The sequence below is a fragment of the Natrix helvetica genome, assembly GCF_964273705.1.
Source record: "Natrix helvetica genome assembly, chromosome: 1".
In the NCBI taxonomy this organism is placed as follows: Eukaryota; Metazoa; Chordata; class Lepidosauria; order Squamata; family Natricidae; genus Natrix; species Natrix helvetica.
The window spans coordinates 203116276-203188364 of NC_138548.1; the positions used below are offsets into that span (position 1 = coordinate 203116276).

At 40.8% G+C, this 72089-nt stretch overlaps 4 protein-coding genes across 11 annotated transcripts in view; 3 read left to right on the forward strand and 1 right to left on the reverse strand.

Moving 5' to 3' along the window:
* Nucleotides 1–5094: 5094 nt before the first annotated feature.
* LOC309395492 (olfactory receptor 5C1-like) lies at nt 5095–6033 on the forward strand (the record flags this gene model as incomplete). The annotated part of the gene is made up of 1 exon (XM_081959794.1): nt 5095–6033. The coding sequence occupies one exon, from the start codon at nt 5095–5097 to the stop codon at nt 6031–6033; it is 939 nt and encodes a 312-aa protein (XP_081815920.1).
* A 28587-nt stretch (nt 6034–34620) lies between these two features.
* Nucleotides 34621–35550, forward strand: LOC309395556 (olfactory receptor 5C1-like; the record flags this gene model as incomplete). The annotated part of the gene is made up of 1 exon (XM_081959923.1): nt 34621–35550. One exon carries the CDS (start codon nt 34621–34623, stop codon nt 35548–35550), a length of 930 nt encoding a protein of 309 aa, XP_081816049.1.
* A 4780-nt stretch (nt 35551–40330) lies between these two features.
* Nucleotides 40331–43972, reverse strand: LOC309384175 (uncharacterized protein). The gene is made up of 2 exons (XM_081937389.1): nt 43723–43972; nt 40331–41619 (listed from the first exon to the last, which is right to left on the reverse strand). Exons 1-2 carry the CDS (start codon nt 43798–43800, stop codon nt 40645–40647), a joined length of 1053 nt encoding a protein of 350 aa, XP_081793515.1. The 5' UTR covers nt 43801–43972; the 3' UTR covers nt 40331–40644.
* Nucleotides 43973–65978: 22006 nt separating this feature from the next.
* The window catches only part of ARAF (A-Raf proto-oncogene, serine/threonine kinase), a 27277-nt gene continuing 21166 nt past the window's right edge, over nt 65979–72089 (forward strand). For 2 of the 8 annotated variants that reach the window (XM_081944848.1, XM_081944849.1), the window contains exon 1: nt 65979–66061. In XM_081944848.1, coding sequence (XP_081800974.1) covers nt 65991–66061 — 71 coding nt within the window. In that variant the 5' untranslated portion in view covers nt 65979–65990. The other 6 variants (XM_081944851.1, XM_081944850.1, XM_081944852.1 and 3 more) reach the window with 6 other exon arrangements.

Consider the following 72089-nt stretch of genomic DNA (forward strand, 5'->3'; position numbering starts at 1 on the left):
TGAAATTGTGGAAGTTAAAAACTTGAATGACTTTGAACATCCTTATCTAAATATCTAATCATATTGGGATCTGCTATCAGGAAAAGCAGTAGAAGCACTGCTTTTTTTGCCAATAGTTGAAAATAGAATCCAACTAATGGGTATTGTTAGATTAGGGTAATGAGAGGACAGACTCCAGACTGAAGGCAACAACAGCTCTTTATTGTCAGACAAGTATGTACAATCCAGCGACTGTGAGGTCTGACAGCTCCCCTTTTATAGGGAGCTGTCAGGCCTCGCAACCAATCAGATTCAACCAGGCTAAATGGAGGACTGGAGTGGAAACCTCTGTAGCTAGTCTGAATATCTAACAGGTATGGGCAGAGTATTATACTGCTCTATAATCAAGCAATGGTCTTGCCAAAATCATTCTAGAAAGATTCTAGAAAGTCTACAAAAAATAGATTCCATTTACATAACTGTACATTTCCCTGATTTGCTTCTTCCATCTTTATTTCTGGTCACAGTAGACACAAACTGTTATCCACACGAAAAGAGGGAGAAAAATGAGAGCATTTCCTCTGGTCTTTTCCATTCCTATTGATACCTGTATGAACAAAAGTTTCCCTTTTAATAAAGCAAGTATAGTATTTGTGGTGGAAATTATGGACTTTCCCAATTTGATGTCTTCTGTATGTGTTGGGCTTCAATGCCTATAAATTATCAGCATCCATCATGTGCAGAAGGGACCAGATTAATCATTAAGTACACACTATATTTAAATTGCCCTTAAAGTATACACTTCTAGTTAAGATGTCTAACTATTAAAGCAAACTTGAAGTTCATTTTGAGAATGGTTTTTAAATTAATTATCCATCTTATATTTAACTATTTTGCTGATTAGTGTTCTACTTTATCAAAGGCTTTGCTGAAATATGATAGATTATTATACTACTTTGCTATAATGTACCAAGAAAGTTATTTTAAAAAGGAAATAAAATTATTCTTTTTTAAAAAGTTTTTTTATTTTTTATTTTTAAATGAACACAAACAGACAAAAACAAAACAAAACAAAACCATCTTCCATTATAAATTGTAGAAAGTGTGACAGTTGGTTACAAAAACTTTCGTGTGTCCCTTCCACAGTCATCACCTATAATTTATATCGAATCACATATTTTTAAATCAAGTATGCAGTATTTATATACATTGCTTTCATCATACCTCAGCCTTCATTTGATTGTAATTGTTTTTACATACTTTTATATGAAATATTCCAATTTAAAGCAAAACCACATAATGGCATTGCATTAACTCCTCCCAACATCCTACAATAGAATTGCACCTTTATAATATGTTCTAAATAAAAAATTGATTATGTTTAATTTCTAAACTTCCTTTCATAGTCTCCATTTGCAATTTATACAGAATTTCCTCTTAACAAACCGATATATGCATTATTATAATTATCAATCATTTATTTAACTATAACCATTATCACTTCATTTTATACATAATACTCTAAATTTAACTAAATTTTTCTTAATTTTTATTATCAGCTTTCATTACATCAACCATTGTCTTTCCAGTAATAGTGCAGTCTTATGTCTTTTGCCATTTGTAGCATTAGCATTCTGATTAATTTCTTGGAAAGTCTTATATAGACTTCTCTTCGCAAGTTATTGTTCATTTCATTTCTTATGTAAACTTGAAACCCTCCATTTGCTTCTTCGATCAGCTTATCTTTAGTTATCACTCATGCTTCTGATAAAGTTTTTCTCCTTACTTCCATCAATTTTTCTCTCTTTTCTTCTTCTGTACTTTGAAGTCTGGGATAGAGTTCCATCTATCTCCCTTTTCCATATTCCACTCTTTTCATTTCCAGCCAGGCTCAGTTTACTATCAATATCAACAGTTTTCTTGTTTCTTTGATTATTTTTTCCTTCACTTTTGGGAACTCTGTCCTCCACTTTTTCCATTTGATAAACATCCTCAATTTTACCATCAAATTTTACTGTGCTGCATTGTATATTCTCCAATCTCTTCTCAATTTTTTCTGTTACTGCTAAGGTTTTTTGAATTCCAAACATAATCATTTGCAATGTTAAGGTTTCTTTTTCTTGTTGCGCCATTTTCCAATTTGTAAACACTGCCACTATAACATTCGAAGGTTTTTGTTAGACTTGAAGTGAGTTCATTTATAATCTTTAAAAGTCAAAGTCTCTCCTCTCTCCACTCCAGCTATTGAAAGAGCTCCCAAAGAGGAACTGTATAAACAACCTGTGCTCTTCCCACTATCACTCACAGTAAACAAGCTGAGAGACCTTGAAGTGTAAAATAAATGATCAAAGGGGAAAAAACAATATTTCCAGCCTCCAGTCTCCAAGAGGCAGTGTTACTTCCTTTTCTTCTATTGTTACAGACCTCTTTGTATTCCTTTTAATATCTTCTTTATAATCCAAACTTACAGAGAAAAGGAAAAAAAAACCTTCTTAAATGGAGGAAAAAACCATCCAGTCCAGCATTGTAAAAATAAATGAAAAAATTCTTAATCCATTGGTATATAAAATAAATAAAAAGTACAAGAAGAAAAACTAATCCATTCAATTTACAAAATAGGAAATATTTGCAAAAGTTCCATCCATGAAAAAAGATTTTAAAAAACAAGGATACTGTCTAACGTAGCTCAATTTTGCTGCTTACTTTCTTCTGTTTTCAAATTTAATTTAACTTTGATTTTTTGGGGGTAATCTCTTGACTAGTAATAAAATTTCCTCACCAAATGACACACTTTCTCTTTCCGCTTTCTTCCCATTCCAGAGCTGTCCCAACTTCAGCAGCTTCAGTGGCTGCACTTCTATCGCTGGCAAGAAGAGGTTCTCCTGGATTAATCAGGGACTTTGTGGTGTCCCTGAGATCAGCAGGACGTATTCTTCCCTATGACCATCTCTTCGGGATGGTTTAGGTCCAAAAGGACCATCCAGCGGCAAAAGTATTGACTGCAATCTTGGAGCTCCAAGATCGCACATCATCTCGTTGTGACATCATCTCCTCCTCTTCGAAATGAAATTATTTAACATTAATACTTGAGAAAATCCAAGAATATGTAATGAAGGGTTCATTTTTAAGCACCTTAAAAAGAATGCAGCAATTTATAGAATTCTGCAGCAGACTTCTATAAATTGCTGCATTCTTTTTAAGGTGCTTAAAAATGAACCCTTCATTACATGTTCTTGGATTTTCTCAAGTATTAATGTTAAACCAAATGATGTATCCAGCATATGAGGGAGGGAGGGAGGAAACGTTTGTCTGCCATCCTCAATAATTGCAATGTAGAATCCAAAAAAATAAGCATGAGCAATTTGCCTCTGATCATATCTATTTGTTTCATTCACTCCTCTCTTAAAGTTTCACCTGCTATATTAGTTTCCTGAGATACATTGAATGCATTGCAGAGATCAATGTGAGAACGATTAATATTCTTTATTAATACTCTGTTTCCTGAAGTTCAAATCATAATTAGGCATCTATAGAGGCAGAAACAGAGACAGACACACATGTTCAGATAATCTATACTGGATTCTATTCATTTGGGAATACTTATTTGGTTTATAAAATTGATAATGATTATTTCACTTGAAGAGATTTTTTTTTTTAAATTAAGGAATCCATGATTTGCTTTAATAGGAAAATAATTGGAAGCATATTTGTTCTCCAGGACAAATACTGGCATTTCAATCCATTTTCTATATTTCTGCCTAGAATAATGGACATAAGGATGGAGGTAATAGAAAAATGATTAAGCTGTTAAAGATGGATTAGATCAGCACTATCAATCAAGATGACATTTTGGTAATTCAAATAGAAATACAGAATGGAGAATTGCCACATACATCTCTGCTTTTATTTATTTAGGAAGAAATGGCAAACTCATTAATATTTATTTAAATGTATGCAAGAATTTTCATGTATAGGATAAATTTTAAAATTACTTAAATATGTATAGTCTGATAAAAAGAAGGACTAGGGGAGACATGATAGCAGTGTTCCAATATCTCAGGGGTTGCCACAAAGAAGAGGGAGTCAAAGTTATTTTCCAAAGCATCTGAGGGTAGAACAAGAAGCAATGTGTGAAAAATAATCAAGGAGAGAAGCAACTTAGAACTGAGGAGAAATTTCCTTAGAACAATTAATCAATGGAACAACTTGCCTCCAGAAGTTGTGAATGCTCCAACACTGGAAGTTTTTAAGAAGATGTTGGATAACCATTTGTCAGAAGTGGTGTGGGCAGTAAACAGGGGATTGGACTAGAAGACCTCCAAGATCCCTTCCAATTATGTTATTCTATTCTATTCTATCTTTTCCCCCTTTCCCCTCCATAATCTCCTTAATTAGAAAGAAAGACAAACAGAGAGAAACAAACAAGTCTCTATGGAACAGAGCTACAGAAAACAGAACAGAAAACAGCTAACCATTTAAAGAAAGAAACTACAGTTGTTCCCATGAGGGTCTTCTCCATGAAGTACTGAGAATTACATCACCTTCTCAGCATGAGGGGAGATGATGGTGGAGCGAGGGTGGGTGGAGAACTTCCTAAAGCAGTATAAGAAATCAGGAAACAAAGAAATCTAAAGTAATCTCACAAGAACTGATAAAGGAGATTCATATTCTCTGCTCAGGTATGATGGGAGCACGATCCATGCCACAATTAGCCAATAGGAGTAATAGTTTCAGGGGGACTTTCTGTTTACATGATATTATATTTTACTTCAGCAGCTTTGTGAATCCTTGGATGAATAATATTGAGATCCATTTCAAGACTTGTTATTAGACAGAGACAATGGAGGTCAACTGAATTGATCATCTACATCAGGAGCCCGATGAGGAAAGTGCAACTATACATTAATCTTTAGTATTAGGGCTTAATCATGTCCTCCTTGCCCTAACAAGTCTTTAGTATTAGCAATTCCACAAAGGAGTTCTTGTCTACATTTGTCAATGATACCCAACATTCTTTAAAATAACGGGAATTGCAATCCTTCAGAAATAGAGTGTTTCCTTCAGAAATGCAGTAATAGATTTGGGGTGGAGGTCATTTTTATGGCAATAGGTACAATGGCTCTTCACCACAATTCCACCAAAGTGACCGAGTTTATTCTCCTGGGATTCACTTCTCAACGAAACATTCAGCTCCTTCTTCTCAGCTTCTTCTTGCCCCTCTACCTCCTTAGTGTGGCAGGGAATCTGGGTCTAGCCATTCTTATCCGAGCTGACCGTGCCTTGCACACGCCCATGTACTACTTTCTAAGCCACCTGGCCCTGATGGACCTGTGCTCCTGCTGCACTGTAGCCCCCAAAATGCTCTTGGGGCTCTTGAAAGGTTATGATTCCATTCCCATCCCAGCCTGTGCCCTTCAGATGTTCTCCTTTGCAGCTGCTTCAGATGCCGAATGTTGTCTCTTGGCAGTCATGGCCTACGATAGGTACGTGGCCATCTGCCGCCCATTGCACTATGCAACTGCCATGCCACAGCATCTCTGCTGCCTCCTAGTGGCTGCTTCCTATATGGTAGGGATGGCCTCTGGAGTGATCCATTCCAGCATGGCTTTCCGCCTGCCCTTCTGTCGTGCGAATACTTTGGACCATTTCTTCTGTGATATCCCCCCGGTTCTGGCTTTGGCTTGTGCAGACACGCATATTAACCAGTTCTTGCTCTTTGTAGTCTGTGGAACTATCCAGAGCATCACTCTGATGGCTATTATAAATTCATATGGAATTATCCTCTGGACTGTAGGAAGAACAGGATCATTTCGAGCTATGTCCACCTGTGGATCTCACCTTACAGTTGTGGGGGTTCTTTATGGTACTCTCATTTTCATGTACCTACGGCCTGATGGCACATATGCTCCACAAACAGACAAGATGACTTCTGTCTTCTACACAGTAGCCATACCTACCCTCAACCCTGCCATATACAGTCTTCGTAACAGTGAGGTCAAGCAGGCAGTCAAGAAGAGGCTCAGTAGTGGAAGGTTTAAAAGAGTGGAAGTATGATAGGAGGGAACAGCTCTTCCTAATTCATTGTTGGAAGCCCATCCCCCAGTAGAAGGAAAAATTTTAAAAGACAGAATATTATATTTCCCCTAAAGGAGGAATTAAAAAAATCTTAAGAGAGACTGAAACCAGCCCCCAGTTTCCCTGCCCCAAGCAGAAACTGAGGAGGTCAACTTTTAGAAATGCAGATTTGGTAATCCATTCAGAAAGGCTGGGTCAAGACAGAAACTCAGATAAGCAACAAACAAAAGGTTGACAAAATTAGCTCAGACAAGTACCTAGGACTTGCATTTTCCCCTTTTGCCTATAGAGCCAGCCACGACCCCATAGCAATCTGAAAACAGCCAATAGAATATCAAGGGACATGTTCTTGCACAGGAACAGGAAGCTGAACTACAATGCCCAAAGAAGGTATAAAACCCACCCACTCTCAACTTCATTTTGTCAACTGCCCAGAATCACATACGGTTGGTGGTTCTGCTTCATCAATAAAGGGAACCCTACTTTCTGATCAGCCTACAGCCTCCATTTTATCTCCAGTGTCTTTCTCTCAGATTGGACCTGGACCTGGATATTTCTTCCAACATCATTATAATATCTTCCTGAACCTGGTGTCTTCCAGCTGTTTTGGACTTGCTGTTTGGAATCTGAAGGCCTGAGAATTATAGGAACTGAAAACCAACGTATCTGGAGGCTGTAAAAAACTATGGTAGTTTGCAATATATCTAAGTGAATGTTCTGTTGAAACATCAAGACCTACTTCTGATGGGACATGCATATTACTCCACTCTCTGGGAAGACTTTTGCGCAGCAGTTATGATGGCATCTATGCACAAATGAGGGAAGCTAAAGCCTCAGTACAATCAGGCATAAATAAATCAGTTAATGCAATAGGGGAAAAAGCAAAGTTGTGAAGCAAAACAATAATGTTAGAGCCTTTTAAAATCAAATCAGCTAGTAGTGTTACTAGTTCATCATTACACATTTGTGCAGGATGCTTTAAAGCACCAAAATATAAGAACTTGGTTATGTTAGCATTTTGATATGGCAACACAGAAGCAAGGAAGAATCAAAAGTCATATTCCTGAAGAAATGGTAGTGGCTTTACTTTTTAATGAGGGAGTGGAATTAATAATATTTGACATAGGGGGGGGGGACAAAACTCCATATCATTTCAAAATTATCTATCATTTCAAGGAATATTTTTGGTAGTTTGCCTTGCATCATTTTTATCTAATATGCTGATGTTCTTTGGTAAGCAGATTACTGCATTCAGATCTCCCATTAGACACTAATTGTCATGTGACAGCTCTATCAACTTTCCCATAAGTGCATTAAAAATGCAGATTTATTTTCATTTGGAACATAAATCCCCACTAAAAGGATCTTATTTTCATTATAATTAATCTCCATTCTCAAATATCTGCCTTAATCACCAGATAAAATTATTTTCAGTTGCAATTGTGGATTTATGTCTATAAACTTTAATTCAGCTTCCTTAAGCAAAAAATAAAAATTCTCTCTCAAGTTTTTATTTTAAAAAATTTCCCTTTATTATAAGTGTTTTTGTAAACAAACTACATCCAACTTTAATTGCTTCAAATAATGAAATAGCTTCTTTCTTTTCTGGAAGGCACTCGCCCCATATATATCCCACGTTAGGCATTTAAATTCCATTTTTATAAATTTCAAAAAGTCTCTATCAGTGTTACCTAAAGTAGCGGTATCTTCCTCATTTTCTTATAATTGCATAGCTTCCCATTTGTCTTTTTGGTATCTCCTCCAACTCAATTAATGTCTTTCCAAAATTTCTCTTACCTTTTGAACTGAATTAAATCAAAATCGCTGCAGCTTAAAAGTAAAAATCAATTTATTTCAATTTCAATTTATACTACATAAATGGTATCTTCTATTTTAATTTGTCAGTCATGAAGCTATAGTCTTTCCTTTTATGCAGTATTTTAATAAGCATTTAAATAGGATTATATCAGAAATATTTATCTTTAACTTTGTATTAAAACATTGCTGTAGAATTGTTATAGTGATGTACAATGTTCTCTTCCTAACAAAATACTATAACTAATATATATTTTGGGACATTTCTTAGTTTTGGTGTACCTTGTATTAATTGTATAAACATTATCCAATTCTGCTTCCATATTTTCTTTGTCCCATTGCAAAAACTTTTGTAAGACTGAACTATCCTGTTCCTTACACGTTCCCTGAGTTTTTCTGGGTCTAACTTCAAGCAAAAGTCCTTCTCTCAATTTTGACAGTGCTAAATTATCTAAATTGTTTTCTGTGTCTTAGCTTATTGCTTCAGTCTTGGTTTCTAAAAATTCTATTATTTCTTTAACTTGAGGAACCACATCTATATTAGCAATTCTTCAAATTTCTTATTCATTATTTCAAATTCACCAGTTTCTCCGCTATGGAGGCTGTCACTGCTGCTGTTACAGATGGTGTGACAGTTTTGCCCCATCTCTTCAAACATCCTCGGTAAATTCTCAGGTATATTCCCAGCTAGTTGATCAGTCAATGATCCTCTTCTTTCCTCTTTCATTGCTTTTCTTTCTTTTCTTTTTCTTTTTTTGGGGGCAATTTTATTTATACATTTTTTCTTTAAATATATGTAGGTGCTTAATGAAGAGTGTATTGTCTGAGTCATTTTAGGTTTACAAAATAATAATTCTGATAATAATGATAATAGTAATAATAATGTTCACTTATTTATATAAATAATTTTTCATCCTCTGCTTATACATAATGGTAATTTTTCATCTTCTAATTTCTACCTCTTTTATCTAGCCACTGATAAAACATATCCCATGTTGAAAAAATATTCTGTTTCTTCCTTCTCTTTAATTTTTAATGTCAATCTATCCATCTCGGCAAAATCTAAGATTTTTAAAATTATATTTTCATCTTTAGGAGTATCCTCATTTTTCCAATATTATGAAAAATCCAATTCTCGCTGCTGTCAACACATGAAGTATTAAGTATATATTCCTTTTATTATAGCTTTCTGGTTTTAAGAAGAAGAATATTTCTGCCTAGAGGAGGAGAACAGGGAAAACCCGGGAAAAGTTACTAGAATAATAAAAGTAAATACTCTGAAAAAAGATACAATAACCACAAAAATAGGGAAAAGAAAAAGAAGACATTAGAGGAAAGGGAGAGAAGAAGGAAAGAATTAAAACTGGGATTTTGGGAGCCCAAGAGAAAATAGTGAAAAGAGGAAGAAAGGGAAAAAGAGTTACATTAGTCGACTAAAGAGAATAGTAGCAAGATCGTTATTGCTATGTAACTAATTAAGAAATAAAGAAATGATAGTATATTGTTAATGGCAGAAAAAAATTGAAAGAAATGCTCTCTATGCTTAAATTGAATCAGAGGATGTCTGCTGTTTATAGTAAAATATACCAATGGAGAAAATAATAAATGAAAACTTGGTGTAACTTTGAAGGGGCAATTGAAGATATTGTTTATGTATTAAGAAAAAATGACTATAAAGATGGAAAATAATGGAAGAGAATGATTTGGCTGAAAGGCAAAACAAAACTATGGTGTAAAAAGGATTATGTAATTGAGAGGATGTAAAAGAAAACACCCGGACAACTCTTTGTTCCTATCATATGTATAATTTGTATTAAAAAATAAAAAAACCTTGAATGGAAAAAATAGAATATTTCTGCCTTCAAATCTATATGTTTCTTTATCGTTTTTTCTAACCATGTGTGTATTTTCATCCAATTTTTTTTGTGCCCTTGGGCATGTCCACCACATATGATAATAAGAGCCGGGTGTCTGTGTACATTTCCAACATTAATGGACATGTTTTAAAACATCTTTGCTGCCGTGTTTCCCCAAAAATAAGACATGCCCTGCTAATAAGCCCAATCGGGCTTTTCAGAGCATGAGCCATAATAAGCCCTCCCCTGAAAATAAGCCTGCCCCCAAATATTTAAGCGCATGTGCAACCGGTCCCCGCCATTAACACTGTACCACCTACCGGTACAGCTTCCGGGGCAAAAAGAGGGCTCGCCACAAAAACAGCGGCAGGCCAGCAATGTGATCACCCCCTCCCGCCTGTTCCTTCTCGCACAAAAAAACACCGCCCACCCCAATGGCAAAGGCAGCCTGCCTGGTTCCCTTCCTCGTGTTCCTCGCCATTGTGCTCAGGGAAGCGGCTGATGAAAAAAAAACTTCTCACAAGTTCAATCAAACATCTTGAAATCGCAAGAAGGTTTTTTTTTTACCAGGGGCTTCCCTGAATACAATGGCGAGAAACGCAACGAAGCTGGAAAGGTAAGAGGCGCACCTCATGGCCCAACACCGCCCACTTTGCCCCAATGGTAAAGGCAGCCTGCCTGGTTCCCCGCCATCCCTTTAATGAGGGGTGGCAGGTGGGGGGGAGAAGCGAGGCACGCCTCCTACCTTTCCAGCTCCGTCACGTTCCTCGCCCTTTCACCCATTGAATCCCCTTGTAAAAAAACCTCATTCAACTCGTGAGGTTTTTTTACAAGGGGATTCAATGGGCGAAAGGAACGCAACGAAGCTGGAAAGATAAGAGGCGTACCTCACAGCCCAACACCGCCCACCTCGCCCCAATGGTAAAGGCAGCCTGCCTGGTTCCCTTCACCACTGTCCCTTTAGTCCAGGGCTGGGAGGGGTGGGGGGGAGAAGCGAGGCGCGTGTCCTAGCGCTACCAGAGACTGACAGCTCTGTCGCGTTCCTTGCTCTTTCGCTCATTGAATCCCCTTGTAAAAAAAATCTCACGAGTTGAACTCATGAGGATTTTTTTACAAGGGGATTCAATCTGCGAAAGGGCAAGGAACGCAACGGAGCTGGAAAGGTAAGAGGCACGCCTCACTTCTCCCCCCCCCACCTGCCACCCCTTGTTAAAGGGACGGCAGGGAAGGGAACCAGCCAGGCTGCCTTTACCATTGGGGTGAGGTGGGCGGTGTTGGGCCACGAGGTGCGCCTCTTACCTTTCCAGCTCTGTCACGTTCCTCACCATTGTATTCAGGGAAGCCCCTGGTTAAAAAAAAAAACCTTCTCGCGATTTCAAGATGTTTGATTGAACTCGCGAGAAGTTTTTTTTTACCAGCCGCTTCCCTGAGCACAATGGCGAGGAACATGATGGAGCTGGAAAGGTAAAAGGCGCGCCTTGCTTCTCACCTTCCCCCAGAAATAATAAGCCCTCCCCTATAATAAGCCCAAGGCCATATTTCGTGGGGCAAAAAAAAATAAGACCCTGTCTTATTTTCGGGGAAACACGGTAGTCTTACTGGTGGCAAGTGCCACCTATAAAATATTTTGTACAGGTTTTCCTTATAAGAAGTTGCCATTGTCATTTTGTAATTTCTGCCCCAAAGTTTTTGCTATTTATCTAGTTCTATAGTATAACCAAAGTTTTTTGCCCATACTATCATTGTTTGGTTTTGCAATTCCTGCCTAGTTTTAAGTTCTCTTTCTTCATTTAAAATGTTTTTGTGTGTTACAATTTTTCCCAGATTGACAACATTTGGATGTGTCAGTGCTTCCATCATAGAAAGCCATTTTCATATAATTTTTTGCTCTAACTTTTCCCCATACTTAATATAGAGCATTTCTCACATAGTGTCTTTGAAAGTATCGATATATTGTATTTTTTCTGTACTGCAAAAAAGCATGCCACCCCAATTGAAAGTCATGTCCCTCCAACAGTACTAATCTTCTATGTCTCAAATTTATCCACTCTTTCACCCGTACATACAGAAACCTGGTAGTAAAGCTCCCAATCTGGCAACCAAAGCGCCTATTGTTTTTCAATTCTTGCAACATTTTTAATCTTATTCTTGCTCTCATTACTTTTCTTACAATGGCTTTCTCTGTCTCTGTCTCTGTCTCTGTCTCTCTCTCTCTCTCTCTCTCTCTCTCTCTCTCTCTCTCTCTGGGTCTCTGTCTCTCTCTCCCTGTATCTTAATTTACAATCCAAATAAAAGGAACCAGCTTTAACTTATGCTTCCATTTTTCTTGTTTCTTAAACCCTGCACTTTTACAACAGTCTTTGAAGCTTTCATGAATCTATGCTCTTGCAGTCTGTGCATTTTATGACTGTGCTTTACCCCTTTTGTTTAAGAAAGCTAGCCAGTCATTCTCCTTGGTGAGCCACAACAAAATACTTGCCTATGAAGGTATGTGCTATTTATTTAATTAATTGTCATGAATCTAAAGTAAATGAATTCAGCTGGGGGAGAGGGGCAGGGCTCCAAGGTACTTCGTTGTTGAAAAAGAAGTGGTTTTGCAATTTATCTTTCAAATGGACAATAAGTCACACCTTTTCCTTCCTAAACACTTGATTTGACTATTATCTTTATTAAGCTAAAAGAGGCTCTCTTCAGTCACAGCCTATTATTCCTGTTTGAAGACCTGCAGATCTTTTCAAGACATTGCTATTGTTGAATGATGATGATGATGAAGACTGCCAGAGGTGACTTAAATGAGAAGGTGTAGGAAAACAATTCTTCTAATTTTGACAGGGACACCTCCCCCTCCTATCTTATTGTAATAGATTCCCAAGAAAGCTCTTTACAATGACATCAAAATTATAGTAGAAAAGAAGAAAATGTGACAACAAAGGTCTGTAATAATAACATAAAAGTGTCATCCATCATGGTGCATCTTCTCAGCTGCTTGTTCTATCAAAACACAATCTCTACAATTCCTTTCAAGCATGGTGAACCTTTCCCAAGACAATATTAGGGTTAGTATTGGCTGTGGGCTAAAAGAAGAAGCCATGTCTTTATTAAGATTCTTTATTAGACTTTACTAGAAGTTTCTAACTTTATTAGAAGTTCATGCCGAGATATGAGAATTGCTTCTCCTGTCTGCATTTCCTCTCCTGAATTAAAAGAGTTGAGATCCCTGACTTGGAGATTAATGGCAGTCTTCCACTCTCTAGTTTCAATAAGAGTAGATGAATGGATAAGGAGAAGGTCAGGGCAAGGGTATGGAGAGAAAATCTTTTTATGCAGTTGCTAAGAATCAACACCAACTTGATCACACATGATGAAGCACCTACATCAAGATCCTCAGTAGGCTGGGGAGGAGGATCTTTACATCATGGTGAAACAATGGACTTTCCTGGAGCTCCGGGATCACCACTGAATTCTGGTTGCAGGACGGTCCAATCTGGCTCTAAACCGTCCCGAAGAGATGGTGACAGGTAGGGGTATATCCTGTCGATCCCAGAGACACCTGCTAAGTCTCTGGTGATCCAGGAAAAATGCCCTCTTGCTGGCGACTATGAGTCAGCCATTAGGCTGCTGGAACTGCTGACAGCTTCATAACGCAAGGGCAGGAGAGAAGTATGTCGTTTTGGTGAGAATTTTAATTTTTTTTCTTTATTGGAGAGAGAACATCCTAAATCTGGAGATTTAATTTAAAATAAAGACTGAAGAGAGAGCAAGCAGTGGCCTTAAGGCATGGTCAATTGGAGGTTTCCTTTTTCCCCTTTTTACTGCTGGAAGCCTGACTGGACTTTCATTGTAATTCACTTTTTAAATTGGACTGGTTCTTTGCGCTTTTTTTTTCTTGCTTTCTTCATTGGACTCTTTGGAAACATTGATATAATTAAGGTTTTTTAGATTTTTTTTTAAATTTTAATTAAACAAAAACATAAAAAAAGAATCATCCTTCATTACATCTTGTAGAAAGCATGTCGATTGGTTACAAATAACTTTCGTGCATTTCTTCCACAGTCATTACTTATAGTTCATATTAGATTATACACTTTAAATTACAAATCTTTGTATATCTTACTATCAATGTACCACAATTCTCATTTGACTACAATTATTTGAATGTGCTTTTAGCTCAAATTATTCATACTTAAAAACACAACCACATAATGGCATTCATTAGCTATTTCAAAAATTCTCCAATAACATTACACTTTTATGACATATTCTAAGTAAAAGTCAATTAATAAAATTTCTAAATCTTTTTCCCCTGCCCCACACTTGCTGTTTAGAGTTTGTATCCAAGTTGCTTTTACCAATACCAGAGCATGTATATATTATTAAACAGTATCCATTGACCTTTCCTTGTTATTATTATAATTGGCTAAAAATCATTTACTATTTATATCCCACCTCCTCTCGCCAAACCCCCCAAACATTACACCTTTATGACAAAACCTAAATAAAAGTTTGTTAATAAAATTTATAGGTCTTTTTCCCAGATCACACTTTGCAATTTATATCCAAATTTCTTTTACTAGTTTGCCAGTACATATATATCATTAAACTGTATCCATTATCATTTCATTATTATTATTATAGTTAATTATTTGTTGACGAATAAACATTTAATAACAATCTAAAACAATCTAAAATTACTAAATTCCTACTTATTGCTCAACTAAAATTAACTAATTTTTTATTATCAACTTTCATTGTCAACCTGTATCTTTCCAGTAACAAAACAGTCTTATCTCTCTTGCCAATTATGGTGTCAGTCTTCTTTTTATCTCCTTTATAAGGTTTTATAGACTTCTCTCCGCACTTTGTTGCTTGAAGGAGCTCTCAGGTAATGTCGTTGCCCTCCAATTGTTATTAAAGTTAGCTTGTCTTTGGTTGTCAATTGTGCTTCTGAAAAAAATTCTCTTCTTAAATCCATCATCATTATCCTTTTTTCTTCTTCTGTATCTTGGAACCTGGGGTAGAGCTCCAGTTCGTCGAATTCCCTCTTCCATATTCCTTTCATTCCACTTTCACCCACATTTGCTCCATTAATAAATTCATTTGTTGTCCTGTCTTTATCTTCTATGTCTTCATTCTCCCCTTTAAGTTTTGAGGCTCCAACCCCTTCATCTTTTGCTGTGAGGAACACTAGTTTTTCCAACTTTTTCTCAATTCTCCCATATCCTTCCAATAGATTTTGAATTCCAGCCAGGATATTTTGTAATTTTAAGGTTTCCTCATCTGAATATTGATCCATGTTTCCAAAAAAAAGAAGAAGGAAAAGAAAAAAACTAGTAGCCACTGCCACTCTAGCCTTCCAGGCCTCTTTTATTTTTTGAATTTTAGGTTGACTTAAACACAAGTTCTTTTGTGCTCTTCAAAAGAGAAGGGTTGTGTCATTTTTCCCCCTTTCTCTCCCCTGCCAAAATAGTTCTCAAAAGCACCTGCAAAAACACTTTGTGCCCTTGGCTCTTTATCAGTTTCTGTAAACAAATTGCAAACCCTTCAGCTACAAAGTCAGTAAGATCAAAGAGGAAAAAAGAAGAGATATGTTGATTCAAAAACTCCATCCTCTGACCTCCGAGTGGCAGTGTTGCTACTTTTCACTTTCTAATATTTATCTCTGGCTCATAGGAAACAAAGTTCTTTAATGAAATTTAATAGCAAGTAATAGGAAGAATTGTTAAAATAAAAAGGAAGGTTTTAGTCCAGAAGTCAAAAAATAAAGTAACAAAAAGCAGAAGAAAAAAAATTAATCCGTTCACTTTAAGAGGAGAAAAACGTTGCGAGCACTTCAATCCACAAAGTATAGTTACAAAGAAAAAAAAGCTTTCCAAAGCAATCCAGTATAAGTTAATTCCACCACTTAATTCTTTTGCTTAGGGATCTAATTTGGCTTTTTTAAAAAAAAGTTTCTTTGGGCAGTCTTTTCCAAAATAGAAAAAAAGTACCTCACCAGATGGATTCACTTTCTCTTTTCACTTCCTTCCTTCCGGGGCCGTCCTGACTTCATCAGCCTAGGGCTGCCTGTTTATCGCCGGCTTGAAGAGCTTCCCTTGGGTCAATCAGGGACTTTGTGGTGTCCCTGAGACCACCAAGGCTTCGTGTTCCAGATCACCGTCTCTAAGGGACGGTTTAGTCCAAATGGACCATCCAGCGGCAAAAGTGTCAACGGCGGTTTCGGAGTGTTGAGACCTCATGTATCATCACAATGTTGGCTCCTCCTTTGTCCGATATAATTAAGTTTTAACTGTCTAAGAATTTCCTTTTTTAAAACTCTTGCTTAATGAACTATTGTATTTCCCTTTTCCTGGCTTTCCTTTTTCTATTTTTTTTAAAGTAAAAGACAGAGCGTAAAAGACAAAGACTGAGAGTGGGAAACAAGAATCACTGCCACCTAGTGGATTTGAAACAATGTTTCTATTTTTGCATGGATTTTTGGAGAGAAGCTGTTCTTTTTAAGGTTACTTAGTCAAGGCTTGATAGTGAGAGGAACACAGTTGTTTATATAAGTGTTCCTTGTGAAACTTTTGGTGTCTGAAAATTTACCTTGAAAGAATAAATAAAAAAATTTAAAGGGAAAGCGCAGAGTGACCTTGGAAAGACTTTCATCTTATAAAAGCTTTGAATTCTTTTTCTTCTTTTTTGGTGGCAGTGTTTATCTCACTCTGTTATGGAAGTTGTGACTCCTTTTTGTCTCCTTTTTCTTTTTTGAATTTTTTTTGAGTCATTTGTTAGCTTGCTTTAAGTGAATTTTTGCATTTTTATATCTCTATATTTTTATTTGGGGATTCTTTTTTTCTTTTTCCTCCCATTTTTTCTTTCTTCTTCCTTTTTTAATTGGAACCAACTGGATAAGGTCATACAAGAGATTAAAGATTTTTACCTTTCTGGTTTTTTTATATTATTGTATATTTTCCTTTTTTTTCTTTTCCGGCGATGGCGGTCGCCTTCCTAAGCTCCTAAGCTTACCATGGAGCGTCCCGACTGGGTAGGAGGTTGCTGCCGGCCCTCATGTCATCGGAGGGCCGAGAATTGGGTAGCCCGACCACCCTGGCTTGTTTTGGGCTCGTTTTAGCCCACCAGGGTTGGTCGGAGAAGAACGGAGAGTGGAAGGAGCGGAGCGGCTGTGAGCGGCTGAGGAGGAAGCCGGGAGGCAATGGCGGCGGCGCGCGCAGCGGCACGAAGGCGCGAAATTTGAACTGCGTTGCGAAAAAAATGCAAAAAAAAAATGGGGAAAAAGCAAGAGAATGGCACCAAAGAGAACAAGGTTCTCCCTACGACTCCAGAGAAGACAACGAGGCACTGGAGGCTCCGGAGAGGTGAGCAGATCAGGGAGACAGTCAGGAACGGCAAAGGGAGATGGCTGCAGCGTTGGAGGTGTGGAAAGAGCTGCAGCCAGGGACTCCTCTAGGACATTTGGCTGTAGCCTGGCTGCTCCCATGCTCCCGGGAACCTGGAGAACCTGGAGAATGTTCCTATAATTTTTGAGAGCTTCACCCAAATTGCAATGATTACTGAGGCGCCGGATGGGGACCAAGATGAATGTGTTGGGGAACCAGAAGTGAGGAGAGGAACTAAAATAACGGCTGGGGATGGCCTAGAACTTCAGAGGCCACTGGAGGCCCGTTTCAGGGCTATGGATGGGCCTGGCTGATTGCCTAGATTAAAAACAGCTGGGCTCAGAATGCCCCCCCCACTAAGGATCCCACATCTGAAATTATATCTATCCTCAACCACCTTAGACTGTTTCCCATTTTTATGACATCTCTGCCTTGCTCCACTTTGGGAATATTTCAACATTTCCCCCCCGCCCTCTTTCCAAGTACTATCTGGATACTAAAGCCTCCAGCTTTAGTATCCCATTAAGACCTTAGCCCTCCGGCTATTGACTTTTACTACCTGCACCCTACCCAATTGGGCTTTAATATTCTATCAATTTATCCAAGGTTAGACCTGCTCCGCCTGCGGGAGGCCCCTCTCTCGCAGGTATGGCCCTTGGCTCTTACAAGGGCCTGCCTTGATGACGGGTTTGTGAACCCCGAGAGGTGGAAGAAATGGAAGCTGAGGGGATTTTTAGTCAAATGTTTTACATTGTTTTTAGGGGGTTCCAGGGAGGGGGGGTGGGTGGGTCAGACCAGGAGCGATGTGAGAGCCGGGCCTCCAGGTGTGGTCACGAGCAGAAGGGGCGGAAGGGAGGAGGAGGGGGAGGACACCATTCCTATACAGGGCTCTTTAATCCCAACGGTCGCAGGGAGGGGCAGATACGAGGACAGCTTAAGAACTTACAGTCGGTTGGGAGACCGTGGTTGCTGGTTACACCCGGTTGCATGTACCAACCCCCGCGTTCTAGGTGGTCAAGAGTTACAGACCCAAGGCCTGAGGCTGTTGTTATGCAATGCGAGGTCCGTTGTTAACAAGGCCCCCCTCATTCACGATCTAATTTTAGAGGGGGAGCCGGACCTCGCGGGAATAACGGAGACCTGGTTGGGCCACGAGGGAGGTCTTCCCCTCGTCGAAATGTGCCCACCAGGCTACCGAGCATTTCACCAGCCCCGGGCCCAGGGAAGGGGCGGTGGGGTGGCAGCAATTATTCGGGAGGACTTAGAGCCGAGGGAGTTTACTGTGCCACAGACGTCCGGATGTGAATCCCTTGTTGTGAAATGGGGGCCTGGGAGACAGTTGGGCCTGCTGATAGTATACCTGGCTCCTCACTATACATCAGCGGCCCTGCCCGAACTCCTCGAGCTGATCGCATCGGTGGCGGTTGAGACCCCCAAACTTTTAGTGATGGGGGATTTTAACCTGCCATCGATGGGAGAAGCATCAGAGGGGGTTCGGGAGTTCATGGCTTCCATGACAGCCATGGACCTGACTCAAATGATTCAGGGCCCGACACACGAGGGAGGACACACTCTGGACCTTGTTTTTGTCTCTGGCCAGTGGCTGAGTGATCTGGGAGGAGGGGACTTAACCATCACTCCCCTGTCATGGTCAGATCACTCACTCCTTCGTCTTGACTTCCCTGGTGCTACCTCCCGCTGCGGGGAGGCGGAACCGGAAAGTTCCAGATGGTTCTGCCCCAGGCGCCTGATGGAACCTGATAGGTTCCAGACGGAGCTTGGGCCACCTCCTGTAACCTTGACCCGCCCCCGGGTAGAGGACCTGGTAGTTGCGTGGAATAATGCAACTACCGGGGCCTTGAACCGGGTGGCGCCTTTGCGGCCTCTCCGGCGGCAACGATCCACCCTAGCCCCTTGGTTTACCAAGGAGCTAAGGGTGATGAAGTGCCGCAAGAGACGTCTAGAGAGTCGTTGGAGATCCTCTCGCTCCGAATTTGATCGAACACAGGCATGAGCCCATTTAAGGACGTACCTTGTGGCATTGAGAGTGGCCAAACGCCAATATTGTGCCACTCTCATTGCATCCGCGGAGAACCGCCCTGCCGCCCTGTTTCGGGTGTCCCACTCCCTCTTGTTTCAGAGGCCGCGGGAGGCCCCCCTACAGGGTAGGGCAGAGGAATTTGGTAAATATCTGCAGGATAAAATCGCTCAAATCCGGAAAGATTGGGTTCCTGTCAGTGATCCAATGGAGACGTCCATGGCGAGTCTTGAGGTATCGATCTGGGAGGAGTTTGACTTGGTTGCCATCGAGGATTTGGACAGATTGCGTGGACGACTGCGACCCACCACATGTTTATTGGACCCGTGCCCCTCCTGGCTTGTACTGGCATCCTGGGAGGTTACACGAGACTGGCTCCTGGGCCTAGTGAATGCTTCGCTGAGCGAGGGGTCTCTCCCGGCCGCCTTGAAAGAGGCGGTAGTGAGACCCTTCCTCAAGAAGCCTTCCCTGGACCCTTTGGAGCTGGCCAATTATCGTCCTGTCTCCAACCTTCCCTTTTTGGCGAAGGTTCTAGAGAGTGTGGTGGCCTACCAGTTTCCACGACATCTGGAGGAAAATGATTATCTAGACCCGCGCCAGTCCGGCTTCCGCCCCGGTCACAGCACGGAGACGGCCTTGGTCGCGTTGGTGGATGATCTCTGGAGGGCCAGAGACAGAGGTTGTTCCTCTATCCTGGTCCTATTAGACCTCTCGGCGGCTTTTGATACCATCGACCATGGTATCCTGCTGCGCCGGCTGGAGGGGTTGGGGGTCCGGGGCACCGTTTTGCGGTGGTTTGGCTCCTACCTTTCCGACCGGACGCAGCGTGTGTTGGCAGGAGAAGAGAGGTCGACCCTACGCCCCCTTACTTGTGGGGTGCCACAAGGGTCGGTCCTCTCGCCACTCCTCTTCAACACATATATGAAGCCGCTGGGTGAGATCATCCGTGGTTTCGGGGTGGGATACCATCTGTACGCTGATGATACTCAGCTGTACTTTTCCACCCCGAACCACCCCAACGAGGCCATCGAAGTGATGTCCCGGTGTGTGGAAGCCGTACGGATCTGGATGGATGACAACCGACTCAAGCTCAACCCCTCCAAGACGGAGTGGCTGTGGGTACCAGCTCCCCGGTTCAGCCAATTAATTCCATCATTGGCCATTGGGGGCATTCAACTTGCCCCCGTGGAGCGGGCGCGCAATTTGGGCATCCTCCTGGATGCCCGGCTGTCCATGGATGACCATGTGACAGCCGTGGCAAGGGGGGCGTTCCACCAGGTTCGCCTGGTGCGCCAATTGCGCCCCCTACTGGACCGGGACGCTTTACGCACAGTCACTCATGCGCTGGTGACGTCCCGCTTGGACTACTGTAACGCTCTCTACATGGGGCTTCCCTTGAAATGCACCCGGAGGCTACAGTTGGTCCAGAACGCAGCCGCGCGGGTAATTATGGGGAGTACTAGGTACTCCCATGTGACACCGTTCCTGCGCGAGCTGCACTGGCTTCCTGTGGTCTATCGGGTGCATTTTAAGGTTTTGATAATAATCTTTAAAGCGCTCCATGGCTCAGGACCTAGTTACTTGCGGGATCGTATTCTGCCCCATACATCCCTGCGACCAATCCGCTCGCACAGAGAGGGCCTCCTCCAGGTGCCGTCCACTAGACAGTGTCGGGGGGCGGCGCCTAGGAATAGAGCCTTCTCTGTGGCGGGCCCAGCCCTGTGGAATGACCTCCCTCCGGATATTAGGAATACCTCTGACCTCCGCTCCTTTCGTATTAGGCTTAAGACCCACCTATTCCAAGCAGCTGGCCTGGCTCAACTTTGATCTAACCATATCGCTCCTGACGGGTTTTTACTGGGTATTTTAATTATATTTAATTATCTAGGGGTTTTTAAATACTGTATTTTAATTGTTTTATTTATCAGCCGACCTCCTCCTTGTGTATGTCTCGGTATATGTCTCTGCTATATGTTTGTTTTGTCCACATATTTATTTCATATGTTTCATTGTACGCCGCCCTGAGTCCTTCGGGAGAGGGTGCGGCTAAGAAATAAATATTTTTTATTATTATTATTATTATTATTATTATTATTATTATTATTATTATTATTATTATTATTATTATTATTATTATTATTATTATTATTGTTTTATTTTCTATTTTTTTATCTCCTCATGGTCACTTGGGATTATAACCCCACCTCATATTAGGTGGATTAAAACACAATATTTTTTGAAGATGAGTAAAAAAATAACAACCGTTGGCTCCACAACAACAACCCCCTCCTCTTCCCCTGCAGGAGGACAAAGATCAATACAGACGATGCTTCAACAGGAAAAAGACAAGGGAGTAACATTAGAGGTGATTATGCAAGGAATACAAAAACTACAAGTAAGAGCAGAAAGCATTGAAAAGAGAACAGAAATCATCAAAAAAACAACAGAGAATATGGAAAAGAGAATTGAGATGATAGATCAACGAACAGAAAATATAGAACAAAAGACAGGTAAAACAGAGGAAAAAATTGAAAATATTCAACAATTGATGATGAAATATGAGGACAGACTACAAAAAATTGAAGAAAAGGATGAATAAAGAGAACAAAATTGAGGACACTGACAGTAGATTGAGTATGGTGGAAAAAGATAACAATACAATACAATAGTAGAGTTGGAAGGGACCTTGGAGGTCTTCTAGTCCAACCCCCTGCCTAGGCAGGAAACCCTATACCGCAGGGGTGGCGAACAAGTTCGACAAAAAGAGCCAAAATTTTAAACTGTGAGAGTCAGAGAGCCACACCACGCAGTGACCTGCCAAAACAGACCCGGAAGCAATGTTCCCTCTAATTTTTTTTCGATGTGAGCAGAAAAGTATAGTGTTTGAGCGGCACATTTTCATGCCTGAGCACCCGAATTTTTTTCACAGATGTCACCTAAGACAACAACGAAATCAGTATTATTTGAAACTCAAAGTTATGTTTCTTCAAGGTACCCGCTTAATTCAAAGTGTTATATAATATCAGTATCACTTAACAACGCTCCTGCTTAGCAACCAAAATGTTGGCTCAGAAACTCTGGCATTTGAAGCACGCAACTCTTAAAGCTGTCAAGTTACAAGACCCTTGCACCCCTAACCCTTTAGGGAAAAAAAACCCCAGGGGTCTTCAAACCTGACAGCTTTAACACTTGTGGACTTCAACTCCCAGAATTCCTCCTCCAGTCATGTTGCAGCGACGTCATCTGCGTGGATCTGCTCCATCTTTGCTTTCTTCATTGTGGGCAGGGCTTCTGCTGAAGATGCCGACGAGTACGAGTTGCCACCAGAATAACTGCTGCTACCTCCTCCTCCTCCTCCTCCTCCTCCTCCTCCTCCTCCTCCTCCAACAGAATCACCAGATTTGCTCCTGAGCTCAGCACTGGGTTACCTCTGCCCCCTCTCCCTCCTCCGTGCTTTTGAGGAGCCATGAGGCTTTTTTTCCCCTGCTCCCCCCCCCCGCTTTCCTACTGGCTCCTGCAGCCTCATGGCTCCTCAAAAGCACGGCGGAGGAGGAGGAGGGGGCAGGGGTAACCCAGCGCTGACTGAGCTCAGCTGCTCCGAGCGGAGGGGAGGCGCCGCTGCCACGCGCGGAGATGCCGGCTGGAGCTTTGGCGGCTTCATCTCAGCCGCAGCGCCGGGCGGCAAATCCGGCAGTGCTGCCTGTTAGAGGAGGATGAGGAGGAGGTGGCAGCAGTTCTTCCGGTGGCGGTGGGGGCTTTGGGGCTTCACAACTAGCCTCAGTCACCCCGTGCTCCTCAAAGCAAGTCTGGGGAAGTCCTTTGCAGGCGGCCCGTTCTAGCTGCCTGCAAAGGACCTCCCCAGCTTCCGAAAGGGAGCGCACGATCCGAGCCACAGTATACTAAATAATGATAAGAGGCAAAGAGCCTCATTTATTTTGGCCGGGAGCCGCATGCGGCTCGCGAGCCGCGTGTTCGCCACCCCTGCTATACCGTTTCAGACAAATAGCTATCCAACATCTTCTTAAAGACTTCCAGTGTTGGGGCATTCACAACTTCTGGAGGCAAGCTGTTCCACTAATTAATTGTTCTCACTGTCAGGAAATTTCTCCTCAGTTCTAAGTTGCTTCTCTCCTTGATTAGTTTCCACCCATTGCTTCTTGTTCTACCCTCAGGTGCTTTGGAGAATAGTTTGACTCCCTCAGTCAAACAGCAGAATATTGGGATGGGAGATGGATTGGTCAGAATTTTTCTTTAAGATTTCAAAATATAGAAGAAGAAAAAGGAGAGAACCTGGCACAAATAATATCAGAAATTCTGACAGATGTGTTAGAGATAACCCAAGAGAAGATGATGGATGGTATAGATGAGGGGTTTTGAGTTTACACAAGATATGCAGCGAGAAATGCCCTCCCAAGGGAAGTTCATGTAAGATTCACTAAGAAAATAATTAAGTCAAAATACTACAGAAAACAAGAGATAGAAAACTGGAATGTAAAGGCAAGGAGATTGTAGTTCTGAGAGTGAGAGAGACGAGAAGAGAATATCAATTCCTGACTAAGATTTTACTTTAAAAAGGCATCAATTATAGATGGCTTATACCAGAAGGTTTAATATTGCATGGCAAGGACAAAGATACAGAATAGATACAACCGAAAAAGCAGAAGCATTCTTCATAGAACATCTGAGAGGGAAGGCTGAGAAGGCTGGAAAAGAAGAAGTATTGGTAGAACTCCAAGAGGCATCCACAGCCGAGACTGAGAAAGTAGAAGGTGCTGTAGGCAGGATTGAAACAGAAGAAGGTGCTGTAGGTGGTGTTCATATTAGAGAACCACGAGAACCGAGTTCAACTAAAGCTATAAATCCTACTTATAAAACATAAACATGGGAAAAAAATGATTACAATCAAAATAAATGGACTTAACTCAGCAATTAAAAGAAGAAGAATATTTCACAAATTAGAAAAAGTAAAATTGAACATAATCTGTCTACAAGAAGTTCATATTCAAAAACAATATGAATACTTATTGGTGCAGCCAAAACTTGGGAAAAGATTTACAGCGTTGGCAAGCTGTAAGAAAAGAGGAGTGATTTTTTACATTAAATATACAATTCCAGCGAAATCAATTTATACAGATGAAGATGGAAGAATGCTGATGGTGGAAATTATGGACAACACTAAGAAAACACTTTTAATTGCAATTTATGCTCTTAACAATAAACAAGATGAATTCTATAGAAAACTACACAGGAAAATAATTGATTTGGACTATGCTGATATTTGTATGATGAGAGATTTTAATGGAATTGTAGATTAGAATATGGACTATAAAACACAAAAAACAACAAAGCTAAATAAAAAACCACTCCCCAAATCCTCTTTTAAAATGATAGATGAAATAAATCTAAAAGATGTCTGGAGAGAAAGAAATCCCACAAAAAAACAATATACCTTCTATTCAAGTAGACATTTATCATGTTCCAGAATCGACATGATATGGGCCACAATGGAATTGACTTGTAATGTACAGGAAATTGAGATTGAAACAAGTACCTGAGCAGATCACAATCCAATTACAATTAAATAGAAAGGACAAAGGAAAAGATCTAGATGGGCTTTAAATAACACTATATTAAAAGAGAAGGATTTTGTACAGAAAATGGAAAAAGAACTGGCCTTCTTTTTCAAAGAAAACAGAAAAGAAGACACATTGATACAGAACCTTTGGGATACAATGAAGGCCTACACCAGAGGCTTGATAATAGACTACACAAGAAAGAGAAATAAGAAAAAACAAATCTTTAAAGGTTTAGAGAATGACTACAAAGCTCTTCAAAAAGAGTTACAGAAATACCCACAAAAAAAAGGACATTAAAATAAAAATGGACATAAATAAGCACAAAATGGACTTGCTGGAAAAGGAGGAACTAGCACAAAAAATTAGAGGTGCTAAACAGAATTACTTCGAAAATGCAAACAAACCAGGTAGATTGTTGGTGTATAAATTGAAAAAAGAGAGCGAATCAAAGAAAATATTACAATTAAGAGATGATCAAGGGCAAATTTGTTATGGAAGTGCTGAGAAGAAGAAAATTATACAAGACTACTACGGTAAGCTGTATGAACAAGAGAATATAGAAGAGGGAGGAGTTAAACAATACCTGTTGGGAGTATACTCCTAATGTTGGGTAGGCAACATATATCTATATACAATAACAAATGGTCATTGTTGCTTTAAACAGGTGAATGTACTTATCAGCTGTAATTAATTCTACAATAAAAGGGAGTCAGAAGAACTCACTCTCTCTCTCTCTGCTTGTCCTATGCTTGATAACTACTTGCTCGCTTGATGACTGGAACGTGAAACTGCGACTGTAAGCAATTGTTTGTTCTTTGAATTGTGTTTGGACATATATCTACTATCACTGCTTGTGAAGCAATTAGTAGTAGTAAAGCTACTTGTTTTTTACTAGCAGTGTCTGAAACTCTATTCATGTGTTTTTTCTACTAGCAACATTCTTTCTCTCTAGTTGTACATTCCGCTGCGCTATTTTCTGTCTCCCACCGGAGATACCCCTAACACTGGTTATGGGCCCAGAATACCCAGTGTACCCATTGTATCCAGAGTGCCAGCTGCAGCGTTAAGAGAGTGGAGTTGTTACACACGTTATAGTTTTGCAAATATCTGGTTAGTCAGATATACCTGGGACGATGGCACAAGGCCAAACTCCGAATTTATCGTTGGTCACCCAGCTGGATGGCACAAACTACGTATCCTGGTCCGCAAAATGTAGTTTGCTTTTGTGTAGTGAAGGACTATGGGACGAAGTACAGACCCCACCGGATATCACTGCCTGGGATGCAAATGATGATGATGATGCAAAGAAGATTGCAGAGTTCCAGAGGAGGAATGAACGGGCGTTATGCATTATCGGTCTCACACTGGCTGACCAACAACGGAGTCATATCCGAGGTGAAAATTCTGCTGCTAAATGTTGGGACAATTTAAAGAAATTATATGTTCAAGACTCTGTGGGTGCCCATATTAATATTACAAGAAAACTCTTTAGAACACGACTCATCAAGGGTGGTAACATGTTAGCACATCTGAACTACATGAAACAGATGTTTCAAGAGCTACATGAAAAAGAGTTAATTTTTTCAGAGCAGCATCAAGTTTATATTATTCTCTCTTCACTTGATGAAAGCTACGATGATTTTGTAGCGTCTTTTGAAGTTCTAGCTCAACAGGACATTACATTGAGCTCCCCTACCTCAAGACTGCTGGAAGAGTCTAGAAGAAGAGAAGATAAAAAACAGTTAAGAGAGAGGACGCCAGAGAGCAGTGATTTACCTAGTTATGTATATACTGTAAAATGTTGTTATAATTGTGGTAAGAAGGGTCACCTCCCCCATATACCTGAAGAAATTGAGACAATACTAGAAGGCAAAATAACCATGATGGAATTAACAGAAGCACTTGAAAAACAAAACAATGGAAAGGCTCCAGGCCCGGACGGGTTGCCGGCAGAATTTTACAAGACACTTCAGGAATCGTTGTCTCTTCCACTATTAGAAGTTATGAACGAGGTGATGTCAGTGAGCAGGATGCCCAAATCATGGTCAGAAGCATATATTATGCTTTTGCCAAAAGAGGAGGCTGATCTATCACAAATTAAGAACTATAGGCCCATCTCCTTGTTAAACTCAGACTATAAGTTATTTGCTTCAATATTAGCAGAAAGACTCAAAAAATACTTAAATTGTTTTATTCACCCTGATCAAAATGGGTGTCTACCAAAGAGACAAATTAAAGATAATATGAGAATAATTCTGGACACTTTGGAGTATTATGAGGCGCGCCCCGAATAACAAATGGCTTTGATGTTTTTAGATGCACAGAAAGCATTTGATAATGTGAATTGGCGATTTATGTTTTTACAACTGGAACAAATGAATTTTGGTAAGAAATTTACCCAAGCCATACAGACCATATACTACAAACAAACAGCAAAGATAATGATAAATGGAGAATTGACAGATTCTATTGAAATAAAGAAAGGTATGAGACAAAGTTGCCCACTATCCCCTCTACTTTTTGTTTTAACATTAGAAGTTTTAAATAGAAAGATCAGAGAAGAAAAAGGAATGAAAGGAATGAAAATCAAAAAAGAAGAATATAAACTATAAGCATTTGCAGATGACCTGGTTTTTCTCCTGAGGACCCATTAGAAACAGCACCCAAATTGATAGAAAGAATAGAGGAATATGGAAAAGTAGCAGGTTTGAAAATAAATAAAGATAAAACGAAGATTTTTACAAATAATATATCATCAAAACAAAAGGAAGAATTGGTGGAAACTTTGGAGATTCAAGTCACAAATAAGGTCAAATATTTGGGGATATACTTAACTGCAAGATGCAGCACACTCAAGGAGAATAATTATTATAAACTTAAGCAGCAGATTGCGACTGACTTGATGAAATGGGAAAACCTACAACTATCAATGATAGGGAGAATATCTACAATCAAAATGAACATCCTACCCAAAATCTTATATTTGTTCCAGACAATTCCAATTAGATTAGGGAAAGACTTTTTTTGATGAATTAAATAAAATAGTGCTTAGGTTTATTTGGCAGGGGGGAAAGCAAGAATAAAATTAAAATTGTTACAAGATGCTACAATAAGAGGAGGATTGGGCTTACCTGGAAATTATATTACCAGGCAACAAGTCTGATGTGGGTTAAGGAGTTGATAACATTAAGGAATTCCAGATTATTGACTGTTCCAGAAGGACATGACTTACTGTTGGGATGGTATGCTTTTTTATGGTATGAGGGAACTAAAACATTGGGTTATTTTAGAAGACATTATTTACAGGAGGCTTTGTTACTGAATTGGGAGAAGATCAAAAGGCAATATTAGTTAAAAATTCCAGTCTGGCTATCAACTATTGAAGCTTTTCATATCCAATAATATACAAAAAGGAACAAACAGTTAGATATGGTGAAATATTGAATGCAGAGGGTGAACTTAAATCTATGCAAGAGTTGAATCAGGAAGGAATAGGAATGAATTGGTTTTCATATGTGCAAATACAATCTAGATATGATAAAGATCGTAAAATGGAAGGTTTCCATGATAAAATGACTGAATTAGATAAAATTTTGACAGGTACTGATGAAAAAGTAATTTAAAAATTATATAGACATTTACTAGAGGTTAAGTTAAAGGAAGGACAAGTTAAAGAAACTGTGATAGCTTGGGGGGAAATGTTGGATATGGGATTGAACTAGAGAAATGGCAGAAATTGTGGTCTCAAAATTATAAAATGACAATGTCAACAGCATACAAGGAAAATTTGTATAAGATGTTTTACAGATGGCACCTCCCCCCAACGAGAATAGCAAGAATGTTCAAGAACAAGTCGGAAAAGTGTTGGAAATGTCATCAGACACGGGGTTCATATTACCATATGTGGTGGACTTGCATAGAAGCTAAAAGATACTGGACTAAAATCCACACGAGGTTGGAGAAAATAATACAAAAACACATAGACTTTAAACCAGCAATTTTTTTATTGGGAATCATACCAGAAACATATAATAAAGATCTGAAATATTTGATTGTAAATGTTCTAACGGCAGCTAGAATCGTATTTGCAAAAAATTGGAAAAACGAGAAAATACCAACGCAGGAGGAAGTTATTTGAAAAATAATAGAATGTGCTGAAATGAGTAAATTGACATTTGAAATTAGAGAACAAGAAGATGAACAATTTTATAAGGTATGGGATTTGTTCTATCAGTGGTTAGATAAAAAAATATGAAATGAAAATTTTTGGAGAAGTCTTTGTAATAATAGAATGAGATAGGTGATACCATAAAGACATATTATTATTAAATAGATTTAAATGATGCAATGGAATATTGGTATATATATAAATCGAATATTTAGAATATTTTGTTTAAAATGAAGGAATAACAATTGTAGTTAAACATATGATGTACAATGATAATAACGTATCTACGTATATTTGATGGATAATGTGTGACTTTATATACAACTGAAAGTGGTGATGCACAAGTACAAAATGTTGGAGAATTTTTTCATATTGCAAGAACAATAAAATGTGATACTAGAAAGACATACTATTACTAAATAGACTAATAATGACGCAATTGAATGTTGGTATATACATGAATCTAATCTCTAGAATATTTGTTCAAAATGAAGGAATAACAATTGTAAGCTGAACATATGATTTATAATGATAATAACGTACCTATGTATACTTGATGGACAATCTGTGATTTTATATATAATTGAAAGCAGTGATGCACAAATGCTTGTAACCAAACGACATGTTATATGTATATGTAATTGATGATGGTTTTATGTTTCATGTTTTGTTTGTCTTTGTTGGTCTAAAAATTAAAAAAAAACTTTTATACAAAAAAAAGATCCTCAGTAGGCTGAAAATGAACTAAGGAAGTTCTTTATGTCATCCCCAAGAGGAATTTTAGGCCATTCCAATCATATAATATTTTAATGATGTTTGCTAAAGTTGCCTCCATTTTAAAAGGTACATATACATGGTCATTTGCATAAAGCAATTATTGTGTTTTCTCAAGAGAACTAAGCAGTATAATAATATGCACCTATTAAACAAACAAACAAAAGTCCAGGAAGAAACTAGCAGAGGAAAATAAAAAATATAATTAAAAATAAATACCAGGTTTCAAACCAGCAACACATAGTAGCCGCTGTTTTTCATTACTGCTAGTAAAAAGTTAATACAAGCTATAATTAGAGAATGCAAAATAAGCAGTGATTCAGAAGGGTTTTCTTTCTTTACAAAGCAGCCAAAGAATTGCTGAAGTTAGCTTGTCACAAAGAGAAGCATACAATCTCAAATGTGCTAAAATATAAGAATATTCAAAGTGATGAAACATGAAAATTATACATTAGAAATGGAGCATGAAAAATTTGTCCTGAGGATGGCAATGTGTGGGGAGAATAACAGAAAGTGACACCACCCGTTTCTGCTCTCCAGAAACAGTTGCCTAACCATTTATGGCAACGGGGCAACCAGGAATTGTGGGTACTCTTACATTCTGGGAAGAGCTAAAGTCTCCAAATAATTATATGCATCAATTGCCCATCCTGAGGTGGAGTCGTGTGGAGCAATACAAAACGGAGAATGTCACCAACATCCATCATTGTTTCTATTAATTTAACCAGAAATGGCAAACTCATTAATATGTATTTAAAAGCTTAAAAGATTTCGCATTTGTAGGTCTAAAAGCTAAATATTTTAAAACCCCTTTTTTGTTTGCTAGCCACCACTATCTCCTGAGTGAGAGAGGGAGGGAGGCAGGGAGGGAGGGAGGGAGGCAGGGAGGGAGGGAGGCAGGGAGAGAGAGAGAGAGAGAGAGAGAGAGAGAGAGAGAGAGAGAGAGAGAGAGAGAGAGAGAGAGAGAGAGAACGCACTAACAAGTCTCTTGGAAGTACAAAAACCTAACCATTTAAAAAAACAAACTATAGTTGTCCCATGAGGATTTTCTTCACCAAGTAGTGAAAATTACATCATCTTCTCAGCCCGAGGGGAGATAATGGTGGAAGAAGGAAAGGTAGAGAACTTCATAATGCAGTATAAGAAATCAGGAAGCAAAGACATCTAAAGCAATCTCACAAGAACTGATAAAGGAGATTCATACTCTCTGCTCAGGTATGATGGGATCACGATCCATGCCGCAATTAGTCAATAGGAGTAATAGTTTCAGGGGGACTTTCTGTTTACATGATGTTGTATTTTACTTCAGTGTATACAAAATCACGGTAAGTCGGTTCTTGCTACATTGGGGTGGGGTGAGTAGAAAGAACCCTTTATCTATTCTGATTAAGGGACTCATAGACCTCTAACCTATGTCCTGTTCTGATGGCACCACAGAAAGGGGACTGAAGAATTCAGCAGCTTAGCAGAAAAGAGCTAAAAATAAGAACGTTCCTAAACTATGGGGAGAATTGAAGGAGGGATTGTTTTGGTTCAGAATTTTAGAAGAAATGAAGTGACCTATAGAATGTGGTTTGTTTGAGGAAGTGGAGCCCATCAGATGAAAGTGTGTGCGACTTTCCCCCTATTCTGTTGCATGACTATTAATAGCTAAAAGACATCCTTGTTGGAGATGTTCAAGCCTTGTGAAACCTTGGGTGAATAATATTGAGATCCATTTAACAGAATAACGGTGTTTGAAGGGACCTTGGAGGAGTCCAACCTCCTGCCCAAGGAGGAACCTTATACCATTTTAGACAAATGCTTGACCAATCTCTTCTTAAAAGTCTCCAGTGTTGGAGCACCACAACTTCTGGAGGCAAGTCATTCCAGTGATTAATTGCTCTGTCAGGAAATGTCTCCTTATTTCTAGGTTGGTTCTCTCCTTGATTAGTTTCCATCCACTGCTTCTTGTCCTGCCTTCAGGAGCTTTGGAGAATAGTTTGAGCCCCTCTTCTTTGTGGCAGAGGGTCCTTAGGGTTTGTTATTAGAAAGAGACAGTGTATGTCAGCTGAATTGATCATCTTCATTAGGAGCTAGATCAGGAAAGTGCAACTACACAATCAATCATTTTTTATTGATTGACCAGCATTACAAATAGAAGCATTAAAAGCAATAATAATAAAAAATGAAAATAAATGCCAGGCAATATATTACGATTGGCGGTGGATTATCAGTGGGCAGTTAGAGTCTGCCTAATTTTGCCTAGAGCATAATAGAATTTGGCCACATTCAGATAAACTAGCAAGCCGGCCTGGCCTGTTAATTTTATCTAATTTTTAAAATGTTAGTGTTATATTAATTGGGTTTGTTTTTTGGATTGTTTCCAATTTCCTTTTAACTTTTGTAATATGTGTTTTTTAATGCTGTACATCGCCCTGAGTCCTTTGGGAGAAGGGCGGCATATAAATCCAATAAAACAAACAAACAAACGAACAAACTACTTCATACCGATCTGATAACAGTAGTAGTATGTAGGAGAGATCAGTATTTCGCAGATGTTGCATTATATAAGGTGTTAAAAATTGAGTCTCTGAGCCCTTATAGAAGATTTAGTAGAGCAGGACATGAGCTCTAGTTTCAATGACCCCCTGTCCACAGGGACACAGTTTCTACTCCTGTGGTATTTTATCGGCCCTCTAAAACAGCTATGGGAAATGCATTGCAGTGCGCTAAGATTAATGCCCTTCAAATTTTGTCGACAGTTATTCAATATAAATATCTCGCTGCTTTAAAAGGCAGAGTATGACTGCTCAAAAAAGCATTCTTTGGAAGAGCAGCTCAATGTTGGATTTCCAGATCTTTAGTACGTTATTTAAGTGCACTCATACCCCATCATTAATTGCACTTTCCTGGAGAGACCAAGATATTGGAGTTTTTCTGAGATGGTCCTGAACTGTCTTCTATAAGGAGGGAACTCAAAGCTCACAATCTTAGTTTTACTATAACTGATTTCAGAGCTCTTCAGAGCAATAACTAGCCAGAGCATTCAAGGCTCATCTAAGTCCTATTGGTGGTTGGGATAAAAGTACTCATCAGCATACAATATGCTACTAGTTAATTTGGGGGGAATGGTCCTCTAACTGGTTTAATTGGGCCATTAATGGATTTACACAGAGATTAAACAACAGAGGGACTAGAATGCATTCTTGCCTTACTCCTCTATAGGCTTACTACTTGGTAGTGGCCTTGTGTGCTGCATCGAACTTTGATTCTAGAGTTACCTTATAAATATTGTGTATAAGCAATAATAGTGTCTGTCAATGGTTGTATGTAGAAGTATAGACCAGAGCCTTTCTCTGGGTCCTAAATTAAAGGCAGATTTGAAATCAATAAATGCAGTATATAATGGTGAACTTGGTTTGAGCATAAATGTTTTGACCAGTTGTTGAAGAATAGCAATAGCACTTAGCACTTAAACATATATACTGCTTCACAGTGCTTTTATAGCCCTCTCTAAGCAGTTTACAGAGTCAACATAAGGGTATGTCCATTAATAAAGTATCTAGACTGAAGCCCACTTGCTCATCTGCCAGTATATACTCTAAATCAATCTAACCTATCCAACTAATTTGTTATATGAATACTGTATGTCTAGCATAGAGCTTTCTTATTACACTTAAGAAGCTGATAGGCCAATAGTTAGTGGGCAGGTCTCGGATGCTCTTTTTGCAAATCAGCACAATAAGGGCTACACCCCAATCCTCTGGAATTTTCCCAGTGGAATCAATATAAGTAAAGAGTGGGGGTCCTGATTATTTCGTAGGCACGACAATGGATGTCAACTGAATTGATCATCTACATCAGGAGCTGGATAAGGAGAATACAATCACACAGTAATCTTCAGTTTTAGGGTTTAATCATGTCCTCCTGGCCCTAACAGCTAGTATTTAACAATTCCATGAAAAAGCGCTTGCTTACAGTTGTCAGTGACACCCAACATTTTTCTTCAAAATAATGGAAATTGCCCAGGAGCAGAATCAGAAGTTGATATCTGTGAAATACAGCCTTGGTAATAAAAAAGGTAATTTTTATTTGATTAGGTTTGGCATTCAGTGTATACTGAAACCTTAAATCTGAATATACATTTTTCTGTGATAACCATGACTGAATGAATTCTGGAATTCTCAATTGCATTAGTTTTAGGGATAGTTGGGGAGTGGGCACTATGCTAATATCCTTCTATCTATAAGCATCAACAAATGCAGTGCTTTATACATATAAGCCAGCACAACAGAAAATCTGTGAACCTGCAGCAGAAGGTTGGTGGTGCAGTGAATGCATCTTAGCACTTAGACATATACATTTCATAATGCTTGACAGCCCTCTCTAAGCAGTCTATAGAGTCAACATATTGCCCCCCCCCCTAAATCTGGCTCCTCAGAAGGATGGAAGGCTCAGTCAACTTTAAACCAGTCAGGATCGAACTCCTGGCAGTGAACAGAGTCAGCCTACAATATTGCATTCTAACAACTGTACCACCACGGCTCTTATCTTGGTTGACAAAAGAACATTGTTTGATGGAGTCCTTTTTAAAAAAAAGCAAACACTTTCCCTAGCTTGGACAGTTATAATATTCTTTCATTCAAATTTCTGCTATCACTTCTTTTCATATTGATCATTGATTTCTGCGTTTAGTTCAAGTCTGGAAAGCTGGAGGTTATATATACAAACCCTCTGCCTTAAAATGAAGTGGCAGTGGGTTAATTGAAAATTTGTTCCATTCCTGTTGTGTTCTTTACGCAGAAAAGAAGCAGTATCCAGTCCAATGCTTTAGAATAGCTCTGAAACATTGGTGGATCCTCACTAGATGAGGGAAAGTAGGTTGAAACAATAACATGACAAAAGGAGAACTGAGTCAAATTTCTTGTGGAATAAGGAGAGGAAGGGTATGATATGATTTTTCATTCCAACAGGTACAATGGCTCTTCACCACAATTCCACCAAAGTGACCGAGTTTATTCTCCTGGGATTCACTTCTGAACGAAACATTCAGCTCCTTCTTCTCAGCTTCTTCTTGCCCCTCTACCTCCTTAGTGTGGCAGGGAATCTGGGTCTAGCCATTCTTATCCGAGCTGACCGTACCTTACACACACCCATGTACTACTTTCTAAGCCACCTGGCCCTGATGGACCTGTGCTCCTGCTGCACTGTAGCCCCCAAAATGCTCTTGGGGCTCTTGAAAGGTTATGATTCCATTCCCATCCCAGCCTGTGCCCTTCAGATGTTCATCTTTGCAGCTGTCTCAGATGCCGAATGTTGTCTCTTGGCAGTCATGGCCTACGATCGGTACGTGGCTATCTGCCGCCCATTGCACTATGCAACTGCCATGCCACAGCATCTCTGTCATCTCCTGGTAATTGCTTCTTATGCAGCAGGGATGACCTCAGGAGCGATCCATTCCAGCATGGCCTTCCGCCTGCCCTTCTGCCGTGCAAATACTTTGGACCATTTCTTCTGTGATATCCCACTAGTTCTGGCTTTGGCTTGTGCAGACACACAAATTAACCAGATCTTACTTTTAGTAGTATGCGGAACTATCCAGAGCATCACCCTGTTGACCATTACAGCTTCTTATGGAATTATCCTCTGGACTGTAGGAAGAACAGGATCATTTCGAGCTATGTCCACCTGTGGATCTCACCTTACAGTGGTCGGGATGCTTTATGGTACCCTTCTTTTCATGTACCTACGGCCTGATGATACCTATGCTCCACAAACAGACAAGATGACTTCTGTCTTCTACACAGTAGCCATACCTACCCTCAACCCTGCCATATACAGTCTTCGTAACACTGAGGTCAAGCAGGCAGTCAAGAAGAGGCTCAGCAAAATATGTCATCAATCATAAAAGCAGCTCAAATAAAAAGGGAAGAAAGAAGCCTTCTCAACAGTTTAGAATACCCTTCCTAGCCTAGTGGACTCCATGGTTGAAAACTGTATATCTGAAGATTATAGGAAATGGACTCTAACACCTCTAGAGGCTAAGGAAGCCAATTGCCAAGTGTATCTAAAAGGAAGTTCTGTTGAAGCAGCAAGACCTGGATTTTTGTGGAAAAGATGGCGAACTGAAGATGGCTCCACAAAAAGCAGAGCTAATGACCACTGAAGAACGATGAGCCGGTGAGTAGAACATCTCTTCATAATTCTTCGCCAGAGAAGGACATGACTTGAGATCACACAACAGCAATCTCTAGCAGGTTTAGAGCATAGAAGACAAAGTAAATCCATCTTTTCGCTCAAACTATGGTCAATGGCTTTCTGAAGGACACTAGATTTGCATAATTCCTTTTATAATCACTTTTGGAAATTGCTTTAACAACTTTTTAGTTATTAGGACTACTGTGGCTAGACGGGGGAGGAGTTTAATGATTGTCACTATCACTGTTAGTGTGGTTATTCTAGAGGAGGAGGAAGAGGAGGAGGAGGAAGAGAAGGAGAAGAAGAAGGAGGAGGAGAAGGAGGAGGAGGAGGAGGAGGAGGAGGAGGAGAAGAAGAAGAAGAAGAAGAAGAAGAAGAAGAAGAAGAAGAAGAAGAAGAAGAAGAAGAAGAAGAATGCAGTGTTTCATGTGACAAATAGTATTGATGAAAAGAAAGTTCAGAACAGAATTCTAATTTCTTGTCATTTTCCATTCTTTTTTACCCAGTTCTTAATAGCTAAGTGTTTTATTATTTTTAACTAAAAAGGAGTAAACACTCTTGAGCTTCTAAGCCGGAAGAATGGGCAATCAGACCCCCCCCCCCAATCTATTTTGCAACTTTCCAAGACCCCAGTTTTGCACAATCAAAATTGCCAGTAGGGGAATACGATGTCTTGCTTAATCAAAGCAATATTCAGACTAAAAGATGACATTTTCTATGTAGTCCTTCCAAAGTCTCAGGCAGAGAACACTGCTTTCCATCACCCGTTACCTGACTTTTTAGCTATGGGGAGGGGATTTAATTAAAATATTGAAATGGATTGAACTAGTTTAAAAATGGGAAAAGGAAAGTATTATGAATTAACTTCATAATGTTCACAATGCTCCATGTCTAGTTCAGCCTTATTTGCACACTGTCCATTTTTCTGTACATTATACTCTACTCAATCACATAGCAAGCTTCATTTTAAAGACAAGATAAAGATTTCCCCTAGTCATGTCCAACTCTAGGGGGTGGTGCTCATCTCCGTTTCTTAGCTGAGGGAGCCAGCATTGTCCAAAGACACTTTCATGGTTATGTGGCCAGCATAACTATATGCCCAGGTGCATGGAACATTGTGGTCTTCCCACTGAAGTGGTACCTATTTACCTACTCGTTTGCATATTTTCAGACTGCTAGTCTGGCAAGAACTGAGCAAGTAATGGAAGCTCATTCTGTAACATGGTGCATGGGTCTCCAACCCGGGCTGTCAACTTTCCAGCTGACAAGTTCAGCATCTTTTACTGCTGAGCCATCATGGTTAAATATTTTTATATTTAAATATATTTCTGTATATTATTTGCTATGCAATCACACACCAAGCTTCATTTTAGGCATCATTAAAATTATATTGAGACCTGTTTAGTGGTTAAGGAATGGGGATAAAGCCAGGAGATGATAAGTTCTTGTTCTGCCTTAGGCATGAGGCCAGCTGAGTGGCTTTGAGCTGGTCACTCCGCTCAGCCTTGGGAAAAGTGCAATGGCAAACCACTTCCAAAATGTTGCTGAGAAACCGTAGGCACTGGTCTAGCCAACTAATAGGATTAAACGATGAATCAAAATTACATTAAGTGTAACAATTGATACAATTAATCACCAAGTATGTAATCCTTTTTCTGTTTGACATATTGAATACTATATTTCAGTAGAAACTTTGGGGATAATGGCCAAGGTTTGGGATTGGAAGTAGATGCACATCATGGTTTTCAGAGTGAATCAGACAGAGCTGCTTGGGACTGAGCATGTATTGATCTACATGCCAAACAGTTGTCCCGTCATTGACGTCTCATGTTTTCCCAAAGCCAAGCAATCTTCTGCATGTTCACTAGCAACCTCAAGAACCGTGGCCATAAATGGTGTTAATTTGAATTTCAACTAATTGCACTGAATCCATTTTAATAGGGTACATGTTTGAAGGCTTATCCAATACGCACATTGTGAAGAAAATGTTGCACTGCACGAGTGGCTTGGCTGACAACCCAGGTGTGCCCACAGCTCTTGATTTAGAAGAAGCAAACCTTCTAAGTATCAGAGAAAAGGGTTCTTGTCCACACCAACCTCTTTAGTTGCATCAGAACAAAGAGCTTCTATAACTCTCAATTCAAGCAGCATCCAGCTAGAGGTCTCTAATTTTCTTTCGTGAACAGATTGAGGGTCAGAACCAAGAAGAACTGACATCATAGAAAGAATACTCCTTGTAGGCCAGCTCTCTGCCCACAGCCTCCCCACCCACAGGTTTCCAAGAAGACTTTATAATGACACCAAAGTTATAGTAGAGAGGAAGAAACTATGGCAGCAAAAGACCAACATGACAAAATCAGAGTGTCATCCATCATGGTGCATTTGTTCCAGCCTTCTCAACAGCTTAGTCTCTCAAAACACAAACTCTGTAATTCCTATCAAGCATGGTGGGCATGATGGACCTCTCTGTCCCTAGAATATACATGTCATGAGATTAGCTGTGGGCTGAAAGAAGATGCCATGCCTTTATTAGGATTCCCAGAAGTTCATGCCAAGAAGTGATAAAGCATGTGAGAATTGCTTCTCGTGTCTGTCCTTTGTCTCCTTAATAAAAAGAGATAAGGTCCTTGCCCTGGAGTTTAATGGCAGTCTTTCACTGTCTAGTTTCAGCAAGAGTAGATGAATGGGCAATAAAAAGGTCAGGGCAAGGATATGGAGAAAAACTTACTACACACAGTTGCTTAGAGTCAACACCAATTTGATGGCACATAATTATTCAGTCAGAACATAGGTCAATTCTCTATTTCTTAATTCCCAGTTATAACCTTCAAAGGCTGTTTCTCATTTTTATAAAATGATAGAATTGTTACGTGTCTAGTTCAGCCTTAATTAATTGCATAGTCCATTTTTCTGTATATTTTAGGCCATCAAATCACACACACAGCTTCACTAAAGCATATTGAGGGAATTGAAAGTCACTTCTGAATGTTTTACTGCCAAAGCCAAACGTTAGCAGGGTTGCAACAAGATCTAGGAGATTCAGAAGTTTTTTTTAAGCAAAACTAGGAATATATTCTATATAGGATACATAAGATGCGCTCAGTAATAAAGTCCTGAGACCAGCCAAGAGTAATTAATTTCACTCTTGACAGACAGAAGGAAAGCACCCAAAGAAGGTGTGAGAGGGAAAACATTATTGTTAATCATGACAACAGATGAAACATAAAATAATGAAATATTAATATAAGCCTGAATATAAGCCCAAGGAAGCTGATTGGTAGAATTTAAATTGGTAGAATAAAATTAAACTTTGTAAGGGAGTAAATAAATGCAAATGGAATTATTATAAAAAGGACGGGAGAGATGAAAAAGCCTTAAACACTATGACCTTGAGGGAAAAGAGGTCACATAACCAAAAACAGGTTAGTATTTCCTTGAAAAGAATGAATATAATTATTTATTGTTAGGATGAAGTATAGAAATTTATTCTTTTGTTCAATTAATACCCGAGGAACAGAACGGAAGTTTAGAACTGCAGAAACATGGAGGCACCAGTGTTACCAAACCTGAAAAACTATGCCTTATCTGATGTGTATGCACAATTTGGGGATTGCTTATTAATTATGCTTGATCATTCCCATTTTTATATATAATCTTTAGCCTGAAGACTTCAGAGATTTTTAGATCTTTGGTTAGAGGACCAGTGCATCTAAATACAGACACGTTTACATCTATCTCCAGAGGAAATGCTGGCTAGAGAATTCTGGGAATTGAAGTCCACATTATTTTAAAGTTGCTAAGCTTAAGAAACACAATTAAATAAAGGTTCCCCCCACCCTTTTCTTTATTCCTATTAGCAAAGAAAATACTGCATGTCCAAACAAAAGGCAGAACTTAAACTCATAGGTCAAGAACAAAAATTGAAACTATATGTTACAGTGGTGTACATAATCATTTAACCCCAAAATAATGTATATATACAGCAGAATGGTTTTGCATCAAGTTATCACAATAATAAGAATAACTTCCCAACGTCGATATGGAATTTAGCAGAGGGAAAAAAGCAATAACTGCATCTTGTAATAGGATTCAACATCATGGGGAAAATGGTCAAGTAAGCAACAATTTTCATTGTCAAAAAATATAGAGCTTAATTTCAAAATATGTACCAAATTAGCACAAGATGAAAAAAACAACCCTAAACTTGCCTTTGCTAGGAAAAGTCGAAGCCATCAAGATGAATTGTTTTACCAAGACTTCATTTTCTATCTCAAATGATTCCATTATATATTGAAAACAAGTTACAAAATAAGTAGCCAAGCAAGTAATAAACTGTATAAGGATTCAATTCAGTATCCTACAGGATTCAAAACAGTGAAGTGGATTAGCAGTTTTGAACATTAAATTGTATCCCTGGCTGTCTCCAATATTGACATGAGCCAAGAATATGGTGTTGACTTTTCGCTGTGTACAAATAATGATCCCGACACTTTTGGTCTCAAAGAGAAGCTTGACAAATTTTATTTGTTATTGTGCTTACACTGTGAAGGGTGTAACTTTGACTCATTCTTTCAGTAAAAAGGGGAACTACCTTTATTGTACACTTAAAGCAGGAGATTAAAAGGAATTACCAGTGAGGGAAGAGGCTTTCTATTAAGCCACAAACAGGTGGGACCAAGTCCTTGCAGTAATCTCATCCTTCAAGAACACTGACCAATGCATGATAAAAACCCAAGTAGCCATATTTCCTGGGAAGTGGGCTGCTCCTAATTATTATGGAAGGCTGCAAGTATTTTCCACAGCTTCACATGCCTCTGCAAGGCTCGCACAAAGGTTCCATTGCAACGTCTACTCGAAGGTTCTTATAGACCATTCCCTTCCATGCTCCGGTTTCATTAAATTGTTCCACGTCGCCATGGGGTTTCACTTTTTTGATTGTGGCAAGAAATGGTATGACCACACTATGTACTATATCAACCCAAAAGCTTGCTATTGCTTTGGTACTGGGAGGTACCTCCACCTTCTTGACTATGATCTCCACAACTGACCTCACCAGAGTAAAGTTCTGCTGATTGTTCTCTGTGTACTTCACGGCGGGTGTTGCATCCTCAACCCTGAAACTGCAAGAAGAAGGCAATCCCAGTCCCCAGAGATGCTTCCAAATCACTCTGTCGGTGGCATTGGTCACCCAGTTGAGGCCAAAAGTGTGTAGGACTGAGGTCGAGTGTCTGTTGTAGAAGATGTGTTTATCCACAAAATGAGAATGATACTTGATTGGGAAAGGGTCTTTCGGGACCACACTTGTGATTTCAAAAGTTGGGAGATCAATATCTCCAATCTGGGGTAGAAAATAACAGGTCTCATCAGGAAAGAACTTGGCTGCTTCCAGGCCATTGAATTCTCTAAAAGTTCTGCACAGAAAGAGACCATTGGAGGCCCGGAAGGCTATTATATTGTCCCTGAAATACACTTCAAAACTCAGGGATGGTTTTGTTGAGTACTCTACAGGTTGGATGGGGGAGATTTTTTCTGAACGTACATCCACTGCAGCAAGAAACAAACCTAGCCAGTTTTTCAACATAACCCTTCCGTATGGTGCTGGAATCAGCCAAAATTTGCTCGACTTTCTCTTTTCAGGTATGCCTTCCACGGCCCAGTGTGAACCATTGCCTAGTGAATCCCAGTACATCTTGTTGTCCATCTGGAATGCCACCCCTTCATCTGCGCCAATGTAAGCTTCAAGCTGGCCCAGGCCTTTGCAGACTTGTAAAGCCATTAGCTGAAACAGGAACATAGTGACTTTATTTCAGGCATAAGCTTTCAGAGTATCCTATTCCCTACCACTCCAGTCTTAAAATCTCTACCCACATACAACATGCCAATGATATGAAAGTGGTACCCATGGGCTTTATTCTGTGGGAAGTGGCATAGGCCCAGTGGTGGGATTCAGCCAGTTCACACCACTGCCGGAGAACCGGTTGTTAACCTTCTGAGCAGTTTGGTGAACTGCTTGTTGGAAGAAATCATTAGGGCAGAGAACCAGTTGTTAAATTATTTGAATCCCACCACTGCATAGGCCAATTGATTTTAATAGGACAGTGTACGTTTAAAATTTGTTTGTGACTTCATACAAGCACAGTCTCTGTGATTCATTAAAGCGGTGTTTCTCAAACTTAGCAACTTTAAGACCTGAGGACTTCAACTCCCAGAATTCCCCAGCCAGCCATGCTGGCTGGGGAATTCTGGAAGTTGAAGTCCACAGGTCTTAAAGTTGCCAAGATTGAGAAACACTGCATTAAAGTAAGCCAGACTTTTGAAGGAATTATGCAAGTCTAAAAAAAAGGCTACTAAGCTTAAGAGTCATATTGGGAGACTCCTTAAAGGGCAGCATCCTATTTTCAGGTACAGTACATTGGGAAGCTTGATAAAAAAATTGAGTTGCTTTAATAAATGGTAGAGAAGTACTTTAGTCATACTTGTAAAAGGTTCAAAGCATTTTAAAACATGTACAGCCATTATGAATTGTAATTGGCACGAAGGGTTTGGGTTTTTTGGGGTCAGGTTGAAGATCCAAATCTTCCTAATCAATACAGTATCATTTTGCTTACAGTTGGTTTGATTTTGGTTTGTGAACCCAGTTACCAAAGTTAAATATGCCAAATCACAGTACAGTTATTTATGGTTCACAGCTATTGAAATACACTTTTTTGATCATTCTTTGACACCAATAGCTCAAAAACCCAGAGTCAGTGGGAAACACAACACACACACACACACACACACACACAAAAATTGGAATTATGTTTGGCTGATTCAGGGACTCCACTTAAGTGAGATGTTTTGATCCCTCTCCTTCCAAATACAGAGCTATACTTCAAAAGGTACCATTTATTGAGGCCGTTGTCCATCTGCCCCCAAAAGGGACCAAGTGGTTGAAGTAATTTGTTCTTTAGTGAGTGAGGAACTATGAAATGGTTAAGAGTGCAAACTGATAAATCATAATGGGCTTTTTTGCATAGACAAAATAGTCCGCTCAGTTAGTGACCAAACTCATGCAGATTTAGGCACTAGGACAATATAATTACTCCCTTCCTCAACATTCATTCTCAAGGCTTCCTTACATTCTATGTAATCATCCCACTGGTATTTTAAAATGAGACTTAACAAGGGTCTGTCCCTTGAATAATTTAGCAGTATGGATTCTCACAACTCCACTTCAGATCCCTACCATGATCCTAGCAGGTGCTACATGCATGCTATGAGGACATTAAGATGTTAAGAGTAGCTGATAGACAGGCAACAGGCCAGGACTTCTCCATTCCAGTTCCTGCCTAGTCACTCCCCAAAGTAAAACTTTTTAAAAGCCCATGAACCCAAGTTTAATTTAAGAGGATCACAGTGCAATATAGCTCTTGGCTCCTCCCATCAAGGCTTTAGCCGCTCTGAACCCCTCTGTAAAATTATTTTAAAAGATTCTGTGTCCTTGCAGCAAATACCTTGCAAACTAGAAGCAAAAAAAAAGAAGATGATGTATCATATTCATGTAGCAGAGATCACCCACTGGAAGTTTTCAGCAATTGAGAAGTAGCTGAAAGTCTGGAAATGTGCAAAGTTTGGCAATTTGCCACTTGGGCACCCTTAAAAGTAGCAGAAATAGGGCAATCTACCAAGAGAGAAAACTACACTCAGAAATCTAAAACAGGATTCACGTACTATGCTGAGCCACGATTTAAGTACTACTATTAGGAGGGTTTCCTCAATAGACTCTGGTTTGCAAATTACAATAGTCAAGTTCACATTCCACACTAAGCTAAAACCTGGTTTAGCATGAAACATGGAATCAAGGAAAGAAAGAAAAAACATCCCTCATAAAAATACGTACCACCAAAAAATCTGCCACAACGAGAGTGCTGAGGAGAGGAGGGGAAAAAAAGAATAGGCAGTCCCAGTTGGCCTTCATATCTGCCTGGCTCAGTGTATCTACCAATCAAAGGCCAGCAAGGGCCATTGCTAATTGGGGCTAATTGCAAGTGAGGTTAGTGGGTTATCTTCCGCTGAATGAAAGGGACAAAGATCATGAAGGATAGCAGGGCGAAGGATTAAAGTGCAGAGACGTTTTCCTCAGAAGTCACTGGCTTGCTACACAGAGCTACCACATCCACTTGAAAATCAAATTAATAATAATCCTCTCATTATCCTTCTCAGAAGTTTCTGAACTATTAAACAATGTCATTCTTTCAAGCTTCCTTGCTAAGACAGATGCATCCAGGGAATGATACAGTTCAATTAATCCCTTCTAACTGACATCCCCAAGCTGGACTTTAAATGAATTTCTATAAGAAGCGTTTTCTATTGCTGTAGCTTTTTAAAGACTTGGGGTTTGCTGACTAACCCAGAATGACTGAGATTATGCATCGTGTTCAGACATGCATCAGGATTGGCCAACCACAATGGTCTGAGTTCACTTGCTAAACCATCATTGAGTGAAATGCATTAAACTTAATGCAATGAGCATGACTTATGGTTTGTACTCCATCATCCATAAGAAAACCTTCAATGGGCACTCATACTTCATTTGTGTCCCCCCACAGCTCTTTCTTATAGGTAAGGGTTAAAGAAATCCCAAATGGCTCCCATCTTGCTGAATTGTATCTATGTCTAGATTTACATGTTATTTTAAGTCATACATTTAACTTACAAACTACCATAGTCCATTATAAGCCATTGCTTTTTGGCTTAGTATATGAACCCATGATTGCTTTGTAACACATGGCTTAAGTGATATGCAATCTGTTTTAGCTTACTCAGCCAAGTATCATTAAAATGGTTGCTACTCAATGTGTGAACTAAGTCACCAGGTAACTTGTTTGTTTGTAGCGCAGCACTTATGCCATCCATTGTTCTTAAAACATCCTTTAAACTTAAGAATGTGGGATCAGAAAATTGTGGTTTATTCAATCAATCATAGTTAACAAAACTGCATTTGCATATATGTGAATAATGGAGATATTGGGAAAGTCATAGCATGGAGGGCAAATGGTTCATTTTTCCAGTTTAGGGAGGAGATTTAAGATGAGCGCGCCCTCCTTTAAATATGGGATGGATCCCTTAAATAAACTTTGTGATAAAAACATTAATAAACCTTGATTCATTCCACGTGTCTATTTATGCAATGCAACTTTTTAAAAAAAAACTTCAAGTGACATTCCTTAATATACATCAAAATGTTAAATTAGAGCAACCAGATCTGAGTTGCATAAATCCTGATGGCCATTAAGAGACACGATACGTAACTGTTTTCTGCTTTAGAAATCATGGGGAGTTTTGCAGCCCAGGCTTTAACTACTGGAAAAGTTAAGTAGTCCAATCCTTTTCCCTGTTAGCCTTTTGGAAGTCTGTGAAAAGTGGCTCTTCAGCAGTCTTGGGGATCTGATGGGAAGCCTGTGCAGTGGTTGTATTATGTTTAGATGAGTGTCTCCCACAATCTTGCTTTTGTTGCCTTGCTTATCTTGTTTTAATTTCTGTTTTAAAGTGTTTTTATATTGTGATTTTGTTTTAATAAAGAGCTTGCATGCCTCCCAAAGTCAGATTCAGAGAGAAATTCCCCCATTCAGAGTCAATCATGAAAATCATCAAATCCCAAAGAAGTCCAGCCAGTCCGGTTGCCTTGGCAGAAGAGGCTTGCCATTGCCTTCATCCAGGATATATTTCTGATTTCTTAATCTAGTTTACAGCACTATGGATTCCAGAGGCCCTAGAGTTTTTTTTTTTCAAGATCAAGCATGGTTTTATACTGCCACCTGTAGGACAAATCTGAAATAGTTGCTCCTTTTTGGAGGGAAATTGGAGCCGTCTTGGATGCTTGTGATTGGACCTTCTTACCATTTTGCTTTTTCCCGTTTCCCTTTTCAATACACAATTATTATTTGACAATAATGTCATTTATTTTTTAAAAAAAACAATCAGGGGAAATAGGAGAGTTCCAATTTCATTCAACAAAAAAGTGATACCAGTGAGAATTCTGTTTAAACGTCCTTGAATTTGTGATGGATAGGATTCACATCATGATCCAAAGCTCATGTACTGCATATGTAGAAAATGTATAAAATAAGAAGAGCTTGGACTGCAATGTACACCCACCATCTTGCTGAGATCTTACTGAAAACACGGATTATGACTTTGCTTGATGTTTGAACTCAGCCCATATTGCCTTAGTAAGGTAAATATAAAGGTTTCCCCTGTCCAGTCATGTCCAACTCTACAGGAGGCAGTCTTTATCTCTTTTTCTTAGTTGAGGGAGTCAGCATTGTCCAAAGACATTTCCATGGTCATGTGGCCAGCATGACTGTACCCCGAGGCACAGGGAATGCTGTTACTTTCCCACTGAAGTGGTAACTACTTATCTATTTGCATGCTTTTGAATTGCTAGATGGTAAGGAGCTGGAGTAAGTATGGGAAGCTCACCCCATCACACGGTGCTTGAGTCTCAAACCCAGGCTGTCAGCTTTTAAGGGGATGAGCTCAGCATCTTTAACCACTGAACTATGTTCCACGTGTAAATGAGATCAAAGTATGAGGAACCTAGCAGAAAAATGGATGGATGACTCACTCTCCCCAATGTGGGTGCTTCTAATGGATTCAGCAACCCCTTTCTCCAAATCTCCAGGCACAAATCATTTAGATTTTGCTTTAAAAAATGTTTGACAATTTATTAAATTGTCTTTATTGCCCGTGTGAGGAGTCTCCCTACCACATCCCATTCTCTCGCATTATTAAAAAGGGAACCAACTTCCAGTCCTTCAGTGGCAGAAATTGTGTGAGAGGCTCTTTAGGAAGTTTACAGGATGCTGTCTTTTCACTTAATACTTTGGACAGCCCGTTTGGAACTGATATCTTGTAAATTCACAAATTGTCAGTTGTCCATCTGGGAAGCTACCAATTTCTTTCTGTGTATCAGTGTAGGCTTCAAGCCAGTGGTGAAATTCATTTTTTTAAACTACCGGTTCTGTGGGCGTGGCTTGGTGGGCGTGGCAAGGGAAGGCTATTGCAAAATCTTCATTCCCACCCAATTCTGGGCCCACAGAGTGGTGGTATTTGCCAGTTCGCTGAACTACTCAAAATTTCCGCTACCAGTTCTTCAGGACTTGTCAGAACCTGCTGAATTTCACCCCTGCTTCAAGCTGGCTCAGGTCTTTGGCAACTGCTGGGAAAATGCCGCTAGGAGGAGGAGCTTCCAACGATGGCGGTCGCCTCCTGAGCTCCTGAGTGAACGATGGAGCGCCCGACCGGGTAAAGGACTGCAACCGGCCCTATGACATTAGAGGGGGCTGAGAGTTGATAGCCCGACCACCCTGGCTTGTTTTGGGCCAGTTTTGGCCTTCCAGGGTGGTCGGTGAAGATCGGAGGGCAGGAAGGAGTGGAAGATCGTATGCAGCAATCGGCTGGGAAGAAGCCTGTGAATATGGCGACGGCGCAGTGCGGCTGCGTGGGCGGCGCTGACGCCGGCAAATTCAAAAAGCCGAAAAGCCGGAAAAACAAAAAGGGAAGGAGCGAGCACCACCGGAGAGCCCCCCGGAGAGCCCCCAGAGAGTCACCGGAGGCACCGGAGGGTCACTACCAGCATCGGAGGCATGGAGGCACAGGGAGGCACAAGGAAGGAACAACGGAGCGCCGGAGAGCGCCGGAGAGGCACCAAAGACCGGTGAGGCACTGGAAATAATGGCTGGGGATGTCTTGGAGCCTTGAGGCCACTGGAGATCTTGACTTGGGGCTATGGACAGGCTTGAGCAGCCTGAGCAGGCACTTGGGGCTATGGACAGGCCTGAGCAGCTGCCCAGCCTAAAACAATCAGGACAAGAAGGCCCCCCCCCCACCCCACCCCACCCATTAAGGAATTTATACTCACCTGGGACTATTTGAACCATCTTTCTCCCATTTACCATCTTCGCCTCTCTCTACTATTTGCGACACTTGAATGCCTCCCATTCCCCCCCCTTCCTCTGAAGTCACCATCTAGACATTATTTACCATCTATTTACCATCTATTACTTACCATCTTCCTCTGAAGTTACCATCTAGACCATTATTTACCATCTAGACTTTAAGACTCTGGTCCTTCATGGAGACCCTAGCCCTGCCGGCTATTACCTATTAACTTTGTTTTATCAGCACCTTACCCTACTGGGACTTTTATTATTCAATCAATTTACTCGAGGTTAGACCTGCTCCACCTGCGAGAAGCCCCTCTCTCGCAGGTATGGCCCCTGGCCCTGTCAAGGGCCAGCCTTGATGACGGGTTTGTGAACCCCGAGAGGTGGAAGAAAAGGAAGCTGAGGGGCTTTTTATCAAAATGTTTTATTGTGTTTTAGGGGGTTCTAGGAAGGGGAGGGGGGATAACCAGGCCAGGAGGGAAGCCAACGCCAGACGAACAGGTGAGTCTACGAAGAAAGTGAGCGGGGTGAGGGGGGAGAGGGAACAAGTTATTCCAGTAGAGGGTTGTTTTATTACAACGGTCGCGGGGAGGGGGGGATGCGAGGACAAGAAAAGATCGCAAGGTCAGTTGGGAGACCGTGGCTGCTGGCTACGCCCGGTCGTTTGTACCAACCCCCGCAGCCTAGGTGGTCGGGAACTACAGAGCCAGGGCCTGAGGCTGATGCTCTGCAATGCAAGGTCCGTGACCAACAAGGCCCCCCTCATTAACGAGTTGATCTCGGAGGGGGAGCTGGACCTTGCAGGGATAATGGAGACCTGGTTGGGTCACGAGGGTGGTTTACCCCTCGTGGAAATGTGCCCACCGGGTTTCCGTGCATTCCATCAGCCTCGGGCCCTGGGTAAGGGTGGTGGGGTGGCGGTAGTTATACGGAGCTTGGGCCTTTACCTGTAGCCCTGACCCGCGCTCGGTCGGAGGACCTAGTCAACGCCTGGAATAGGGCGACGGCGGGGGCCTTGGACCGGGTTGCGCCTCTGCGACCTCTCCTACGGCAACGATCCACCCGGGCTCCCTGGTACACCGAGGAGCTTAGGATGATGAAGCGCCATAGGAGACGTCTAGAGAGCAGGTGGAGGTCCTCACGCTCTGAATCTGACCGAACACAGGTAAGAGCCTATTTACGGACCTACCTTGTGGCATTGAGAGCGGCTAAACGTAGACATTGTGCCGCTCTCATTGCGTCTGCGGATAACCGCCCTGCCGCCCTGTTTAGGGTGACCCGCTCTCTCCTGTCACAGGAGACGTGAGAGGCACCCTTGCAGGGAAGAGCAGAGGAGTTTGGGGAATATCTGCAAGACAAAGTCGCTCAGATCCGGAGTGGATGGCCCCCCCCAGTGGACTGGACGAGCCGACATCAGTGAGTCTTGTGAGCCCACTCTGGGAGGAGTTTGACTCTGTTGTCCCCGAGGATTTAGACGGGTTGCGTGGACGGCTGCGACCCACCACATGTTCAATGGACCCGTGCCCCTCCTGGTTGGTACTGGCATCCTGGGAGGTGATGCGAGGCTGGCTTCTGGGCCTGGTGAACGCCTCATTGAGCGAGGGTTCCTTACCGACCGCCTTGAAAGAGGCGGTGGTGAGGCCCCTGCTCAAGAGGCCCTCACTTGACCCAACGGAGCTAGCTAGTCCAGTCTCCAACCTCCCCTTTTTAGCGAAGGTTGTTGAGAATGTGGTGGCGCAGCAATTTCCACGTCACCTCGACGAATCCGTATATCTAGACCCACGCCAGTCCGGCTTCCGACCCGGGCACAGCACCGAGACAGCCTTGGTCGCGTTGGTGGATGATCTCTGGAGGGCCAGAGATAGAGGTTGCTCCTCTATCCTGGTCCTATTAGACCTCTCAGCGGCTTTTGATACCATCGACCATGGTATCCTATTGCGCCGGCTGGAGGGGATGGGAGTCGGAGGCACCGTTTTACGGTGGTTCGGCTCCTACCTCTCCGGCCGGATGCAATATGTGTTGACCGGGGGGCAGAGGTCGACCCCAAGGCCACTCTCTTGTGGGGTGCCGCAGGGGTCGGTCCTCTCGCCCCTTTTGTTCAATGCATATGTGAAGCCACTGGGTGAGATCATCCGTGGTTTTGGGGTTGAGTACCATCTGTACGCTGATGATACTCAGTTGTACATCTCAACCCCAAGCCACCCCAACGAGGCTGTCGAAGTGATGTCCCGGTGTTTGGAAGCCGTCGGGGTCTGGATGGGGGACAACAGACTCAAACTCAACCCCTCCAAGACTGAGTGGCTGTGGCTACCGGCACCTCGGTTCAGCCAGCTGATTCCATCACTGGCCATAGGGGGCAAACAATTGCCCCCTGTGGAACGGGCGCGCAATTTGGGCATCCTCCTAGATGCCCGGCTGTCAATGGATGATCATGTGGCAGCCGTGGCAAGGGGGGCGTTCCACCAGGTTCGCCTGGTGCGCCAATTGTGCCCCCTTCTGGACCGTGATGCCCTACGCACAGTCACTCACGCACTGGTGACGTCTCGCCTGGACTACTGTAACGCTCTCTACATGGGGCTTCCCTTGGGACGCGCCCGAAGACTGCAGCTAGTCCAGAACGCAGCCGCGCGGGTAGTCATGGGGAGTACTAGGTACTCCCACGTAACACCTCTCCTGCGCGAGCTGCACTGGCTACCTGTGGTCTTTCGGGTGCGTTTCAAGGTTCTGATCACCATTTTTAAAGTGCTCCATGGCATAGGGCCTAGGTACCTGCGGGATCGCATCCTCCCACATACATCCCTGCGGCCAATCCGCTCTCACAGGGAGGGCCTTCTCCTGGTGCCGTCCACGAGGCAATGCCAATGGGCGACACCGAGGAGTAGGGCCTTCTCTGTGATGGGCCCAACCCTCTGGAATGACCTCCCCCCCGACATTAGAACCACTACTGACCTCCGCTCCTTCCGACAGAAACTGAAGACACACCTGTTCCGACTGGCTGGTTTGGCATAATTTATAACGTCTACCTCCTGGCATACACATTCCTACTGGTTTTTAGAGGGATAGTGTTTTAAATTTAATCTGATATTTTAAACTTTTGTATTGATTTATTTATTAGCAGTACAGTTTGGCATATTTTATCCTCCTCATATACATGTATTTCTGTAGTTATTTCTATGTTTTAATCTGTTGTATTTTAATACGGACTGTACACCGCCCCGAGTCCCTTTCGGGAGAGGGGGCGGTATATAAACGCTAATAATAAATAAATAAATAAAATAAATAATAAATGAGCTGCAGTGGGAACAGAGATTCAGGTCAGGAGAAGATCTTGAGGGTTGTCACCATCACTTCAGTTTCACTCCTATTCCACCTACAAACACCCTTGTGAAGAATTTTAGTTCATATATACGTTAAAGTATATCACAATTATACACTTTACAATAAGCGACCTTGGAAGAACTAAAAATATATATGAAAACCTCCTTGGCATGAGATCACCAGCCAGCAACATTAGTCTTGTATTGCATAAATCACTGAGATCCACAAATGCAGCCCTCAGCAGATGCTCCAGATCAATATCTGCCTAGAGATCACTGGCGTTGCGTGGCTTATAAATTTAAATAAATATAATTGGGTTCTTTAATATCATGCGTGAAAAGAACATTGCACAGGATTTCTCTGAGGAAAAGAGATTCTTTTTGTTTTTGAAGGTAAAAGCACCAGTATATAACAATTAGCACAAGCTTCTTCTTTTCTTTCCCACCTGCCTAGAAGCATTGGAAGTAACAACTCTAATGGCAGTCTGGTCATTGGCATCCTCCACAATGGCCAAATTGAACATCTATCATAGGGCACTCGGTGGAGAGCATGACACCCGAAAATAAAACAGATTGTTCAGACAAAGGAGAGAAAAGAATATCTTGGCTCAGAAAAACATCCCAGCAAACTTGTCTCTGCCCAAAGCTTTATATCCCGGTTTGAACTTGTTGCCAATGAGAGAATTGGATCCTTTCTAAAACTTCATAGGCAGGACACCAATAAGGGTAGAGATCCCCACCTTTCATTTTTCCATGAGATATCAATATTGGAACCCTGGAAGTGTGGAGAAGTGCACTGGGAGTGCACTGCAAGTGACCCATCCATAATGACAGGCTTCTCAAAGGTGAAGGAGGCTGATAGCTATGTATGTGTCCAATATCATAGGACATATTCCAGCACCTTCCCTTCCTTACATGCTCTAGCACAGCGATGGCAAACCTTTTTTGGCTCGCGTGCCACAAGTGGGGGGGAGCGCAGGGGGGTCGTGTGCGGGCATGCCGCACCCATAATGCAACGCGCGACCCCCCCCCCAGTGCGCATGCGCGCACAACACGCGACCCCCCCATTTTTGCATGCTTTTTTCGCCCTCCACAAACTCCAGAGGCCCTCCGGAGGCTTCAGGGACTGTCCGGAGGCTTCCCTGAAGCCTTCAGAATGCTTATAACCACCCTCCGAGCAAACCGGACTTCCTTTTCACCCTCCCCAGGCTCCTATAAAGCCTCTGGAGCCTGGGGAAGGCGAAAAATAGCTTTTAAAAAAGTGAACTCAGCTGGACAGCGTGCACATGCGTGCTGGCCAGCTGACAGGGCAGCACCTCGCGTGCCCTGACAAATGGCTCAGCGTGCCACTTGTGGCACACGTGCCATAGGTTCGCCATCACTGCTCTAGTAGGACAACACAGCTAGTGTCCAGAATTTCAACCCCATAACTTTTTAAGATGGTTCTCTGTTGCATCACACTTTTGATATGAGGGACAGAGTGAGCGGGAAGATAATCCTTTTCTGCTTGAAGCATGAACTGTGATGGCTCAGTGGTTAGAGTGCAATACTGCAAGCTACTTCTGCTGCCTGGTGGCTGCCTGCAATTTGGCAGTTTGAATCCCACCAGACTCAAGGTTGACTCAGCCTTCCATCCTTACAAGGTGGGTAAAATGAGGACCCAGATTGTTGGGGGCAATAGGCTGACTCTGTAAACCACTAGAGTTTACAGGAGGGGGCTGTAAAGCACTGTGAAGCAGTATATAAATCTAAGTGCTATTGCTATTCACTATTTTCCTACTCAAGTCATGGATTGGGGCAACCTGCACATTTCGGTGAGAATGAATTGTCCTTAGAGAGGCATACTGGAAAAGATTATAATGTTTTCCATCTCAGTAATTTCCATCTCTGCTTTCTTCCCTGCCCCTCGCACCGAAGCTTCTTTCCAAGTCAAACAGGACTTCAAGATAAGCAGGTGCAAACAGGGTTCAAAGGAAATCCACAAGTCTATTAACCCAGTCTGTCCAGTGGTGGGATTCAGCCAGTTCGCACCAGTTCGGGAGAATCGGTTGTTAACTTTCTGAGAAGTTTGGTGAACTGGTTATTGGAAGAAATCATTAGGGCAGAGAACCGGTTGTTAAATTATTTGAATCCCACCACTGAGTCTGTTCCCCTTGCAGCCCAAAAGCTGGGCACTCACCATTATGAAATGTTTCTGTGGTCTTCACAACCAGTAAGATAGAAGAGGAAGAAAGACACTGAGGTCAGCCATTGCATCATTTGAGGTGTTGGAAGCAAGCTGGACAGGAAAGCTGGGTTTCAGCCTCATATAATGGAGCAGGGCAAGCTGCAAATAGAGTCCAAAGAACTGCACTGAATCCTCTTCCTTCTTTTTACCCTTTTATACAGAAGATCTGAGTTTTCATCCAGTAAGAAGTGAAGTTCTTTTGTCAATTAAAAAAATATCTCCTGGAGAGCCACCATAATTCAAATTTCATCTCCAGTGATGACCTGAAGAAATTTCCTTTCTTTATAAATGTCCTCCAGATGATTAGAGCAGCCAACTAGATCCAGGGATATCCCCAGTTGTATGCACATATTGCACAAGACTGTGCTGTGATTTATTTGATAGTATTTTACATGAGCTCAGCCTACCGTGAACAAGTCAACAAACCTAATTTAGCAAAATGTGGTAACCTGACATTAGATGGAAGAACAGGGATAGAATCAATCCTGACTCTACAAAGACCAAGGAAGTTTTCTACCACTTACCACTTTCTGGCACTGCCCATTTCCAAAGCACCAGAGGGCAGGACAAGAAACAATGGATGGAAACTAATCAAGGAGAGAAACAACCTAGAATTAAAGAGAAACTTCCTAACAGTGAGAACAATTAACCAGTGGAACAGCTTGCCTTCAGAAGTTGTAGATGCTTCATCACTGGAGATTTTAAAGAAAAGACTGGACAGTCACATGTCTGAAATGGTAGAGTCTCCTTTTTGAGCAAGGAGTTGAAGACCTCCTTCCAGCTCTATTCTGATTGATTGAAGTGCAAACCCCTTCAGAATTAGTCACTATGTTTCCATAATATTGAACCTGGCAATTAGATGCTGTGGCTGATTCTAATGTGTTTTTTTCTTGGAGCCAACATGAAGCACCACAGTAGGTAAATATAATTATTCATATTTTGCTCTGCGTACCACTGCCTAGATACAGAGAGGCAAATAGCTTACTATATCATACATACTTATACTTAGGTGTGTTTATGAAGGGTGTAATAATGTCAATTACTGATTTAATCATATAGCAACATCATTTAAAGATGCACCTTAAGATGGTCAAAAGAACAGCCCTTTTTTCAAACTATTTTCACCATATGTGAGATCAGTAGCTGGCTTTTAAGGCCTGGTAAATAGCTTAGAATCGCATTGCTCAGTCATTCATCTCCCCTGTTTGTTTTTTCACAGCCATCAAAATATTGCAGATTTCAAAAGCTTAAAAGCAGGCACTTGGAGATATTTTTGTGAGTCTAAAAAAAACCCCTATTGTGCAGCCTGAAAAGTCTCTAAACCAATTGTTCTGGTATTCAAATGTTACTTTGAGGAACCACCCTCATGAACAATGGGCTCTGTTTGCTTACCGTTCCCACTCCTTTCAGGAACAGCTGAGCAAGATGGTTGTGTCTATGCTGATTCAGCTGCAAAACTGGCAGTACAAAAGGCAGTTTTTGTACAAGTTAGAATATAATAGAATAAAAGAGTCGGAAGGGACCTTGGAGGTCTTCTCATTCAACCCCCTGCTTAGGCAGGAAACCTACATCACTTCAGACAAATGGTTATCCAATCTCTTCTTAAAAACGTCTGGTGTTGGAGCATTTACTACTTCTGGAGGCAAGTTGTTCCACTGATTAACTGTTCTGTCAAGAAATTTCTCCTTAGTACTAGGTTGTTTCTCTCCTTGATGAGTTTCTCCCATTGCTTCTTGGCCCTGCCCTCAGGTGCTTTGGAGAATAATTTGACTCCCTCTTCTTTGTGGCAGCCCCTGAGATATTGGAACACTGCTATCATGTCACCCCTAGTCCTTCTTTTCATTAAACTAGACATACCCAATTCCAGCAACCATTCTTTATATGTTTTAGCCTCTAGTCCCCTAATCATTTTTGTTGTCCATGTTCACTTGAAAGATAAAGATCTATAAGAAGGGATGGCAAAGGTCTTGGAATTATTCACCAACAATGCCTATGCAGGAGACAGTGCAGACGCACACACATACACTCCTCAGAGTTTTACACCAATTTCTATGCAAATGTGTGTCTTCTTGTGTACTCACATACTGTAGTTCCTTGTTTTAGTAATGCACTCAATCCACTCGCATCTGATTGATTGGCTGGGAATACACTATTCCTGGCTGAGAGTTGCAGACACAACATATTTAAGCAGCAGCAGTCTGGAAGAGACTGATATAGATCAAGAGTTCCAGCTTCAGTGACCACACTCCATTGACAACAAAAGCTTTAGAGTATTGAGTTCAAGGATTTTAAGTTCCAAGAAGGAAAGGGTCATCTAAGTCTTTGGAAGATTGAGAATTATGAATCTTAATTATATTATGAATCAGGACTGGAAACATCTAATACAGTCCTCCAACTTTGGACTCAATCAATATCTGAAATGTTTCGTTTTCTGATAGTGATATATTTTGTGAATAGTCTCCTCCCTGCTCCTCCTTAAGATCATCCATGGCTGGTCTACTAATATGCCTATCACCTCCAAAAGATTGTTTGCTGTAGCTGGATCTGATAAAACATTGCTACCTGCCACCAGAGCCAGTTTTTTTTTTTAAATCACCTTTTTTCATTTATCACAATGGAACTTTTATAAAAAGTCAAGCTTAAGAGGAAATCTGTTTTATCTTCTTTCTGGGCCACTCTACATGTCATTTCTTTTTATCAGGAAGGTTGGAGAAAACTTTGCCTCTCTAGTGACATTTTTGGAAGACTGATTTTCGTTGGAATGGATGTGTTCTGCTTTTACTTTTGATTGTTTTTAATATGTTTGTGGAATATCATAGCTATAAACGGGTGGCTTGTATTTTCCTCCCAGTTTCATGGCTAAAGACATTTCTACGACATTTAAAACAGGATAAATTTTTGAACAAAAGGAACACCCAATAATGAAGCTTGGCTAAGTTGCTGAAATATTTTCCTTGTCATTTGCTTTGTTATACAGGTAGTCCTTGACTTACAACCACAACTGAGCTCAAAATTTGTTGCTAAACTAGACAGTTATTAAGTGAATTTTGCCCCATGACATTTGTTGCCACAGTTAAGTGAATCACTGAAGTTATTAACAAGGTTGTTAAGTGAATCTGGCTTCCCCATTGACTTTGCTTATCAGAACAGCACAAAAGGTGATCACATGACTCTGGGACACAGCAACAATTATAAATGCATACCAGTTGCCAAGGGTCTGAATTCTGAGCACATTGCCATAGAGGTGCTGCAATGACTGTGTGAACATTTTTTATAAGTCACCTTTTTCAGTGCCATGTAACCTTGAACAAATAGTTGTAAGTTGAGGACTACCTGTACTGTGTGTAGGGGCAGATAATGGGGTATGGATGGGGCCTACTCATTCTATCATGAAGTAGTTGACAGCAAGTTTTTACATTTGTTTCTTGGTACGATAGCAGCCAACAAGTACTCTGAAATTGTTTATTCTCAACCAAGTAAATACACACACACAAACACACACACACAGATTTATATTTCACAATATTGATAGACAATCATAACAAACTCTAGAGTACAAGAATGTTTTACAAAATGCATTACAACATTTTTAAATAGCAGTCAACAATAAAAACTCTCCTGCACCAGTAGAATCCTAAAAGACAAACACTTGCTGGAACAGTGCTGCTTTGGCCTGGTTTTGCATAGATATGTGAAGCCTCAGCTTTAATGTCACTGGCTACATTCACACAACTTACTTAATAAATGAATTTTCTGGGTCTGTATACTAAGGTGACCAACCGTCCTCCTTTAGGGAGGACAGTCCTTCTTTTGTAAGTTCTGTCCTCCCTCGAAAAGTGTCCTCCTACATGTCCTCCTTTTTGATATTTGAAGGCTAATCTGTTGCGCGTTATGTGACGTATTTTATGAAACAGTTTTTAATGGTGGTTTTTTTACTTCATCGCAAGTATATTGAACAGATATTGAATCTTGTGTTGAATTTTTATCTAAAGAAATGATAGACATTAAAATAGACGACAATTGTCTCTTTGAAGAAATCAGAAGACTGAATGTATATTTAAATTCTGAAAAATTAATACAATGGGAAAATCAACATGTTGAAATTAATAAAAGATGGGTGGATATTTTCAGCCATTTCAAAAATGAACATATTCCATGTGAACATTTATTTATACTTGTTCAATTTACGTTGTGCTGCCCTGGAACTAATGCAGCAGTTGAAAGAGTTTTTTTCAATTGCCAATGATTTTTCGACAAGTGAGAAATCGAGATTGAATGTTGATACTCTAGCTGCAGCACTTGTCGTAAAATTCAATATGAAGGATATTTCCAATATATTGTTAGAAGATGATACATTGACAAAAATATTAATTCAATGGAAAAGTACTCATTTAAATAATAATTAACAGGCATGTAAGCATAATTACAATATAAAATGTTGCAAATGTTTTTATTATGCATATATCATATTTTAGTGTATTATTGTTGCAATGAATAAAATATTTCTTTTATTTACGATATATTTTTTCCAATTTATTTGTCCTCCTTTTCATTGTAAAAAAGTTGGTCACCTTATGTATACTCAACCAGGTGGCAGCACCTGGTCAGGTTTGGCTTTTCCAAATGACTGTGTAACACTTTGATGTGGGACCACCACAGCAATCTCAGAATTATAGGATATTAACTTGAGAAATAAATAAACTAGGAAGGAAAAAAAGTCAATGGCAAGTATTTATGCCCTGCTGAGATAAAATCTCCAGGCATGTGTACTCATATCACTGGGACCCAGTCTTTAGTAACGCACTAAGCCAAATGAAACTGGGATTAGTTTGCTGTGGGATTAAATTTACTAGGCCTGGATTGATTTAAATTTGTTGCGTGAACACTGCCATTGTCATTAGGGCAAGTAATTGTCTCATCTTAAATTACTGGAACCCTTTTCTTAGGCATCAAAATAGACCCACTCTGTGTCTGCATTGGATCTTGAGCTACAAATGAAGAACTATAAGGTAATATGTTAATTAATCCTTATTTTGAATATGTTATAAAGGTGTAATGTTACTGGATATATGAAAGTTGATAACAATAATAATTAGTAATAATTTAGTAACTTTTAGATTGTTATGTTAAATAATTGATAATGGTAATAAGGTACACATATGTGTTGGCTTGATGAGAAGAAATTGGATATAAACAGTAAAGGATTTTCTGTTAACCAACATTAACCATAACAATAAATAATGGAATGATAATGATAAGGGATATAGTTAATGATATATACATGTATATATGTACTACCATAACAAAAGGAACTTGGACACAAATTGTAAACAGTGACTTGAAAAAAAAGGCTTAGAAACTTTGTTAACTAAACTTTATTTAGAATATGTTATAAAGGCTTAAGGTTATTGGATGATTTTTGTAATAACTAATGAAATGCCGGTTGTGTTTTTAACTATGGATTATTTTAGGCAAAAGGACATTAAAACAACTTTATCAGAATTTTTGATATCTGATATGAATATAAGCAATGACTGTGGAAGAGATGCACGAAGTTATTTGTAACCAATTGACACACTTTCTACAAGATGTAATATAAGATGATTCTTTTTTGTGTTGTTTAATGAAAATTAAAAAATGCAAAAAAAAAAAAAGAACTATAAGGTAGAACTTTTCCAAACTGCTGTAGGAAGTTATCACCTAGCCCTCTCCCAGAAAAATGAAATATCCTAGGAAATATTGAAAAGGCAGAATATTATATTTTCCTGGATGTAAAAAAGGGAGAAACACATTTTAAACACTAAATTCCTACAGCTTCCTGCCCATCCCCACTTTTGTCAATGGGCCATTAAGAAGGCCAAGCTAGTCCACTTTACATAATAAAGAGTTCTCCTCTTCAGCTGTGATGGGATTAAGGCAGGATAATAAGCCTTTACTCAACTGACCACATGGCATCTAAACTCAATCAAACCTGAATTCAAAACAGCCTAGAGGGTTGCCCCTGCATGGGTCCATGTGAGTCTGGCAACCAATCAGAATACATTTCTTACACAGGAACAGGAAACAGATAGGTGGGGCAGAACAGATTATAAAAATCCCTGCAAGCCCTTCTTCAGCCCTTCTCTTCCCTTCTCTTCTCTTCTCCACCAACATTGAAGCATGTGATCACCTTTGCTGTTCAGGGCTCAGGCCATGTGGTCCTGTCCACCATTAAAACCATCTTTCCAAGCAGCTTCCATGTCTCCAGTGTCTTTTTCCCCACTTGGAGCCGAACCCAGAAGGACATTTCTCCCAACAATTGGCGACCCAGATGGGACTCCAAGCTAGCCTAACAAATGGATATGGCCCAGGTAAGCCTCCCATGCCGGCACAGACCCCATTGAGTCTGTGGGTGGACTTTATCTTGGCCTTAGCCATTTGGATCTAGGCTTTAAAGGGGTTTTGAGTTTGAGCTCAAAGGCTGCCTGGAAAGAAGGTGAGTACCTCTAAATTTTAATTCTCTAAAATTTAATTTTAAAGCATGGGAAATGTGTGTATGCCTGCCTGTGTGTGACTAGTGTGTGTGAAAATGGATGGAAAAGTGAATGGATTTTTTATTTTTTGTTGTTGCTGCTGTTTTTGTCCTGTGAGAGAAAAAAAGCTAAAGCCCATAAGAAAGTTAGTGAGAAAAATGGAGGTACGCATACCCGCTCCGACAGCACCCCTCCTGGGTCACTGTGCGGCTGGTCCTCCGGGTCTCTTTCCCCAAGACTTGAAACTGTAAGAAAAGTCCCTGCGTGAAAGGGCGCGAATCGAAAGTCCCTGCGTGAAAGGGCGCGAATCGAGAGAAGGTTCCCGCGGTGAGGAACGCGATAAAAGTCCCTCCGAAGGGCACCCCCAGAAAAGTCCCTCCGAAGGGCACCAATAAGACCCTCCGAAGGGCAAACAGAGAAAGTCCCTTCAAAAGGGCGCGAAAGGTCCTCTAAGGACGCGAAAGTAAAGTGGGGAAATACGAAGTGGCAAACCCGGCTAGGACGAAGTGAACCCACATCTAAACGGGATCATGGGAAGCGGTAGCTCGAGGGTAGCCATGGAAACCCCCCTAGGGGAGTTGTTGGGGGCCTGGGACGAAAAGCAAATGCCCGTCCTGGCCGGAATGAAGAAAAAAAAGAGCAGATTGTAGAAAATGGGCTTTGCTGAAAGATGATACAGGAAAAACTAATTTGGCTGAAAAGGTACTTAAAAGGAAATGGTGGGATTTCTTTTTTTCTCTTGTCTGTCTCTTTCTCTGTCTTCTATATAACCACGTGGTTTTTGTTTCTTAAGATTTGTGCCTTCCCCAATTTAACTGAAATTCATGGTGGGAATGATTTTGTTTTTCCCTCTTTGTCTGTGTGTGTGTATGTCTAAGTCTTTGTGCACCCTCAAGGTAATTGTAACTAAGATGTCTCCAATCCAAAAGACAAGAATTTTAAAGTGTTCAAAGAAAGAAAGGAGTAAACTGGCAGAAATTGCCTTCACTCAGTTTGTTGGGCCTAGAAAACTAACTGAAACTGGGAGGAGTCTTTACTTTGTGTCTGTTCTGGCCAGCAGAAACAGAGTAAAAATATTTTTTTTCCCTTCCTTCCTTGCCTATACCTTAAAGTAACAACCCAGGAAATGTTTTAAGCTCATTTGCAAGGAAAGTTTCATCCTTGCATTGCATTTATTGTGTGTCTAAATGATTTTACCTGTTCATTTCTTTCCTGGAGCATGTGAATCCAGACCCCATTTCTCATCTGTGATATCCCCATAATGTTTATCTGTTTATCTGCTGAGTAACTGATGGTTTTATTTTTTCAAACTCTGCCTGCAAGCTATCTACCCCCCCACGCCCCTCCCTTACCTCTAATCCTCCAACAATGCCTTTTCTGTGGGGGGGGGGAACCTTGTTCTCATGTCTTTCAGCCCTAGAAGATTGTACTCTTCAGGTGAGTATAGATTTTTTTTTTCCCTTTTGGGGGGAGGAGGAGAGTGTTGCCTTGTGTGTGCATGTATGAAATGAAGGAAATTCCTACTAAAGGTTTGCCTTCAACCTGAGTAAAAAACCCTTTGCACATTTTTCTGACCAACCTACTCTATTAGTCCTAAAGTAAAAACCTGGCCTCCAGAAGGCAGTTTTGATTTAGATTTTGTCAACAAATTTGCTGATTTTCTGGCCACCATCAGATGAATCAAGGGCCCCACCCAGATGCAAATGATGTGTTAATGAAAGTCTCCATACATCTTGGATCTTTAAAAATATGCCAGCGTGTGCTGGGAGCGCCAACCTAGAACCCTGGCTGAATGCAAACAATGTGTGGACAAACATCTCTGTACATTGTTTCTATACACCTTGATATTTAAAAATGCCAGCGCGTGCTGGGATATCAAGATAGAATTTGGATCTTTAAAAATTAGCCAGCACAGCTGGCAGGTCCAAATTAGAAACGAACACCCCAGGGCAGAGACAGGCATTAACTATCTAGTGCTTAAGGAGATAGAACAGCCAGGTCACTTCAAGCAAAAGTAAGAAATTTAGCAGGTAATAAGGTAAAGCCTGTCTGAATGGAAGACCTAGGTAATTGGACTTGATTAATTTGATGTAATGTCTGTTAAGAAATTCTTAGGTGTGCATCTAGGTGTGCACCTCCCCCAGGCCTGAAAGTGTTGTTTAATGGTATTTGTGTATGTATGTGTGTGTGTGTGATCATTTCCAGACCTGGAGGGAAGTTGAGATCCTTTAATAATAGAAAATGGAGCTCATTGGCTTATGTACAGCTCCCTGAAGTAATTGTAATAACTGCCTTGCATGAAGAACGAATGAAATGGGATTTTTGTATGTGAAATTAATGATTGCAGTGCAAATGTGAGTATGTTGATGGTAAAGTTGGTATGAATGTAGTTTGATTCCCTTTCATATAAAGAAGCAGTCAGTTACAAGGTTGTTTAATGGTATGTGTGTGTATGCATGTGTGTTATCATTTCCAAACCTGAAGGGAGGGTGAGATCCTCTAATAAAAGAAAATGAAGCTTGGTGGCTTGTGAAAAAAAAAAGCTTCCTGAAATACCTATGATTGTTTGGCATGAGCAAGCACGAAGGTCTGATTGCAATATGAATGTGAGTATGTGTCCCTCATGCCCCAGGGAGTGATAAGTGAATGGATCCAGAGATCCACGTGATTGCCTGTGTGAATCCCCCCCCCCCCCCCAATCTTCCTTCTGGGTCATTCTTTGGAGGGAAGCAGGAAAAGCGGGGAGAATGAGTGTCTGCTCATTTTTACCATGAGTGTGTGTATGAAACGCCCCAGTGATACCTGTGAATGCCTCTGGGCATTCCCCCTCTCCTTCTTTCCCTCCCCTCCTTCTTTCCCTCCTTCCTTTTGGGTCAGTAAAGGAGGCTAAATTTTTTCTCCTCACTTTAACCACATTTTTTTCCCCTCTCTTCTGAGAAATTTGGAGTAAATGGGTGATCTGCTCCCGCTTACCTTTCACTATTGTGATCTTTTATCTGCATATAAAATTATGCAGTTACATTTCTTTGCTCTGAATACAATTTTGATTTTTTTTCTTGAAATTTTTGAGGTTTAAAATGCTTAATTAAACCTATAAAAAGGAATGATTTTGAGATGTTTTGCTTACATTTGTAAATGTTTTAACATACTTAATGAGAATTTGCTTCCATCTGAATGGAATTTGATATTTTGGAGTGTTGACTCAAAGTACCTTTTTTTTTTTTAAATTGCATTTTTTTTTAAAAGCTGTTCTTCTTACCTCCCTCTTTTACACCTGAGTGCATTTTTAAACGCTTATGAGTCAAGGTGCTCTACCCTATGAGATTTTGTTTGTTTGTTTGTTTGCAACACAAGTTGTTGTCCGTCTTGGAAATTTACTCATCTTACTGCAAAAGTGTTTCAATCATACAGGCAGTGGGAATGTCATGTTCCATGAAATTTACATCGTCTACCTCCTGAAATAATGTTTGGATTTCCACACTTGGACAGAATGGGTGATATTCCACAACATGAGACTAAAGATATGTCTGTAAAGAACTGTATTCTTGGCCTCTCCTTTTTTTTTTTAACCTCAGAAACACAGGACTGCTAGCTCAAACCATAACTCTCCAATTTGCTGCTGGTGATTGCGTGCTGATAAAACCTGACATGAGGAGAAAAAAAAAACTTAGCCAAGCCTGGGACAGACTACCAAGACTGACTGACCACTCTTACCAGCCTTACCACCAAACCAAGCATGCCACCCTAGCAGACATGAAAGAACCCTGAAGGAGATGAAGAAGTAAAGACCAAAAGACTCTCTTCTATCCCCAGAAGACAGCTGTAAAGACTATGGGGGAGGGTGGAAACTGATTGTAAAGTTTTGTTTCTTTGCCTCCTTCACAGAAATTGTAATTGTAATTCTTCTTTCCTGTCTCATTTATATTGTAATCAGTTTAATGTATTCATGTAAGAATTGTATTTGAGAATGGCTAGCACAGCAAGTTCTGAACACCTTAGATTCCTGGCTGGTGGGAGGGAAATTTTGTCCAAAATATCTGTATTTTCTGTATTTTGAAGCAGACACACACACACACACACACACACAAAAGAGAGAGAGAGGGAGAGGGGGGGGGGCTCCATTCAGAAACTATCTCCTCCACAAAGCTTTTCTTAGGTTGATTTTTTTCCCCTGGGAAAAAAAAAAACCTAAGCAGTGATATCTCCCTTTTAATCCCATGGGGGAGGGTCAGTTCCCCTCAGGCAATTCCCCCACTTGAAGAGTAGCAGAAAGGATCTTCAAAACTCAAACCCTGTGACTCAAAAATAAGTGATGCTGCCCAGTTGCCCAGTAAAGCAGGACATGTTGCACTGGTGGTCTCTGATAGGAGTCCCTGGGCTCATTGTGTGTAACTTTAAAAAAAAATACTAAATAGCTTGTATTGCACACTAGCTAAACTCAATTTGGCCTCACTAAAATAGGAGCCAGGGCAAGTTAAAGAAATCCCTTGGAAATGGGCAGCCTGTACTTCTTTAAAAGGAAGAATCCTTCAATGGCTGTGAAGTTTTTTTGGGACTTCTGCTTGCTTGTAGTCTGGAAGCTCACAGAAAGTGATATCAAACACCTGAAAATAATTGGCATGGTAAATTGGATATTGTAAATTTCTTTCCAGAAATTGTGCCCTGGTTGCTAAGACCTTCATGGTTAAAAGCTCTCTGGGAGCCACTGAAGGGATCCTTCTGCTGCCTCTTTCAATGCTTTTCCATCAGAAAAATTAAGTTTCCCTGATCTGACCGATTTTATCTTTTGTCAAAAACATGTGCGTTCCACTCACATTTTTTTGAAAAAAAAAAAGGAGGGATTGTAGGAAGTTATCACCTAGCCCTCTCCCAGAAAAATGAAATATCCTAGGAAATATTGAAAAGGCAGAATATTATATTTTCCTGGATGTAAAAAAGGGAGAAACACATTTTAAACACTAAATTCCTACAGCTTCCTGCCCATCCCCACTTTTGTCAATGGGCCATTAAGAAGGCCAAGCTAGTCCACTTTACATAATAAAGAGTTCTCCTCTTCAGCTGTGATGGGATTAAGGCAGGATAATAAGCCTTTACTCAACTGACCACATGGCATCTAAACTCAATCAAACCTGAATTCAAAACAGCCTAGAGGGTTGCCCCTGCATGGGTCCATGTGAGTCTGGCAACCAATCAGAATACATTTCTTACACAGGAACAGGAAACAGATAGGTGGGGCAGAACAGATTATAAAAATCCCTGCAAGCCCTTCTTCAGCCCTTCTCTTCCCTTCTCTTCTCTTCTCCACCAACATTGAAGCATGTGATCACCTTTGCTGTTCAGGGCTCAGGCCATGTGGTCCTGTCCACCATTAAAACCATCTTTCCAAGCAGCTTCCATGTCTCCAGTGTCTTTTTCCCCACTTGGAGCCGAACCCAGAAGGACATTTCTCCCAACACTGCTGATATGTCAGGAATAAAAAAAAAGACTGTAATAGAATTCTTCCCTTTAATATTTATGTTGCGTTTGTGCTGATAAATAAATAAAGGGTATAACACAAATAACAAAGGCAACATTAAAAATAATAGCTTTCTGTCTGGATGGTTTCTTGTGATGAGCGGATAGACAGAGAAAGGAAGCACTATGCTTCCTCCCATATTTGGGCATACCAGGGGTTGTAACTCCATACATACATACATACATACATACATACATACATACATACATACATCATGCATACATACATACATATATATGTTTGTGTTGCATTTGTACTGATAAATAAATAATATATATTTTTGTTTATATTTATAAATGTTTATATTTATATATGTCGTCTAATACATGCTTCACGAAATAAATAAATAAATAAAAATAAAGTGCTGCTGTAATGCTGAGAAGATTCATTTTGGAAAGTCTGGTGTGAGCGTGCGTACAGCGTAACCTTTAATTTAGAAACACAGAATTTATTATATTTAACGTTATTTTACTCAAAACGTCTAAGAAACCGGGGGCTGCGCAACCAGTTCTGGTTTTCGTCTTAGAACGCCCCGTGTCCTTCGGTCTCTGCCTCCAGCCTAGCGCGCCTTCTCCGCGACACCTTCCAGCGTAAGGCACAGAAGGAGTTAAAACTCTTTTCTTGAGCGGGGAGATTCCTTCCCTCCATTATGACGTCGTTTCATTGGCCCCGCCCCCTTCGGAGCGTTCATACAAGATGGTGGATTTTTGTCTCTGACAGGTAGGAAGGGTTGGTTTTTTGGGGGGGATCCGTCTTTTACATTTTCTTTCATTCCGCTCGCCTGGTTCGGCTCCACCCTTCGGTGGTAGACAAGTGGGCGGGTGAACGGCTGGAGCGTGCCTCTTCGGTCATGTACAATGGTTTCCCCCGTGCCATTCTGGACGGAGGTAAGTCGCCTTCCCCTCTTCTACCCCCCCCACCCCGGTTATGGTATCTTCCCGTGTAGTAGGAGCCCTGATATGAACTGGAGGTGCTTCAGTTCACCCCGTCGGTCCCTTTCCGGGCGTTTCTGATGGACCCCCGCCCATTCCTCGCCTTAAGGGATCGCTTTTGTGGACGGGTGGATCTGCTGTAAATGCCCTGGAGGCCTTTTCCCCGTTAGCCAAAGGAGCTTCTCGGGCTTAAGCAGGTGAACGCGGGGCAGGGCGGCTTCCTGGGTTCGGGCACAGGTTCTGGCAATCCAGCAAAGCCGCGCTGGGAAAGGTCTGGCGGGTGGTGGGCCAGCAGTTAGAGCCAGAGTCCAAACGATCCGCTGGTAACTAGCCTCTGTGCCCCGGGAATGCTGCCGAACCGGCCTGGATTTGGCCTGCGGCTCTGGTTCCATTTACAGGTCGGTGGATTTTTTTCTTCTTCTCTTCCGCAAATCTTCCCCGCCCACCTTGTCGTGGATTCCTTTCCCTAAAATTAAGTCTGAGCCTCGGCTGTGGAACCAAGAGAGCCGGGAGAAGTCTTCTGCAGGGCTCCCTCCCTCTCAGGATGGAGATGCCTTAGATTTTTATTTTTTTTTAAAGATGCCCCAGAGGTATCTTCCTGCTCCTGCCCCTCAAAGAAGTGCTAATTTGAAGAATTTCCCCTTAGTGGAGAAAGTGGCTAGAACACTCCCTTGTACCTGCTAAGAGGTAAAGGCACTATCTTTGGTTGAATGTGGCCCCAAGATAATTTGATGAGCAGTCCTAATGATGCTTCTGTCTGTCGGTGGGGCCCTGTTCTAGATTATTATTATTTATTTATTTTAACTACAGTTTAAATAGTACTCTAATCCAAACAAATAGGGATGCGATGGCTGAGTGGCTAAGACGCTGAGCTTGTCGATCAGAAAGTTCGGCAGTTCGAATCCCTAGCACCGCGTAATGGAGTGAGCTCCCGATACTCGTCCCAGCTTCTGCCAACCTAGCAGTTCGAAAGCATGTAAAAATGCAAGTAGAAAAATAGGGACCACCTTTGGTGGGAAGGGAATAGCACTTTGTGCGCCTTTGGCATTTAGTCATGACGGCCACATGACCACGGAGACGTCTTGGGATAGACGTCTGGCTCTTTGGCTTCGAAACAGAGATGAGCACCGCCCCCTAGAGTTGGGAATGAGTAGCACATATGTGCAAGGGGAACCTTTACCTATTTAATCCAAACAAAGGTTCTAAGTGCCTTAAATGTTAATCCAAACATTTGAATAGAAATAACAGCCAACAAATAGCAAAACAGAACAGCAACACTTAAGGAGCAGTCAGTAACTTCCAGTCCCATAGCAGGAGAAGGCTTCTCATCCTGAATCTATTTCTCGAATGCTTTTGAATAACCAGGTTTTTAATGGCTATCCGAAACACAATAGTTTTGCTGGGCCAGTTTTGCTGGGCCATGTGCTTGAGGGCATTTCACTACGCATGAATAGTTTGCTGGAATTGGGCTTTCATGGGAGACTGTTGTGTTGCATCTTAGCAGCATGGGAAATTGGTTCACCTGAATCAGTTGCTTGCTTTGCTTGGCTTGGGCGACTAGAACTTTTAAGGAATTTATTTCTCACGTTAAAAATGCTGAGAAAGAAATCCCTAATTTGAGAAATAAAATGTAATAGGTCCAAGATTCTGCAAGGTAAAAATACAAATGGCATCCGTGGAAGGCAAATGAAAATGGCTTCTTCCAACAAGACTGTGTTTAGAGTGAGTGACATCAAAGGATTTGGTTGCTTGAGACTCCTTGCTTGTCCTCAAATGAGTGGACATTTACTTGATGTCTGGTCGGGGGAAAAAGATATACTAATAGAATACTGCTGATCCATACAGATACTATATCCACTTAGAAGGATTGAGAAGATAAAATAAAAAACCAGTGGTTAATCAGCAAATGACTTTAACTTAGGCTGCTATTCTGTTTACAGTACCTGCACTTCAACAATGAAGAGATCTTTGTGAACGAACTTACCTTCACTCCAGCTCTCGTTTCCTTTTCATAAGGAAAAAAAAATATTGGTACAAAGATCTTCCTCCACTCCAGATGCAGCTGTGTCTAAGCAGAGACTTGGCTTGATTGACAGGTGCAGTGCAACTTTGCTCCTCTCTGCTGTCAGATATGAAATATTGGGGTATATCTGAAATCCGCCAGGGCTGTTTTTCCTCTGGAACTCAAGACCATGCAAAGGAGGTCTGCTGAACATCCCCCACCCACCCACGCCCCAATTGCTTTTAAATTAGGGTGAAAAATCTGTAACTTTCTAGATGGGTTTCCAACATCTCTTAACTTTGGGGATACTCACAGGGTATGTGAGTGTTGATAACTGCAAGCTATCCGGTTGCAGAATTGTTTCCTTTTGATGGATATGCTGAGGATCTTTGCTTTATTTTGCATTGAGGATAGATTTTGAATCCTAATCTTGATGGTAAATTGTTCTTAATTAGTTTTAATAGAAAAAAAAGGGATTGTGATGATTGATTACAAACAGATTGGAGAAGAGCTACTAAACGGACATTTATCCTATAGCCAGTTTCTTCCCAATTTGGATGAGTCTTGTAATTACCCTTTCCATTCACACGCCTGTCTTGGTTTTCTATTTTGAGGTAGTAGTTTGCTGCTTATAATACCTATGATTAACATGGACTTGAGTGACAAAACTGCTTATTTGTTCTTCTTATGGATATGCCTCCCACGTCATTAGAGAACAATTTAACAGCAGAAAATGTTCATCTAGTGAAAGCAGCTACTGAGGGTTAGGCTTCAACCAGGAGCAAGTCCCTAGAGCTCATGCAAATTAATTGCTGACAGAAAACTCTTGCATGAAGAATAGCAGGGACCTTGCATTTACCCATGAGGGTCTAATTTTGTGACCTGAGATGAAATTAACCCTAATGTATTTCTGTATGCTGCTCCCTATGGACTAGTTTGACTGAAAGCAAGTGAGCTATAAATACAGTAAAAGTATATAAAGAGCAATACATGTATGCACACACATCATACATTTCATACACAGAAATATAGAGTGTCTACTGCAGTTGAAATTTGAAGTTCTCAGTGCTGAAGAGCAATTACTACTTGGAATTTGAATAGTGGTTGTAGCAGGGTACATACAGTACTGTGCAAAGGTTTTAGGCAGGTGTGAAAAAATGCTGTAAACAAAGAATGCTTTCAGAAAGATAAATAATGATTGTTTATTTCTGTCAATTGTCAAAATGCAAAGTGAGCGAACAAAAGAAAGATCTAAATCAAATCAATATTTGGTGTGACCACCCTTTCCTTCAAAACAGCAGCAATTCACATAGGTACACTTGCACAACGTCAGGGATCTTGTAGGATTATAGTCAGGTGTATGATCAACCAATTATACCAAACGGGTGCTAATGACCATCAATGTCACACGTAGGTTGACACCCAGTCATGAACTGAAACAGAAACAGCTGTGTAGGAGGCTTAAAACTGGGTGAGGAACAGCCAAATTCTGCTACCAAGGTGAGGTTGTGAAAGACAATTTCATGTCATGGCAAGATTGAGCTCAGCAACAAGACACAAGGTCAATGATGCAATACTGCATCAACAAGGTCTCTTCCCAGACAAAGATTTCAAAGCAGACTGGGGTTTCAAGATGTGCTGTTCAAGCTCTTTTGAAGAAGCACAAAGAAAAGGGCAACGTTGAGGATCGTAGACGCAGTGGTCGGCCAAGGAAACTTAGTGCAGCAGATGAAAGATACATCAAGCTTATTGCCGTTCTAAATCAGAAAATGTCCAGCAGTGTCATCAGCTTAGATCTCTTGAACGTTTGTGGCTGCATTTCTGCAAATGGAGTTGGACATTTGGTCAGGATTAATGGTGTTCTCAATGCTGAGAAATACAGGCAGATACTTATCCATCATGCAATACCATCAGGGACGCCTTTGATTGGCCCCAAATTTATTCTGCAGCAGGACAACGACCCCAAACATACAGCCAAAGTCATTAAGAACTACCTTCAGTGTAAAGAAGAACAAGAGGTACTGGAGGTGATGGCATGGCCCCCACAGAGCCCTGATCTCAACATCATCGAGTGTGTCTGGGATTACATGAGGAGACAGAAGGATGTGAGAAAGTCTACATCCACAGAAGATCTGTGGTTAGTTCTCCGAGATGTTTGGAACAACCTACCAGCCGAGTTCCTTCCAAAACTGTGCAAGTGTACCTAGAATAATTGCTGCTGTTTTGAAGGCAAAGGGTGGTCACAACAAATATTGATTTGATTTAGATTTTTCTTTTGTTCGCTCACTTTGCATTTTGAAAATTGACAGAAATAAACAATCATTTATATTTCTGAAAGCATTCTTTGTTTACAGCATTTTTTCACACCTGCCTAAAACGTTTGCACAGTACTGTATATTTACCAAAGCTGCTTACAGTCTGACTATGTTGCTGTCTCCTTGTTCTCTCTATATCTATCTATCTATCTATCTATCTATCTATCTATCTATCTATCTATCTATCTATCTATCTATCTATCTATCTATCATCATCTATCTATCTATCTATCTATCTATCTATCTATCTATCTGTCTATCTATCTAATTCAAGCTCTCTGTTCTATACATCTGTGTGACCACCCACAAGATTTTCTTCCGGAGAATAGAATAGAATTCTTTATTGGCCAAGTATGATTGGACGCACAAGGAATTGCTTGGTGCATATGTTCTATGTGTACATAAAAGAAAAGATACATTTGTGAAGAATCATAAGGTACCACACTTAAGAATAGTCACAGGGTCCAAATAAGCAATCAAATCATATTAGAAAACAATATAAATCATAAGGATACAAGCAACAAAGTTACAGTCATGCAATTATAAGTGGAAGGAGATGGGTGATAGGAACGATGAGAAGATTAATAGTAGAGGAAGACAATATCACTTAATTAAACACTATCAGTTTATCACATGATTGTTAATGTGCTGGAGGTGACCTCAGAGCCATTATTCTCCCATTTAATCAGGCAAATCAGAAATGAATCTTGACAAATAGGCTTCCTAATGTGCTGTATGACATCTTCCCGCAACTCCAGTTCCTTTCAGCCTTAGCTGGCATGGTTAGAGATGGATAAGAGATGTAATCCAAGGTCTAGAGCAGCGTTGTCACGGCAGTGTCATGTGACATATCAGGACTTCCCCCCCTTCACTAAACCAGGTGTGGGTGTGGCCAGCTCATGACACATCTGGCCCATGGGCCAGGAGTTTGACAGCCCTGGTCTGCAGGGTAAAAGAAAGGAATTTATGAATTAAAGGATTAGTTGTCGTACAAAAGTAGATCAATACTTTGTTAGTGAAGTAGTAGTTTAGTAGACCAGTTTGTATAACACGCAGTCATTTTATGCAATAGAATTTGACTTCTTTGACATCTGTCATTTTAAAGTGTGCAATCTTTCAATACTTATAGACTAGTCCTAGTTTTTTTGTGAAGCTTCTTGCCCTTCTTCCTTGGGGATGAGAAATTGCTAATAGCAGAGATGAGCTGATTGACCTAGACCAGGGGTGTCAAACTCACAGCAGCCTCACGTGACGTATTGGGACTTCCCCCCCCCCGCTTCGCTAAACTGGGCGGGGCCAGGGCCAGCACGTGATGCATCAGGCCCATGGTCCGCAGGTTTGACACCCCTGACCTAGATTGTCTCTGGTTCTACCTCAGCTGTGGAAGTTCTGTCTATACAGGTAGGTTTTTTTGACTTGTGACTGTAATAGAATCTTCCCATTATGGTCATTAGTCACGAAAGTCATAAAGCGGGTCACCCATTCAATTTTATGACCAC

Excerpts from the sequence above, each read along its gene's own strand:
- LOC309384175 (XM_081937389.1), bottom strand. The coding sequence starts at position 43,800 with ATGAAGGCCAACTGGGACTGCCTATTCTTTTTTTCCCCTCCTCTCCTC. Across the intron at positions 41,620-43,722 it reads TTGTGGCAGATTTTTTGGTG|CTAATGGCTTTACAAGTCTG; the intron begins GTACGTATTTTT and ends TTCCTGTTTCAG.